This window comes from Oncorhynchus masou, chromosome 30 (genome assembly GCF_036934945.1).
Source record: "Oncorhynchus masou masou isolate Uvic2021 chromosome 30, UVic_Omas_1.1, whole genome shotgun sequence".
Taxonomy (NCBI): domain Eukaryota; kingdom Metazoa; phylum Chordata; class Actinopteri; order Salmoniformes; family Salmonidae; genus Oncorhynchus; species Oncorhynchus masou.
The window spans coordinates 18,893,452-18,965,540 of NC_088241.1; the positions used below are offsets into that span (position 1 = coordinate 18,893,452).

Below are 72,089 nucleotides of genomic sequence, written 5' to 3' on the forward strand. Positions count from 1 at the left end.
CTGCTATAGGTCGAGTATCTTATGTAAAAAGGTCGCATTTAAACGAATGGCCTCATTGATCTTGTTTAGAACTACAGATTGAAGTACGCAATCTGGTGTCAACGGGCCTGCTCAACCGTGGTTTGAGTGCTGATTAAGAGGTTCCCTAAATGAATCAGTTACAAGCGTGTCACTTGACAACGTTTATGTGTAAGAGGTTGGATTTACATTTCCCTCAAATCTCCAAAATAAGAAAAAAAGCAAAAAAAAGCTTTAAAGCAGAAGGACATTATAATATAATTCAGATGAGCCCTATGGAGAGATGCAGATTTAGGTATTCCAAAATGGGTGGTGAGAGTCTACACCATGTGCTCAATATAAATATATTTTCAATAGCCAATAAGACTGTAATGCGATTCTTATAATTGCATATTCATGACTAATAACTTTTGTTATTATTAATAGGCCACTATGCCTAATAATAATAGTAACCGGGTACTATAATAATAATCACATAATAATAATAAGAATTCAACCACTACTACTACTTCATTACTACTACTACTACTACTACTACTACTACTACTACTACTACTACTACACTACCACTACTAGTAATAATAATAATAATAATAATAATAAAGGAAAATATGGACACAAACAATTGTTTACAGTTAAATCTGCAGTCCGTCGTCAGGCTAAAGATAATAATAGGTTTGTGTAGCATGGGTGGACACAAAAGCACAACACAGTAGGTTATCTCAGTGAGCTACAGTAGCCTAACCGTTGCAGTCCAGGATCAGGTGAATTAAATATCTGAACCATGGTCAGGATGTTCGCTAAATTCATAATCTCTGCATGCTATTAGATAAAAAGGCTTAAATTGGGTGTTGTGAGAAAGGGTTCGTCTTTCACCTAGTTGGTCAAACCCTGCCCCCTCCCTGGAGACGTTGGCCGAAGCGAAAGGGTTAATTGGAGTTGGAATTTCATTGCACATCTGTCAGATTTTTAAGACTGTGACGTAGCCTACTGAAAGGAGCGAGTGTGAGCGGGGGGAGGAAGAGAAACGAAAGAGTTGGTGGGGTCTGAAATCGATGAAGTAGCAGGCTGAGGGAAGAGGAGGAGGAAAATCTCACGAGATAATGAAAGAAAAAGAGGAGAGCTGCTAGGTAGAGAAGAGCGAGGCTACAGTTGGACGTTTGACTTAAAAAAAATACGAAAGGACAGGGAAAGGACGACGTATACCGAACCGCCAATTGTTTGGCCTCTTGTTTTATTGTGTGAAGCATCCCTCCATGCATCTGACCAATTGTGTGAATCTGCGCGGACAGGCTGAAAGACAAGAGACAAGCGACACAATCGGAGAGATGCAGAGGACCGACAACAGACGCGGATGCGCTCATATAACGGAATAAGGTAGGAATAATACAATTATGAGGCCACATATCTGTTTATTTTTGGTGTCGTTATATCTCAAAACAACTTAAATGCTCAGACATTTCCTAAATAGAACATGTAACCACCATTCGTTGTCCGTGTTGTGTTGAGAAATATACAAGCATGACGCACGTTAATGTCCAAATAATCGTGTGCGCCCTCATCGAGTATTCAGAACTTTGCATGAGAGGCAATAATGTGATTTGTAAAAGTGGATTTGCCTGTGAAGACATCTCGATGTCTTTTTTTGTGTTACATATGCATTGATCGGCTCTCGAAGGAATGAAAAAATACTCTTAATGTTTGAAATGCTTGTGACTGTGGTTATAGTTTACAATAGCTTAAACGTCACTGTTGCATGAGCAGGCTATAACTAAAATACAGACGAGTAAACATTTGATCTCCCGCAGGCAAAAGAGCGACGATTCTGCGGAGGAACACAGTTGAGCCCCAAAGAAAGGATGAGAAGAGTGTTGTAGCACAAATCCAAATAATGTGATAGTTAATCTTACTGAAGCTGCTTCACACTTGATTTCCTGGAGTTTGAAGGAGTTTAAAGATACTACTTAAGTTGTTATCAGATAATTAATTAGACCGTATAGAAGCTCATAAATCAATCCATTCAGAAATCAATAAATCCATAGTATTGTGCAACAGAATAAGGGCCATCCAGACTGTTAGGCTACTGTTAAACTACAACTAGGCTACTGAAACAACACCATCAAGATAGAAAAAAAGGTAAATTAACTGAATTCAAAATGGATGGAAGCCTAGGGGAGATGTCTGTCCAAATCCACTCTGAGCTCCACAGTCAGGATGGCAGAGCGATGCTGCATTCACGGGACCTTTCAGCTGCTTTCCCCAGGCCCTCCCTTGGGGGGCACTCCATGTCCCTGGAGCATGAGCACCGACCTCCAGGTTTCGACCACTCCATGTCAGCCCTGGGCTATGGAGGAGATGCTCCATCTAGCTGTGGCAGCACGTACACCACACTAACCCCCCTGCAGCCCTTCGATGACAAATTTCACCACCACCATCACCACCACCATCCCTGCCTGCCGGTCAGCAATGTCATCGGGAGCTTTACTCTCATGCGTGAGGACAGAGGCTTGGGTGGCAACTTCTACAACCCTTACGGCAAAGATCTGGGGATGACACAGAGCCTTTCGCCACCTTCTACAGGCTCTGGCTTGGGGACACCCATGCACGGTTATGGGAGCCTGGGAAACAGCCCCAACGTCAATGGTGGCCAGATGCTTCCAAGTGGTTACGAGGTCCATGGGAGCAACATCTTCTGCAGGACGGCGGACTTCGGCAGGGAGATGTCCCCTCCAGGGCTGGGCGGCGACTCGTCGGTCAGCCATCAGCTGAACAAGATGGAGGCTCACCAACACGCGCCCAGCCACCATCCTCACATCTACAGCCAGCACTACCAACACCACCACCCCAGCCAACAGTCCTCAAAGGCCGGGGAGCTCTCCCACTCCTCGTCCTCTTCGCCCAGCGGTGAGGGCATGCTGCCCAGCTCCCAGGGCGGTGGAGGTGGAGGGGCTGGAGAGGAAATCGACACCAGGGATGTGGCCCAGAGGATCATCACTGAGCTGAAGAGGTACAGCATCCCCCAGGCCATCTTTGCAGAGAGGGTGCTGTGTAGGTCACAGGGCACTCTGTCTGACCTCCTAAGGAACCCCAAGCCCTGGGGCAAGCTCAAGTCTGGTCGCGAGACCTTCAAGAGGATGTCCCGCTGGCTGCAGGAGCCCGAGTTTCAAAGGATGGCCTCACTGCGGCTGGAAGGTAAGATCTCTTTCCATTTCTCTCCATGTTTTTCTCCAAAAATCCAACACGATCTGTATGCTGGTCAGAGGAATGAAAAACTAGTTGTGCCTTTCCTATGTTCCTAAAGGGTAGATTTGAATGATAGGTCCATAGTTTGTACGGTCATGCCTTTCACATTTCAGGACTCTCACAAAATACATGTTACAAAGCATTCAAGGAGCAGGGTACACAATGTATTGTGATCTAGTTAAACCTTCAGAATGGACATTTTCCCTTCTTAAATGAACCATGGAGATCATAATTACAAGGATTATTGTTGGTGAAACCTGCCATAAAACCACCATAAAACACTATTTGTTTGTGCATGCCTGAAGTTAAGAGTTGGGGAGATAGTTAGGAAATGTTGTTTCTGTTGTGGAAACATACACTTGTGCTTCACCCAAACTTAATTTGAAATCCCCATATCTTAGAAAAATAAAATTAATATTTGTGAAATGGGAGTACAAGATAAAACAACATTATGAAAAAAAAATGTATTTTTAAAAAGCAGGACATGATTTGGTTGACATTTGATATTCTTTGCGGATATGCACTGAAGAAGATAGCACAATATGCAGCGCTGTGTTACAGTGTTGTCACTCCATGAAGACTGAGAACCCATCTGATACATGAAGCACAGAAAGAGATCCAAGTGAACACAGTAATATGATATGGGCTGAGAGGAGTGTGTATATGTTGGCAGGGGTCTGTGAGCTGTGTAAGCAAGCACAGTTGATCACAGCTTTTCACTATCTGTCAGCAGCCCAACTGATTAAGCCCAAAAGCACAATAGGGCTCATAAGTAATGATTGTGCACTCTTGCAATCCTCTTACAATTATTGATCTTTGATTGTTTAGCTCTCTGAACACATGTGTACATCCTCAGTTTGACAACATTTTCCACTAATCATACTCAACCCAGTTGCAAGTGATGAATTATCTTGTTTAGATTTGCAGAGTTTCTGTTATGTGACATGTTATGTTGTCTTCAATGCATCCAATCTTGACTTGAAGCAGTGTTATTGTGCAAGGAGGACATGCTTCCCCCTGCCACTGAGGTGTTGTGCCATCTGTAAACATGATCATTTTTTTCTTTCATTTTGTGGAAACACCACTTTTTTATGATAGATGACCCAACAATTTGGATTATCTTGCAGTATTCTTGTTATTTTACCTCAACGGTCATAGATTTTTTTTCACAACTCACTGCTCAAAATTCAAGGGGCAGATCAATCCTAGTCATAAAAAATGAAGGAGCTTACATGGGGGATGTATTGCAAGCGTACTAACATTTGACAACGTTTCTCCCCCACACAGTCTAAACTTGCATATTTAGTTAATGGCAAAGGCACAATTTGGACAGCTCTGCACTTTTCTAAATAACCTACTTTCTGAGGGGGTTGTTTTTCCCTTCCCAGCCAACCCCCTTTTGTTTAATTACAAGCCTCTATTGATTTCCATGGGAAAGAGCAGCACGCCATGCCCACACACACCTCGACCGCATCGGCAGATCGAGACAGGAATTAGAATGCACAGTGCCCTGTGCTCCCTAGTCTGAAGATAGCTCAAGTGTTCTTTCCGTCATGCCTCAAGTTTTAAGATGATCTACCTTAATGCAGCACTTCCTTAAATACCCATCAGCTCCTTCAGCATGTCAGTGTCTCAGCCAGCACTCCATGTTTATTTTGTATCATGCCAGTTATCTTCCCTCGAGAGTTTTGTTTATTATGCAAAGCTTTAGGATAAATGGTGGACCTGATTATGTAATGTCATTGTCTTTTAATATTCCTCTTTATAAGACATTTGAAGAACTTACATGGAGAAGGTTATTTTTTCTTTCTTCTGTTTAGTGGTTATGCTCTCTGGGACTGTATATTAGATGCATCTTCAGGCCAACCACAGGCTGTGGAGGAGGCAATCAGGCTGTAGACAGAGAAGAAGGCAGGGTGCAGCTAAAGACCACACAGTGGTGCTTGAACACTTTAAGTCGCGAGGGATCAGGGAACCAAACTTTAAATATGATGGCTGAAGCCCTTGACTGAAGGTCTAAATGAATAAGAAAGGTCAATGCGGTTTATGTCTCAGGTCCAGTGGCTGCGCCATCCCTCAGTAATGAAAGCTATGAAGCTAATCCACTGTATATACGCTGCTATATTCAGTTCTTTTATCCTAGCTCAAAGGTCACAAGGGAAACATTTGCATATAAAAATGTGTGGTTTTAACAGCCCAGTCTCCCAAACAAACAATGTTGTTTTTATCGGGTTGTTGCAGCTCCCCATTCTGGCATGGAAGGGGTTAACCAGCCTCTATGGGTCGAGGAGTCTGAGCTGCACAGATTTAATCAATAATTTCTATCAGCCCCTGGCCCAAGAAATCAGCAGGGGGTGGGCTGGGGCTGGAGGGGGGAGACAGGGAGGGGGTCGGCTAGGAGGGGGGTGGAGGTTCAGACGCCGGGGGGTAGGGAAAGGGCTTTCGATCACGTTTCAGCAACACGAGACAAGGGCATACATCATGATCAGGGGCTGTTCCCACGATCATAAGAAGGCCTATAGGGGAATATTTATGTCTCCAGGAGTAGCCCCAGTGCCAGGGATTTATAACATGGTAATTGCAAGCCTTTTACACATGATTACAGCATAAGGAAGCATTTACTTAATGGTCGGCGTTATGATCGCCAGCCAGGGAGGGAGAAAAGGATAGGATGGAGGGGCAGAGAAAAAAAGGAGGTGTAGGACACCCTGACTCCTCCAACAACCCATAATTCCACAGTACAAGCAAACGAACCACTACTTTCATGTCATTGCTTTCATTACAATGTGTTTCTGAGAACAGGGCAGTATGGGTTCTATAGCTGCAGTCTTCGTATTGACACGGTAGGAATATATGATGCCAGTAAAACATGTAGCAGTTGGGAAAACCTAGTTGTGGTAATATTAGTTGTGGTAATATTGACATGTTTCTGAAATTTCAGGCCGTTCAGATTTTAATGAGACATGGTTCGATAACTCTCAGAAATGTAAATCAGCTGTAGATGCCTAAAAGCTAACAGGCCCTGTAATCTCAAGTTGACAATAGGTTAGACATCGCAGAGTCTAACATTTCCTTCAGATAATGATTCAGAGAAAATATACAGTGGGAATTACAGCACAATGTATTAAGGCACAACATTCACATTTGCTAAACTAGACCTCAGCTATAGGCTAGTGAATTTGAAATGTCGTCGTTATAATGGCACTGCTAATAAATGTCCTAATTATAAAATATGTATAAATTGCCTTTGAATTGCTGTTTATCATTTGCATCACTGTGGGTTTATAGCAAATATTAGGCCTATCAACCCTCAATGTGTGAGATGATTTTCAATGAGGAGATATACAGTAAGCCAATCTATCTATTGAACATCTCAGCGCCTTTTTTTGAGACTGGGGGCAGCCTCGCTGTGTGTGTGTGTGTGTGTGTGTGGTGTGTCACTGCTTACGCTTTAAAAAGCCCCTCACCATCAGCAAAAAAAGCAATACAACCACACACTGCTGATTGAGACATCTTAAAAGTGTGCATTTAGGTAATTACAAGAGTCACCCAAATATGTTTCAGTCCACTTAGGGCTTCTGAACACTCGGAGCAGTGCAGACTCTGCTTGTTTCAATCCTCTCTGACGTAACCTATTTAATAGAAAATAAATGAGTTCTCCCTACAGTGATTATCACTCACTCTCTCCGCCTCATGTAAATTACTTTTATGAGAAACAAATGATATTGGAGTGTCCACTAAGACAAGTCAGCGGGGAAGAGGAGGGAAAAGGAGGAAGATGGAAGGGGGGGGGGCTGTCTTCATTTACAAAGACAACGGTGGGTGTAGTGTTTCCAGTAAACACTATTGTAGGCCTACTTGTATATGTGGTCAAATGTTTAGTTGTGGGCAGAGTAGCCCATACACTTTGTATTGTCTAATCCTCATATGGATGCACTGTAGACACAGGCCATAGCCTATACCGTTTTCTCTCAACACTCTAATTAGGCTACATGTAAACATTGAACAATATATATAGCAATTACTGCATTTTCTCTCAGACATGATGTTCTTTTTCCTTATGAGGACTGCACTGGATGCTGTATACTATGAACTCGGACTGCAATTGTGTGTGAATCGCATAAACACTTTTCACCTTCCTGTGTATGATGCACAGGCTTGCACATAGACAGTCATTTACCATCCTAATGCAAAAAGACTTTAGGGATTTTACTGCAAAAATGCTTGTTATAGTCTACATTTGGATGCTATGAGGTTGGCATGGCCAATTTTGCCTGCCTCAAGTTGGCTTCTCTTTTTTGCCTTGGAAAATGTATGTTATTCCTGTAGAATGGTAGCCTCTGCCCCCATTGCTACATCTCCATCCTCTGTCCTGGATAACTGTAAATGGAAAACAACCACTTGGAATTTAGTCGAACTGAAATTCGAAATGAAAGCGAAGCGAAATTGTAGCCTAGTCTTACCAGTAAATGTGTGAAAATGTTTAGGTAAAACTGTAACAGTAATTATTAAACAAACCTTTGATAGTCAGTAATAGCAACAACATAAGCCAGAACTGCAGGTCGGCCAATTGAAGAAGCCAGTGTTGTTGTGCAGTAGGTAAAATTGACATTTTATTTCATGCTCTAGTCTAGCGTAGGCTAATTCTGAAAACTCCCCATTTGCTAATGTACATGTGCTGTGTTAACCTAATTTTCCCACCACACACAAGTCAAGTGTCACTCAGGCGCACTGACCTGTCACAGGTCTGCACATGCCAACAGAAAACAGAGTAGCCTAGCCCAGTGACTGTGTACACTGCATTTGCCTTTCGTGAACTAACACTTGCACTTGACTCCCCCCCACTAGCTCTGACTTTGCTGTTAGCCACTTTATTGAGGAAAATATACTTGCTATGACTGAGATATGTGGTTGTCCCACCTAGCTATCTTAATATGAATGCACTAACTAATCTGGATAACAGTTTCTGCTAAATTACTAAAATGTCAATGTTGACCTATTCAGTAAAACATGAAATGTGTGCCTAGAATAACTTCTTTATTTGTTATTTATCTGTAGCCTATTTTATGTTTTTCTTTGCTGGTGGGGGATAATGTCCATGACAACAATAATTTTTAGGCCTAGTCTTGTTGTCCAGTAAGCATTTATTCAAGTTGAGTGGCCTACTAGTAACAGTGTGACAGCCTAATGTCTTGATTTCTGGTGGATTAGGTTTACTTTACCAACTGTGCAGTGAAACAAGTTGCTGATTCATCTCTTTTAGCGAATCAAACTTGCTTAGCTAATCTGTTTTCCTTCAAGAAATCCACTTTCTCTCAGCTAATCCATTTGTCCTAGTTAGCTAGCCAGTCTGTTTTAGCTAACCCATTTTTCTACTTCTTCTGCCTACAGCTTGCAAGCGGAAGGAGCAGGAGCAGAGTAAACTGGAGCGCAACCAGGGCCCCAAGCGCACCAGGCTGGTGTTCACGGACCTCCAGAGACGTACTCTATTGGCCATCTTCCGGGAGAACCACCGGCCAGCCAAGGACCTCCAGGTCACCATCTCCCAGCAGCTGGGCCTGGAGCTCTCCACCGTCAGCAACTTCTTCATGAACGCCCGACGCCGCAACGTCAACAAGTGGGCGGAAGAGGGCCGCCCCTCCTCCACAGGCTCCTCGGGCTCCAGCGTGTCCTCCTCCGCCGTGTCCTGCAGCACGGCCTGATGGGATAGAGGTGGGCTGGGTGGGCGTCGTGGAAGCAGAGGGCACATAGACTGGTCTAGGTAGAGATCAGGCGTAATAATGTACTCCTCGTTATTAGAGGGAGTGATGGAGTTGGCGTAGTTTAGTTTTTATGAAGAATTATCACAGAGCATTTCAAACCAAAGTTGATCACTCCTTGATATTGAAGGGGTGATACCCAGAATAATATGAGAACTTGTATGAGACAAGTTCCTATAATTTGAATGGTCGTGGGTGAATAGTTTATTCAAATTTTAAGAGGGTAACAGTGAGCACCCTTGATTTCTTTCATTTCATCACATTCAATTTGAATATGGTAGGTTATGAAATCATATACAATTTCATTTGCCACGTGCTTCGTTAACAACAGGTGTAGACTAACAGTGAAATGCTTACTTACGGGTCCTTTTCCAACAATCCAGAGTTAAAAATTCAACTTTTTATTTTATTTTTAATTATGACACAAGGAATAATATGGTTATGAGGCTATTAATAATCAGGACTTTTTTTGCCCTCAGGGCTAATTTCATCTCCCTTAGTAGAAAGAGAAATCAAGAGGCATCACTGCATTGCATAACACCCCTAATTCAAATTTTCACCACCCGTTACATCGACAGATCTCCATCTTATGTCCTTTGTTTCTCTGAGGAGTCAAGACGAAGGTCACAGAGAATAACATGGGGATTGTGACAAAATCAGAGCTCCATCACGTTTTCTACAGAATGCAGCATGTGTTCCCATATAACATGGTTCGCAGGACTGCAGAACTCTCTGGATAATCAGGAGGTTATTTCTCTCTCTACCATTCTCCGTTTTCAATCATTACCTGTCACGAGAACCTTGACTTTTATTTTACACTTCTTGACAACGGTTCCAGCTTGAATGAATCACAGTTTTCAAGGAGCAACCTTGGCGTGTCTCACTTTAAATCGGGACAGAATCAGTAAATAAGGGCAGAATTTCAAGGGATGCCAAGTCAGAGACTTTTTGATGCAACCCTCCAGCTTTAAGACATTGACTGACCTACCACACAAAAGCTCTGTAGCCATTTTGACTCAACCAAAACACTTTGAACACGACGGACGCAATGGGAAGAAGTACTTGTAACACAATGTATAGTAATGGTGTAGTATTTTTTCCACTCATGTTTCAAAACACTTAACTGAACAAACCTCGGCTCCATTGCAAATCTTTTTTTACAGACGCCTGGAAAATGGAGGAATGTGATTCTTTCAGCCCTTTTGTACAGATTTCAAGCACATTGCTCTATTTATAGAAATCCAATGGAAGTATGAGTTGTTGTTCCAGTCCTGCTACGTACACCAAGGTCATTTTAGTTCCTCGAGGGACGGTTTTAACATGCCTCTTTATAACCAGTTTCATTGGAGCAAGAATTTAAAATGCCATTGCTGAACTGATCAATGTATTTATTACTGCATTTCTGTATTTATTGTTTTTCTTTTGTTTCTCTCTATTTATTTGGTTGTTTATTTATGCTATCTATATACTGTAAGTATTTATTTAATAATGCTTTGTATGTCTGTGTGAAACATAATTTTTTTCTGATGGGTACTTTTAGTTGTAGAATCCCATCGTAATACCAAAGATTAAGATTGTCCTCCCTGAATGTATGGCCTAAACCCCTTTCCTCTCCCACGACTCCCAGTGATGTTATGTATCTCTCTCTTTAAGGCCTTTGTTTTGTAGAATAATGGGGATTTCTTTACTATTGGCAAATGTCTCTGTGGTCAGGTCTTATGCCAAGACTAAGCTTGTTTGAATGTTGTGGTAATGTGACATCTCATAGGTTCACAGGTTGCTTGTAAAATTGTGTTCAAACATCATTCGGCAGAGTGTCTGGAGAGTCCAGGGCTGCACTTACGGAGCTTTTCAGGCTCTTAAGTGTGAATCCTTTGAGACCCCATGGAAACATGCATGCTGTGCATCTTCCTGGGGTAGGCATAGCAGTGACTCCCCTTGATGCAGTGCACACACTCCTGTCTATGTCCTGCTCAATGTGATTTCACCATCCTCCAGACTCAGCCCTTCTGCCAGTCTTCTCAGTTCCACAGGCTCCTCTCGCGTGTTCTCGGTTTTGCTTTGTAAGGTAGTGGGGAGGAATAGCTTGTCCACCAGCTAGCGTGCACCTCTCCTGTCTTTAACCTTGGGAGGGGCGTGTTGTTGGGGCCCCTTCACAGCGTGCACTTGAAAGATGGGCGGTCATGAAAGAGGCCATCGACTTTTGCAGACTTCAAAGGGAGCCTTTTTCATCCGTCTCCTCTCTGCGTATCTGGTCTAAGGGTCTGCTCCTGGCCAGACCCGTGGGTTTAGGGGTATTCAAAGGGGGCGGGGAGATCAGAGAAGTGGCTGAATCACCCCTGAACAGGGTGCAATGTTTTGGGAGAGGGGGTGGAAGGGCACAATAGAGTAGAATTAAAGTTTAATGAGCAACAATTGTAAGCATGCTGGGACCAAGGGAGGGGGCCAGTCTGGTGCAGGGAACATGAAAACCCCTACCAGTTTTGATGTTCCTTGTTTTCTAGCTTGTGATGTGGTGTTCTATCAAAGACAATAGAATAGGTCCCCATGACACCTTTATTATTTTCCCGCTGCCCATATTTTAGAATAGAGTCTGCATTCAAATGGGAGAGACTTCTCAGTCATTGTCTGCTCTGTTTTACCTGAGGAGAGATCTCTCCTTTGAATGGAGAGTTGATAATACCATTGCAGATGGTCTGTCATCAATTTAGCCTGTTGCACCCCCTAGTGGATCGTAAAGAAATGTCTCTCTAGATTAAAGGACATCTTAGTCGACAATGTTTTCAAGCTCTTCTGGGGTTTAAAAACACAGGCACATTATATACCAAAGTATAACTGAATATGCATGGATACCCTCTGATATTGTTTTTGTACTATACGTGGGGTTATCATTCCATCTTAATTAGTACACCAGAAATCCAAAGATAGTGAAGTCCAGTGAGATGTGTTAAGTAGCACATTACTTTTAGGTTCAGCATTTGAAGTTGGAACTGAGAGATTGACATGAAGTTGTGACTGTAGAGGAAGTATTTGGACTCCGTAACCCCAGTGTTCCCTTTGTCCCCCTGTGTACATGAATACGTACCCATCTACCTCAACTGTGTGAGATGTTGTGTGGCAAAGAAGTTTCTTAACCAAAGATTCCATCCTTTCTGTCTATCTGTCTGTCCATCTGTCTCTCATGCTTTTTGAAAACCAAATGTGCTGGAAACAATCTGTTACAGGAGCAACCAAGCCCCATCCAGCCAAAGCGTAGTCCAGTGTACTACAGAAATCATACTTACCAATAATCTGTATATAATCATTTTCAAGACCAAAAAAGTAGGTGACAATCCAGGCAAGGAGGATCTTGCTGTAATCAACGTTGCCTATTCCTTGTACCAAACTAGAATCATGTGACTTACTGTAACAGTTATGAGAGCCCAAGAATCAAGAGTTCAACCAAAAACAAAAGGTCAAGAGGAGACTAAAGCTATTTTTTCACATTTGTAAAACCATTACCCCTTTTCCAATATGTTAGTGTATTTGAAATACTGTTTGATCCCACTGTTGGAAGCAGGAATAAATGACTCAATTCAAATGCTTTAACGAGGCCAAATTGAGGGAAATATTGTATTTGACATGGGTTTGTGTCTGGGTTCCTAAACTAGGACTCACCCACCATACTTATCGTGCCATTCTCGTCCATGTGTTAGACTAACTAATGAATGTGGCTAACCAACCAAAGGCTTAAAACACAACAATTTAAATGTCAATCATGGTGGGACATTTTGTAACAACTAAAGAGAATCCCTTTGAATACCTCATGTGAAATTGTTTGTTGTGATGTTGCACCAAAAAATTAAAATGACTCATTTGTAACCCAATTTAGTTTGCTGACGTCATTCACACTACATGGCAACACACATGATGTAGGTCTGGAAATAATGGAAATAAACACACATTGCAAATTACAGTCACTACAGTTTGGAGGTAGAAATATGAATTCAATTCAAATCAGTTCTTTAAAAGTTATATTTATTCAATGACAAAATATACTTTAATTTAAGCAAGTAAGTAGCTTTGCACGAGCCTTGGCATGTGTGAGCTAAAACGGCTCATACGAGCAAGAGCCTAGTTCCTGTTTCTGTAGTGTGAGGCAACTTGATGTACTAGTACACCCCCTGGACAGGACGCAAGATACAGTGATAATGTAGATAATCACATTTGCCTTATACATGACTTCTAAAAACTCTTTTAAAGAAGTACTGTCTATATAGACAGAAAGTGACAGAAAGTGAAATGGTAAAACAAGACTAAAACAATGGAGCTTGTAAAAATGAATTATATTCAATTAATAAAAGGGCTCAGTTTTTCCAGTTAGGCCACGTTGATTAGCAGGAGTTACATGACAGGGTAGCAGCCGTACAAGGCGATGCCACACTGGTTGTCCTTGTTGCGCGACATCCGTATATATCCATGGTCTCCCCACGATAAGCCCCAGCTAGACAGAGGGTGAGGAAGATTGAAACATATTTCCAATGAACATCAATACTCAATAAACCTGAGGTCTTCAAGGTTTTCTTGCCTAGGGACCCCCTGCCAGGCAAACCTGGACCCAGGGACCCCCATCCTACATTAGCAATAAAGTAAATCACCTGTCTTGTTTTATCATCAGGTGATTCATAATGGAATAGATTTAATAGATCATTTTTCATTATTTTGACCTCCCCACATTATAATTGTAAGAGGAAATGTAAACTCTAACATAGCCTATTAGCAGGGTTCGAGAGTAACGGATTACATGTAAGGGATTACCAAGAAAACGGTAACTGTAATCCGTTAAATTACCAGCTAAAATATTGTAATCAGATTACAGAAACTTTTGAAAAACTAGATGATGACTTCGAGGATTACTTTTAAATGCGGAAAGGAGGTTTGCGAAAAAAAATCTGACACTTCTCTGTTTTCTCAATGGCATTCAAATCAGCATTGAAGAAAGGCGCAAATTTAAATCTGTTCCACCTGAGCGAGTCTGACCACAAGTCAGAGACCCCTATGATGACTCACCAAATGGGTTTGATGGATCGCGGGAAAAGAGCAGGAATAGTTTTTTTTAGGCCACAGTCCAAGCTATGTCTTACAATGGTACGACTGCTGTCGGCATCCAAAGATTATCCAACTTGAATAAACGCCTGGAGGTAAAGATGACAGCAGTGGTGTAGTCTACGGCGATACGGATATCACTTATTATTGTTATCTACATAGCGCATTGACGTGAACCACACTGCTGCTCTCTCATTTAGCTATTTGCGCCTTGCGGATTGTGGTTGTTGTGGATGGCTGTTCACAAATCTAAATGTGTATTTGAACCCAATAATGGTTGAATTCAAGAAGTTTAAGCTGCCTATCAATCATTTTTTTTAAACCAGTGGACAGCCAGTGAAAAATGCGCTCTTGCAACAGCTGCACAGTGCATATCCAAGCCTAAGGAATAAAAGTGGGGCTTGTATTGCTCAATCTAATTCATGCTGATAATACAATTAAATCCATAGGCCTAATGGACACGTTCCAACTCGCACACTTTTGATAGATTTAAAGGGGCAATCTGTATATATATATATACATTTATTCTTGAAGAATACAACTTATAAATGCCTCATGAGTTTAGTTCAACTGTCACACTCCATGAGAACCCAAAATATAAGCTTGTTTTACTCCAATGTTTGTAAACATTGTAAATGTAAACAAACACTGTTTAGCCTCAAAACATGGTTAAATTAATAATTGTGATATCATGGATAGTCAGTCCTTGCGTCTGTAGCTCTGTCTATGAATCTGAGAGTGGTTACATTTCTCCAGGCCCATCCCTCAGCTTTTTGCCAAAACAGAGGCGGGGCGTCCGTTTTGTTATTGTTTCATCTGTGGATTTGCCCATTAAACAGCTGCATACTATCAAGATATCAAAGTGTCACCAACAAAAAGTTAAACAATAGGCCTATAGCAAATACAGCACATGGCATTAATTTTCACATGTAAATAGCACTTTCCAGTAGTGCTCAAAGCATGCCATTCCATGAGAGCAGAATTTATTTTTCAACTCAAATCAATGAGCCTAATCAGTCCTCCATGACAACAAAATCATAAACAACAGAGTAAGGCTGGCTAATTAGTCATTAGTTTTGGGGTTATGCTCAGGTAAAACAATTTGGCTAATCTATACTTACATATTTCCAAGTCCTATTCTGGAAGATCAAGGGGTATAACATTTATTGGAATGACTGGAATTCTGATAGACTTTGGTTTTTAACGTAAAGATATAATTTAATCGTATTATCATATGTCGTAGAAAGTGATGGGTTAGAAGAAGCCTACATAACCAACCCATAGAGTAAAATGTAACAATAGGGCCAGCTATGTAAACTTTAACATTGATTTATCCTGCAATAGATGTGGTTCAATTGGTAACATACATTTTAGTCTTTTAAGAGGAAAGTAATCTAAAAGTAACTGAATGTAATCAGATTACATTACTTAGTTTGGGTAATCCAAAAGTTATGATACTGGTTATTGATTACAATTTTGCACAGGTAACTAATAACTGTTATGGATTACATTTAGAAAGTAACCTACCCAACACTGCCAATTAGCTAGAAAGGAAACTCCAAACACATTTCCGCTAAGAGCAGCTATTTAGCTGTTAAACAAAGGTTAGCCAGCCATGTATGTCCAAATCAAGAAAGTTTACCAGCAGCTAGCTGACTAAACTCAACTCCATCGTGAAAGGAGTTTCTGATAAACTCCACCAACAGAGTTGAGCAGAGACCAGGCTTTGTGAAATTCAGCTCCGACTACATTGATTCGCTCAAGGTCAATACTTAAAAATAAGTAAATTCTGAAACGCTTACCCTGTACCTATGTTTGTCCTCTGTAGTTGTGTGACCTTCTTTTTCAATGAATGTTAATCAAATACAACCACCGACTGTTTGCTCATTTCTGTTTCTCGAAGACGGCAAGTCGTGCTAATTGAATTTCCGATGATGTAGGCCAAGATTGTGCGATTTGATCGGACATGAGCATTTGGAGACCTAGGCCTACTTCATCTGAGATTCAATTGGCACATGCACAGTCGCACTGAGTTGCCATCTTCGAGCAAACAGTCAGTGGTTGTATTTGATAACATTTATTTAAAAAATATGGATTTCATCAAACAAAGAAAGACATGCAACTACAGAGGACAAACATTGGTAGGTACAAGGTAAACGTTTCATAATTTACATTTTTTAAAGTATTGACCTTGGGCAAATCAATGTAGTCAGAGCTTAAATTCCACAAAGCCTGGTCTCTGCTCAACTCCGTTGGTGGAGTTTATCAGAAACCTCCTTCACCGTGGAGTTGAGTTTAGTCAGCTAACCAGCAGCCAGCGGCACGTGCCGCACTGGTAGCCTGTTCGCTGACGCTTTTTCAAAGCCTATGTTAGATACTCCAGTGAGTGTAATAGGCTCCAATCAGTGTAATTTGCTCAATATTAGGAGTTAAGAGATCAAATTTACATTATTATATCGAACAAAAATATAAGACAAACGGTGGTCACACCAGATACTGACTGGTTTTCTGATCCACGCCCATACCTTTTTTTAAAGGTATCTGTGATCAACATATGCCTATCTGTATTCCCAGTCGTGTGACATTCATAGATCAGGGCCTAATGAATTTATTTCAATTGACTGATTTCCTTATATGAACTGTAACACAGTAAAATCTTTGAAATTTTAGCATGTTGTTTTTATAGATGTTTTTAGTGTAGAAAGAAGATATTCTCCTGTTTTCTACAGTAGGTATGTTGTTTATTATGTTGTTGCTAGAGATATTCATAAAAACATTGGAGGGAAAAAATAATATTACAATTATTATTATTTTGGCAGACCCCCTGCAGTACCCCTAGGGGCCGCAGACCCCCAGCTGAATAACCCCACAATAAACAATAGCATTAAATCCCAAACTACCAAGGTTAATTTGTCTAAAGCCCAATTTGAGTTTCACTTTCTCTTTTAACTTCCATTTTTACCCTTCACCATGGTCCTGTTTGTCAGAATAAAACAAAGGAGCAGATGGAGGTTTGAAAAGGGTAATCTAGTTGAATACAAGTCCACTTGGAGGATCTTTTCATCTCAGCTCTGAACCGTAGCCCTGTTTGACTAAATATCTAGATACAGAACAACAGAAGAGCAGATGGAGCTTTGAAGATGGAAACTCTGAGGGAAGTTCTAAATCCCCTTACCTGTTCTTCACCAGCCAGTAATCCTGCCCGCCCAGGGTACCGTATCCCACAGCAAGGACAGCATGGTTTGTCTTCTTTGTGCAAGTTGGATCATTGTAAACTCCTACAATTATACATGGGTTGGACCATGACAAGTCTACCCTCAATATATATGCATTTCTCCACAAGTCAAAGCCGAACGGCTGACCATAAAGTGGACACACAATAAAATCCACATAGTTTCAGATTGAGATATACATGACCAATGTCAAGACCACACTGTCCTTAAAATGTCAAAAAAATGACCCAAGAAGTTGAAATTAAGTTTTTCCGTACCTCTGCGGTAGAAGGCAAAATTAGGTTGGGTGGAATCAACACCGACAGAGATGGGTCCGATGATGGCCAGTGCTTCTTTCAGAACCCCCTCATCCCCCTCAGGCAGAAAGCTGTATCTGGAACAGTTTGCAGCACCCTGAGCAGGGTTGTAGCCACACTGTTGTTGCTAACAGGGGAGACAAGACAACAAAGGGGTCAGATACTACTGCACAAGGCTAATGTGGCGTGGGAAATAAGCTACAACCAGCTAGTTACTGCAGCTACTTACCAAGGGCAGCTGACCCCAGCTACACACTATTAATACTGTCAATACTAGTTTATACTCACCATTCCCTTGTAAGGGTAGGATTGGTCCGAGGCAATGCCCTGGTTGTCGATGACATACTGGAAGGCCTTGGTCATGAAGCCACCGTGGCAGCCCTGATTGCCGTATTTGGTGGAGCAGTCCAACAGGTTCTGGGGGCTGAGATCTATCAGTTTACCTGTGGTCTTCATCAGCTGGCCCTCCAGGGCCCCGACAGAGCTGAATGCCCAGCAGGAGCCACAGGAGCCCTATGGACAAGACAATTGTTAGGGAAGCAATCCACATCTCATACCTGGATAAAGTTGATTTGAGAGTCCTATTAGTTGACCTTTTGTTTTACTGTACTGTTTCACTACTATTACATCTATAAGAAATAATGTGGAAATAGTTCCTGAAACATTTAATAAAACAACAAGGGGGAAAAAAGTGCAATATAATTCACAAGTAGGTTTGCAATTAGTGCTCAGCGGTATTACTATGTAATACAGAAACATTTTACTGGCACAATAAAGTGTAACGGAAATGTTTGTGTCACATGCAGTGCTTGTCACTCAGTGGTTTTAAACTTGCACACCCTAGCACTTAAGCCGGCGACTTCCTCACAAAAAAAATGAAATAATGAAATGACTGAGAACAAGGAAGAGGCCTTACAGTAAACAAACAGAGGAAGTACGACCTGAAAAGAGACAGCTCTGTGTTTTAACATCCTGATATCAGTTATTCTACTGTAACAACAACTTTAATTCATCCCAAGGATATTTACCAATAGTTAAAAAAGATAATACATATAATGTATGATATACATACAACAGTATAATGTACACAATGTATTTTATTTATGTATTATTTATCCCCATTAGCTGTATGGGTGGTTTTGTGAAATAATAATATAGCAAAACAGAATCATTAAAAGCTTAAAAGAAACCTATAATTACACCTATATAGCATGAGAAAAGTCAATATACCAAAGAAATAGACACACATTGTAATCTAGATGTATGCCTGGATAAGAAGGGTCATAATCAATATAATGAATGTACTTATGACTGCAGCTTGGTGGGGGTTGAAATGATTTTTTAACCAAACAGTCACAATTGCACCACCAATATAATCAAGCCCGCCCGCAGGAAGGAATTTAGAGTGGGAAACCAAAGTGGCATGAAGCCAAAATGAGCTGATTATTAACATAAAGGGGAAGAACTATAAGATATATGTAAACTTGAAAATGTATAAAGGAATGTGCTGAGACTTGGGAAGGCAGTTGCTCCATGGACCAGCTCAGCTTGTTACTTTGTAATAATGTCTATTTGAATTCACAAGTTCCGGTATCTGAGAGATATTACTGAAACAATATTTCTACCATAGCCGACCCCATTGGTGACAGCTAGTCTTACTGGGGCCCGACACATAGCGAAAAAGACATTATAGCCAAACACATTACAATTTACAAACATTAACATGTAGTGTGTGTGTGTGTGTGTGTGTGTGTGTGTGTGTGCATCTATCAGTTACACATACATGTCAGTATATAAAGGAGCAGGCACAAACTGCACTGATAGCTGTTCATCATTACCTGCATTTTGACTCCAGTGACATAGCCCTTCTCTCTCCAGTCAATGGTATCAGGTATGGGGGCACCGGAGGATCCTACAAATGTAGAGGGCTCCCTCTTGAGGTCAGCAGGAACACGCAATGAGGCAAAAGACATGGCAATCTCCTCCTGGGTCTGAAAATGGTTGACAAGAGAGGCAACACGTCAACCAGACTGAGCATTTAAAGAGCACTTACTTTGATCAGTATAATAAAGCCATCCCATGAACCCAAGGCTGCATCAACTGGAGGAAGATACACGTTGAAACAGGATAACAAATACATTTAAAGGCTCATACTGTAGTGCAATGGGATGATACTTTTAATTGTGTATTTGCAGAAAACAAATCAGATGCATACTCATGAAAGGGTACATCCACTTGTTATACATACTAGAGGAATAAGGATGTATATTTGCAGTCATGCTCATGAATCACTAAGATTAGGAAGGAATGCATGCACTGTCTTGTCTTCAGGAAAGCAGTTTAAGCAACATTTCAACAGCTATTAGCCAAGAAAATCAAACACCGGAAAACAACGACAAAGGAACTCAACAAAATAAATAGTCATGTAGGTCAAAATCTAAATGTTTGACTCTTCCTTCATCTAAACCAGGCTGACTGCATTACCTACTGAAAGCATCAAATATTCTGCAGACGTTTTTTTGGAAGAACTATCCATACAAGCACTATCAAAATTGTATGGAATCAGGCCAAGGTAGGTGCTAAGTTTACTAACAACTTCAGATATCAGAGTTCCAAATTGTTCCTTGGCATTTTCAGTGATCTGAGGCCCTCACCATGTCCCCCATGTGATTCATGCCCAGGTCATAGGTGTGCATGTCCATGGATGCCTCAAGGTTGTGGAGGCTGATCAGCTGAAGATTCCTCTCCCAGACCTCCCTTCGGCCCAGCTCTTCAACCTACACGGTATCCACACACACACAGGGGTAGAAAAATCTCAGTCTATGACTTGTAAAACAGTACACTTTCAAATATGTAAACCACACAGGTTGAATCACAATGCATTCAGTGATAGCTAGTTAGATGTAAGAAACGTATGTGGGAAAGGTGGTGGTACTTTCAACCTATACAGCAAACAGAACCTGTCTAAATGCCACTATAGTAGCAGCTTGGCCTTATCCTAGCCAAAACATCTTACAGTGATGCTGGTTCATCTCACCTCAGTCTGGTAGTTCTTGTCATGTGTCTTCTTCCACATCTGCCAGTGTTGTTCCAGAATTGGGTCAAACAGGGCAACTGCTGTGCCACATAGTGCAGCGAGCAGCAGGCTCCACAACATCACGCCTGCACAGAAGATAGACAAGTGTTATACAACCAGGAGGCAATTATATTGTAGTATTTCATTGTGTATCCAAATAAGGAATTAATAGAGTGTGTGCGGCTCAATTACGTCAACTACTGTAGCCTATACACAATGACTCTGCATGTCACAAGACCAACCATCAATGGTTATTGAAACCGTTCCGTTGGCAAACTGTTGATCAAGAGTCTTTAAACGCTGATCAAATAAATAACTGCATCACTCAGATTCTACAAAAACGTTGCATATAGAAAGATGTTTATGGCCTATTCAATAGGAAGCTTCAGTGCTCAAGATTAGGCTATCTGTTAACCCATCTCTACTGCGTAAAAGAAAGCCCCAAAACGGGTCAAATGATCTAATTTCATAAAAAATAAGAATATTGTGTCGTTGGGTAGGCTTATTATTTAGTTAAATAAGTATCTCTGTAGGTTTGCCACTAGGCTATCAGTAGAAATCATCTAGTTTATGAAACTGTACAACTCATTAATGTTGATGTTGTCCAAGTTACAAAAAAGGTTGTAATGAAAAGAGGAATTTGACAATTTCAAGAAAGGAAGAAAACATAAATGCATGAATGGTTATAAGCAAATAATGTTACAGAGACAAATTAAAAACGGAAGTAAAGCGAATGCTTTATGAAAATGTTTTTAAATAAGGGCAAGTTAAAACCAAATTCCTAATTAAAACGAGTCTAGCTAACTATATTATGAACTTGAAATAGTCTTATCTGCCTCAACTGAAAACGGAGAAACGTTTTACCTTGTAAAACTCGGTTGCACCTGATGATGACTTCAGAGGAGAGCAAAGCGCGTCAATTGATTTCAGTGGGATCTGTTTTCCTGCTTGATATTTATTTGTGCAAGTCATGTGGTAGAACTTCCTCACTGACCATTTCTAATGTGTCATCTATAAATGTCTATGTTGACCATGCTAAAATACTATTTCTCATTGCATTTACAAAAACAATATTATAGACCCCTTAATTATAATGTGTATGACTTCTAGGGGGAAAATATAAAAATATATAGCCAGATATCATACTGACTATTAGCCAGCCCACTGTTCTTAAATATCTGTTCAAATATATAAACAACTAGGGTTAAGTGACTTGCTTGGGGGCACATCTACAAATGTTTCACCTAGTTGGCATAGGGATTCAAACCAGCAAGCTTTTGGTTACCGGCCCATTGCTCTTAACAGTAGGCTACCTGCCAATCTCTGTTTTAAACATTGCCATCAGTGTATGTATAAACATTACATTCAATCAACACTACATTAACTATACAAGAGCTTTCATTTGTTTTTTTAAGACTAGATCACAGGAAGTCTGTTGTTTGAGGGGGTGAGTCTGAGGCAGGAAGAGGTGTTACTGGTATGAAACTGTTATGTGACATTTTCACCTGTTTATTCTCTCATTGTCCCTCCATCTCATGACCTCAAGAAGGCTTCTTATCAGTACTACATTCATCATCATCAGATTTAACAGTCAACACAAAGACATGTATCCTTCCTTCATATTGTGGTGTCTGTGTACATACAGCACTGCAATAAGGTACACTGAGTGGTAGTTGATTTGAGATACTTAACATAACCTCAGGAACCTTACTCTTCTGTTTTCTGTTGGTCTTTTTTTCACATCTCTTCCCTTCAATGGGGAAATGTACAGGCACATACACTCACATTTCAAATGAATCAACTTTTATTCCATTTCTTAGAAAGCAATGTTACAATTCAATCATCAGATTTTGGTGTAAAAGTGCTGAACAACAAAATAAAAGTCAACATCATTCAAAGAAAAACCCACCAGGAGCAATCTTGATCGACACACACTTACATTTACTAAGTTTAAGACCTTTTTGCATTGACAGGAAAGTGAGACAAAACTCCCATTGCACAGCAATGTTATCTGACCTGACACACTGAATACAACCTATGCAAAGTGCTGTGCACTACACAGATTCCTCATCACAATCATAGTTGTTCCACTGTAGATCAGACTACAATTGAAGTCTGGCAGTTTGAAGATATAAAGTAAGACCTGAGTAGGTTGCAAAAAAAACTCTGGGATACCCAAACTTCCAGACTATATGAATGTGCTATTCCAGAAACATAGTGTTATTTTCTGTATTGTGTGTAGTCATTGATATGTGGTTTGGCTTCCCTGCCTCCATGGTGCACTCCTCCGCTTGGTGTTTACATGATGGGGTAACTGGCTAGGTTGGCAATGCCACACGCATTCCCACGGTTACGTGCCATCATGATGTAGCCCTGTTTGCCCCAGCTCTCGCTCCAGCTGTTAGAGAGGGGGGAGAGCAAGAGAGAGAGAGAGAGAGAGAGAGAGAGAGAGGATAAAGAGGATGAATCGTGGTTTTGAAAAAATACATTTCAAGTCAACCGTGTGTAAAGTATTACCTGATGCCATTGAATAAGCCCAGTGCATTGTGACCCACCTGTTCTTGACGATCCAGAATTTCACGCCCTTGGCAGTTTGTCCATAGCCCACTGCAAGCACGGCGTGGTTGATGTCATCCTTGTTGCAGTTGGGGTCGTAGTACACGCCTGAGTAAATGACAGTGTAAAGGAATGAGCTTCAATAAGCTTTAAGAGAAGTGCTTTAGGAGTCTACTGGCATGTGTCGTGTGTTAGACCACTACACGTGGTTGATTCTTCTATCCATGGTACTTGGAGGCAGAATGTCACTCACCTCTCTGGTAGAATTGGAAGGTGGAGAGGGTGGCATCAATGCCCACAGCCACAGGCCCCACTTTGACTACAGCCTTGGTCAGTGCCCACTCATCTCCCTCAGGGATCTCCTTGAACCCGCGACACTGAGCACCCATGCCAGACGCGTTGTAGACACACTGCTCATCCTGTAGACAGAGTGGTAGACATGGATTGGTTTATTTATGATTCAGATTCTGATCGCTTAATGGGCACATGTACAGGATTGCAGGTGTGATTGCAGGGTACAGTGAACATCTTAGGCTTCCAGCTCCAACATGCAGGACTAAGTGAAATAAAATAATGAAAATGGTAATAAAAACAATAGAAATAGAAATAGCACTATATACATAATAACAACTGTGGCAGTGGTGAATAAATACATGATCATTGGGGTGGAGGCAGAGTAAAGACTGTTGGGGGGGTGGGGTAGAATGACCATAGGGGGAGCAGCAGCATGATCATTGAGTGGAATCAAAACAAAAAAGTAATAATAAACATATTAACAACTGCAACAGTGATGAATGTTGTGGTGGGGGCAGAGTAAAATCCATTGGGGGGTGGGGGAACAGCAGGAGAAAGAATGTTCATAGGGAGAGTAGCAGGTAAGATAAGTGAGAGTTGAAGATGTGGGGGGTTGTCCATTTGCGGGGAGTAGCGGGGGGATGTCCATAGGGGGAGTAGCAGGGGGAGGGGGGAGCAGATAGCTGACTAGTGGTGGCTGTTCAGCAGCCTGATGGACTGAGGGTAGAAACTATAGGCCAGTCTTTCAGTTTTTGCCATGATGCCCCTGTGCTGCTCGCGTCTGAGTGATTGAAGCGGGGAGAACAGGGCATGGATTGGATGGCTGGGATCCCCAATGATCTTCTTGGCTTTCCTGTGACACCTGGTGTTCTAGATGTCCTGTAGGGCAGGCAGTGTGCACCCAATGGTGCGTTCGGCTGCACGTAGTTGCCGTACCAGGCTGTGATGCAACCCGACAGTACGCTCTCGACGGTGCTTCTGTAGAACACTGTGAGGGCCCTCGGGGACTTGCCAAATTTCTTCAGCATCCCGAGGTTGAAGAGTCGCTGCCTTCTTCACTACAGTGTCCGTGTGGTTAGACCATTTCAGCTTCTCTGAGACGGCCGTCTCCACGACGGCCCCGTTGATGGGGATGGGGGCGTGTCCAGCCTGGTCCCTCCTGAAGTCCACAATCAGCTCCTTTGTTTTGCTAACATTGAGGGAGAGGTTGTTTACCTGGCACCACGCCGTCAGAGTGCCTATATCCTCCCTGTAGGCTGTCTCGTCGTTGTTGGTGATCAGGCCTACTGACTTTCCACTACAGCTGGTCTTGGTACTATGTTGCTACTGTACTTTTCTAGCAAATTACTAATAACATTCATTGCACCTTGGTAGTGGTGTGTTCTGTATATCCTAGGAAAATGTGGACAATTACAGAAGTGGTTACATACAAGCAAAGCACTAAACAATATGGAAGTGAGCAAAGTACTTGTGTTGTTTGTAGTTAGGCCATTGGAGAATACATAAGACCATGGATGTCACCACTTCCCGGAATTGGCAACAGAAATACATTTTAGGACTTTTTGGTGAACAGCATGTGATTATTAGCTTGTTTTGGTTGAAAAGCATTTGATGTGATAGCTCAATCAGAAGAAAACACTGACTGAAAATGTCATTTCAACAAACTAAACAGCTGTTTTAGTTTGGCGAACAAACTAAAACGACAGTCACATTCTGTTTCAATGTCAGCCAAACCATGCCCCTACCTGGCCAAGGTAAGGGTAAGCCTCCTCTGTGTCGATGCCTCCGTTTTCCTCAACGTATTCAAAGGCGTTGGTCATGTAGCCTCCACCACAGCCATTGTTCTCAGTGACACAGTCCACCAGGTTCTGGGGGCTGAGGTCTATCAGTTTGCCTGTGGTCTTTGCTAGCTGGCCCTCCAGGGCCCCAGCAGAGCTGAAGGCCCAGCAGGAGCCACAGGACAGCTGAGAAAGAGAGGACATAAACATTTACATTAGGGTCAAGGCTGCCTTCTCCAATTTGTCCATCAGGTGGTGCACTTTGACAGAGAGTCAAAGGCCCTGATTGAACAAAAGCTTTCAGAGGGTTTCAGCAAATAATGTTTTTTTCGTCTGCCCTCAGACCGTCTGTAGTTATCATATTCACCACTAGAGGGTATACATACTGCACTCACACCTCACTATCACATCCCTCCTGAACCTGACAGCTCTTTGTTGATACCACAGACTATTAGTGCTCATGTAAAGTGACCTAATGTTCATTCATGGTATAAATCTAGGGCTAATCTCCTAGTGTTCCCTGGTAGCAAAGATGTACTCCATATTTCAGCCTGGGTACTTAATGTACCACTTAACTAAATACCATGTTGACATGAATAATAAATAATGCCTTAGTGTCCAATTAAATCATAATGAGTAATTACCTTTCATAATCAAACATTCTTTACTTGTCTAAGTCAATTAGACAAACCATGGGTTTTTATTGTCCTAGACAGGTTACGTGACTGTACTGTAACTGTGATCATTTGCTACCTCAAGAAAACAAAGAGGCCTGACTAAACTGACTGAAAGCAAGGAGGAATATGAAATCAGTTCTTTATAACCCAGTGTTTCCCCTAGACATTTTCAGATGGCACCCCGCCTAGACTGTTGCTCTCTACCTAAAACCATTATTTTGGCCTCAATTAAGCTTGTTTGAACATTTTGGTGCAATAAATCTAGGAAATAAGAAATACATCTAGGGGAAACAGTGGACTTGAGTGACAGCTTGTTGTTGTTCGCATCCTCTAACCTGGTTCTTGACTGGGGTCACCATGCCCTTCTTGCGGTAGTCGATGGACCTGGGGAGCTTCACCACATTGTTGTCAGGGATCCAGGTGTTGCTACGGTCCCTGTTCATGGGCACCTGGAGGCCAGTCAGCTTGTCAACTATCTCCTCTGACGTCTGAGGAGAGGGGATGCGGATGAGGATGCATGCACAGCAATAAACTATGAACCATTTACCCACTATGAGTAGGGACAAGTGGTTCCATGTTTATAGTCCAGCAGTTATCATATTAAAACAGCAATGTCTTATTTATCCCATTGGAGATCATGAAATAAAAACGGACACAATTTACATAATTTTAAACCCATCCTGCCCTGATACGAGTACGAGTGCTAAAACATGTTAGGTTACTGCTAGTCTCTGTGAAACTTTAAGTACTATACATCCTTGTTTTATTTACAGAACATCTCAACATAGAAGTGAAACTGACATTCAGATGAACTGATCTCTGTGTACTCCGAAGGATAAGAAATGGACAAAGCATTAATGAGTGGCATAGAAGCCACTCAGTAAAAGTCAAGCTGCTATATATCAGGTTGTTTTTCCCTACCGTTTTAATCTTACAGCCCGTTCAGGGATTTCAAGTCTCACACTAACACAGTCATCACTCATGACCCAACCTGACATGCAAGTCACGGCTAGGGGTAAATTTAATGTTCACTGACCTAACAACCTCCATTTCAATCAGTAAGCCATTGAGTGAGTAAAAACACAGATGGCTGTGCTCTGTATCAGCTAAAAGCCACTACTCTGTTCTGTGCTTGATCTTGTTTGTGAAATAAAACCATAACTACAACTTGAGGGACATTCCCCTATTTGAAACACATACCCAAAATGATAAGCCTTGGACAGTAGGGAGACAATGGTTAGAAAGGACATATCATTCCAGACGTATGTTTTCACACGGAGTTACATAGACCCTTTTTAGACCCTCCCATTTTTTGTACTTTTTCTCCATGTATGCAACAACAACAAAAAACACCCATAGAGGATGTGGCTCACTAACTCACCATGTCTCCCAGGTGGTTCATGCCCAGCTCGTACGAGTGAATGCCCAGAGCGGCCTCCTCATTGTGGGCTTCGATCAGACGCATGTTCTTCTCCCAGATGGTTCTACGGATCGCCTCCTCCCCCTACCATGAAAACATCCACAAAACACGAGTATCAATCATACACTGGCCTTTCATGTGTTCTTTGGTCCCTGTGCTCACAGTCTCTACAGTGCAACTGAACTGGTTCATAGAGGCACAAAATGGTGGAGGTGAAAGGTAGTTAGGAAAATATTTATTGTCAACTCTTTACAGTGCAGTCGATCACTCATTATAGTGTGTGAGGAATGATGCTTCAAAGCTGGATGTAGTAGGGGGGAAAGTGCTGTCTTGTGTTTTCTGCTGAGGAATGTGCTGACCGTAAATTGTGGGGGACACACATCCTGAAGCAGTGAGGCCCAAACATTGTCTTGTAAGGTCAAGTTAGCTTATAGCACTGAAATACTTGTGTTCCTAACAGCTTGGCTGATAACTCTTTACTGTAAAAACAAGGAAGTTGAAATTCTGAACGGAGGATTTAGTTCTCATGTTTCCTGCTTTTCTTGCTTGCAAGGTATAATAACAAAACATTTCAAGGGACAACAACACATACAGAAGCTTTCCACAATAGTTTGTAAACTATTGACTTAGAGACAACAGTGTTCTCATACGTATAAGTGACACACTATATTATAACTAATGTCATGATGATGAATGGCTTTGATATTCAAAAGCATTTTCACCGTCAAAGCAAATAAGAAACATCATGAGTATTTGTTATCCAAGGCTGAGGTAATCGTTCTGTAATTACCAACCTTTAGAGGAACGGGCAGAATTGAAACAAAAACCACTGTATAAATGTGAGGAGTAGGTAGCCAGGCAGCCAGAAAGACAGACACTCACCAGGCCGTTGTACTCTCTCAGGTGGGTGGTCTTCCAGGAGTCCCACTGTGTGTCCAGTGACATCTCGTTCAGGGGATGGGCTAGGACTGAGCCCAAGAACAGCACTACACAACCACACAGCAGCATTCTGAGAAAAGACAAAAGGGCTACTTTAGTTATTGATGTATACATATTACATTGATAAATACAATTAGATAATTGCATTATGCATTATATTTCTACATTTCAATATACAAACCCAAGGAAGGGCACTAATTACAGTACAAATACAGAAATGGTTGTTGACTTTCATTTACATTTACATTTAACATTTACGTTTAAGTCATTTAGCAGACGCTCTTCATACTGACAACGTAACATCCATAAGAGAGGTGAAGTACATTGGGCTTCAGTTCATGTTTTTGTCGCTCTGCCTCATTATTACGAGGTGTCATAACAAAAGACAGTATCTCTATGTTCTATGGGAAATTCCTCAGATCATTCATAGGGAACGTCATGCTACTGTATTGACCTTTGCTGCACAGTAATAATGCTTGCAACTTAGGGTTTACTTCATGTTTAATATTCCCATTGTTTCATGGTGCTATAAATTAATGTAGGCTATACAGGCGATAAAGGTTTCATAGTTAACTTTAGAACTGTTTCACTTCTATGATAAATGTTTGGCTACACCATGACCAAAGTGCATTCTTTGTTGCAAACAGAATATAGTACACTTATAATCACATCACTGCTCTGCAATGTTTTAACTATAAAACAAACGAAGCCTACTATTTGTCGAAACGCAGTGATTATCAATGTTATTTTTAACTAATTCGATGTGGTAATTGTTTTATGGAAATATAAAATCCCAAGTGAAACTGAACGTTCTAATGAACATAATTCTACCAAATGACTGCTTGAAAAAATAACGTAGACAAAGGCAACATCAAAAGTTTGCGGATTTAAGAAATTGAAAAAATGTGGAGTTGGCAAATTCTACCTTGGTCGTAGACTTGAAGAGAAGATGTCGGATGAATTCCTTTGACCAGTTGTTTCCCTACGATGAAGTAGGTCACTGTGTGAGCAGTTATATAGTCTGCAGTTTGAGGAAGTGCAAAGGGAGCTCTAAGTTTAGGAGGGGAAAAAGTTTCCGCGAAGGGGAATTACATCTGGATTCGATCATCTAAAGGAGCCAACCAGATGATGTCAGGTGTCAAATTGCAGGGGCGTCTCTAACTTTTAAGTCAATATTTAACATTACAATAGGCCTTTATTCGCTGTGCACATTTATCTCAGTCGCATAGGTTTATAACAAGTGTATAACGATTATTTGAATTACAAGATGTAGGCAAGCAGTAGCCTCTAACTGTTTATTTAGAAGATTCAGAAAATAAAGAAAGTGAATGATTGTGAATATATATCAAACAACAAAATATTTGTATAGTATTTATTATTTCAGAATGAGCCTACGTTGTAAATTACATAATGGTGTAATGCAAAAAAAAAAAAATACTAGGCATGCTGGTAAAATTGAGGTGTGAGTGGGGTGGTGTTGTCTGGTGGTGGTGGGATAGGCCATTTGGATAACTTTGGACCTTCACTTTGGATAGCTGACGCAAAGTTGAATTTTTCCATGTGACTCAAATCAGGGTTAAGTATAATATATATACAAGTCTCAAGGTGGCCTCTCTATATAGAATGTGTCTGTCTGTAGCAAATCCCAACAATTCTATGCTATGGTCCCCCCTTCTGCATATGATCACCATTGCTCTGATGTTTGAACGGGTACTTCCGTGTGTTAGTCAACCCCCTGTGGTCCTGAGCCAATGTGTCAGGGCTGTGTGTATATGTAGACTGTCTCATGATGTTAGGTACATGCAGTCAGACATGACTCTACATGCTTAAATCACCCCTTAAAAAAGAATGCATCTCGTGACATACACTCAACAATGAGAACAACACACTAAACTGCATGTTGATTACTCACACTTGTTCATGTAAAATGGGGCCCTATTCAACCCAAACTGTTCTCCTGTGCTGAATGAATGCATGTTTAAGTGGATTTCCTCAAATTTTTGCATCGTAAGAACATGTTTCTTGGTCAAATCTAGTTACCATTTTTTATAAGACATTATCATATTTCAACATAAAACACTAGATACCAGAATAAAGATGTTTAGCTCTCTCTGTTTCAAAAGTAGAAGGTTGATGTTTAAGGTCAAGCCATGTGGAGTCTCGAGTATGAAAGTCATTCATGTGCAAGGGAGCTAGCCAGGCATTCGTCAATGACCATTTGTAATCTGTCTGATCTCTGGTAAGACTTGGGCACCTGAAGCATATGCCCTTGGCCCTCCGGAGCTCACTGGTCAGCAGAATGAGACTTAAGCTCCTTTAAGACTCTTTCAGGCACTGTTTGATTGGGACAGCCACTCTAGATAATGAGACCAGGACTGTCTGCATCGTTCAACCAGCAGTCCCCCTCTCAGGTCGAGAACATGTCATGGTGATGTGGTGATGTGTGTGTATGTGTTTGTTTGTGTGTGTACGTGCGTGCATGTGCTTGTGCATGTTGGTGTGTTTGTGGAGTGGGGGGTGTTGGTATTTTACTAGGTATTTTCTGATTGACCATGTTTATGTGACAGTGCCAATACTTGAATTAACTTGAATTCCAATGGAGTGTTCACTTTGAAATTGCTAAGCAAACAAATTAAATATGAGAAATATAGTATTCTTTCTAACAAGGATATCTACATATACAGTACCAGTCAAAGTTTGGACACACCTACTCATTCAAGGGTTTCTCTTTCTTTTGACTATTTTATACATTGTAGAATAATAGTGAAGACATCAAAACTATTAAATAACCCACATGGAATCATGTAGTAACCCAAAAAGTGTTAAACAAATTCAAATATATTTTATATTTGAGATTCTTCAAAGTAACCACCCTTTGTCTTGATGACAGCTTTGCACACTCTTGGCATTCACTCAACCAGCTTCGCGAAGAATGCTTTTTCAACAGTTTTAAGGAGTTCCCACATATGCTGAGCATAACTCAGCTTCACTCAACTCAACTCAAACCATCTCAATTGGGTTGAGTTTGGGTGATTGTGGAGGCCAGGTCATCTGATGCAGCACTCCATCACTTTCCTTCTTTCTCAATAGCCCTTACACAGCCTGGAGGTGTGTTTTGGGTCATTGTCCTGTTGAAAAACAAATGATAGTCACAGCAGAATGCTGTCATAGCCATGCTGGTTAAGTGTGCCTTGAATTCTAAATAAATCACAGACAATGTCACCAGCAAAGCACCCCCACACCCTCACACCTTCTCCTCCATGCTTCACGGTGGGAACCACACATGTGGAAATCATCTGCTCACCTACTCTGCGTCTCACAAAGACACTGCGGTTGGAACCAGAAATCTAAAATTTGGACTCATCAGACCAAAAGACCGATTTTCCGCCAGTCTAATGTCCATTGCTCGTGTTTCTTGGCCCAAGCATGTCTCTTATTATTATTGGTGTCCATTAGTAGTCGTTTCTTTGGAGTAATTCAACCTTGGGGCGGCAGGGTAGCCTAGTGGTTAGCGCGTTGGACTAGTAATCGCAAGGTTGCAAGTTCAAATCCCCGAGCTGACAAGATACAAATCTGTCGTTCTGCCCCTGAACAGGCAGTTAACCCACTGTTCCTAGGCTGTCATTGAAAATAAGAATTTGTTCTTAACTGACTTGCCTAGTAAAATAAAGGTAAAAAAATAATGGCCAGATTCACACAGTCTCCTCTGAATAGATGATGTTGAGATGTGTCTGTTACATGAACTCTGTGAAGCATTTATTTGGGCTGGAATTTCTGAGGCTGGTAACTCTAATGAACTTATCCTCTGCAGCGGAGGTAACTCTGGGTCTTTCTTTCCTGTGTGGGTCCTCATGAGAGCCAGTTTCCTCATAGCACTTGATGGTTTTTGCGACTGCACCCCTACCTTGAAATGTTACACATTGACTCCCATTCATGTCTTACGGTAAAGAAGGACTTTCATTTCTCTTTACCTATTTGAGCTGTTATTGCCATAACATGGACTTGATATTTTACCAAATAGGGCTATCTTCTGTATACTACCCCTACCTTGTCACAAGATAACTGATTGGCTCAAACGCATTAAGAAGGAAGGAAATTCCATTAATTACCTTTTAACAAGGCACACCTGTTAATTGAAATGGATTCCAGGTGACAACCTCATGAAGCTGGTTGAGAGAATGCCAAGAGTGTGCAAAGCTGTCATCAAGGCACAGGGTAGCTACTTTGAAGAATCTCAAATATAAAATATATTTTGATTTGTTTAACACTTGTTTGGTTACTACATGATTGCATGTGTGTTATTTCATAGTTTTGATGTTATCACCATTATTCGACAATGTAGAAAACAGTAAAAATAAAGAATAACCCTTGAATAAGTAGGTGTGTTCAAACTTTTGACTGGTACTGTATTTCTGGATGTTGTGTATCGCTGGAAATAATCAGAATTCATGTAAACATAACAGTTGTGAAAACATAGCTTGTCCAATAAAATTTGTTGTTTGGCACGTTAACCCCAGGTGTGGGGTAAATTTCGCATAGGGGCAGGGTAAGTTAAGCCACCTTGGGGCGGCAGGTAAGCCTAGTGGTTAGAGTGTTGGACTAGTAACCAAAAGGTTGCAAGTTCAAATCCCTGAGCTGACAAGGTACAAATCTGTTGTTCTGCCCCTGAACAGGCAGTTAACCCACTAGGCTGTCACTGAAAATAAGAATTTGTTCTTAACTGACTTGCCTAGTAAAATTAAGAAAAGATCTACACATTTCTGTAGTATATTAAATATTACCATCATAATTTTAAAACAATGTCTATCTTTATTTCACAAACACAATTCAACACAATCATCATTTTGCTTTATTTTTTCTCTTTTAAAAATGTTAAGCATCTTTTAACACAGGTTTAAGACTTAACATAGGCTTAACATGAAACACACACATTTGTAACACTTTGTACTATAAAAAATCTTTTAACATAGGCTCAGGCCCTGGTAACCTCATATCCCAGTGATAATACCTTTCATTACACCTTGGAAGAAAACACTTCAGTTGTGGCCTAGAGGGGGGCTCCATTATTCATTGAATCAAATGGCTCATTCATCACAAAACCCACTGATATTGCCAACGACTTTAATGATTTTTTTCATTGGCAAGATTTAAAAATGTAGGCATGCCAGCAACAAACACTGACACTACCCATCCAAGTATTTCTGACCAAATTATGAAAGACAAGCATTGTAATTTTGAATTCCATAAAGTAAGTGTGTAAGAGGTGAAAAGGTTATTGTTGTCTATCAACAATGACAAGCGAGTGGGGTCTGACAACTTGGATGGAAAATTACTTTGGAGAACAGCGGACGATATTGCCACTCCTATTTGCCATATATTCAATTTAAGCCTACTAGAAAGTGTGTGCCCTCTGGGCTGGAGGGAAGCAAAAGTCATTCCGCTACCTAAGAATAGTAAAGACCCCTCAAGTAGCTGACCAATCAGCCTGTTACCAACCTTTAGTAAACTTTTGGAAAAAATTGTGTTTGATCAGATGCAATGCTATTCTACAGTGAAAATTGACAACAGACTTTCAGCACGCCTATAGGAAAGAACATTCAACAAGCACAGCACTTTACACAAATGACTGATGATTGGTTGAGAGAAATTGATGATTAAAAGATTGTGAGGGCTGTTTTGTTAGACTTCAGTGAGGCTTTTGACTTTATCGATCATAGTCGGCTGCTGAAAAAATGTACACTATGTGCTATACATGTACTCTATGTGCCTTACACCCCCTGCTATATTGGAAAAAAGAGTTACCTGTCTAATAAAACACAGAGGGTGTTCTTTAATGGAAGTCCCTCCAACATAATCCAGGTAGAATCAGGAATTCCTCAGGGCAGCAGTCTTGGCCCCTTACTTTTTTCAATCTTTACTAACAACGTGCTACTGGCTTTGAGTAAAGCCAGTGTGCCTACGTCAGCTACACAGCAACTGAAATGACTGCAATACTTAACAAGGAGCTGCAGTTAGTTTCAGAATGGGAGGCAAGCAATAAGTTAGTCCTAAATATTTCTAAAACTAAAAGCATTGTATTTGGGACAAATCATTCACTACACCCTAAACCTCAACTAAATATTGAAATGAATAATGTGGAAATTGAGCAAGTTGAGGTGACTAAACTGCTTGGAGTAACCCTGGATTGTAAAACTGTCATGGTCAAAAAATATGGATACAACAGTAGCTAAGATGAGTCTGCCCATAATAAAGTCCTGCTCTGCCATCTTAACAGAACTATCAACAAGCCAGGTCCTACAAGCCCTAGTTTTGTCGCACCTGGACTATTGTTCAGTTGTGTGGTCAGGTGTCACAAAGAGGGATTTAGGAAAACTGCAATCGGCTCAGAACAGGGCAGCACGGCTTGCCCTTGGATGTACACAGAGAGCTAACATTAATAATATGCATGTAAATCTCTCCTGGCTCAAAGTGGAGGAGAGATTGACTTCATCACTACTTGTATTTGTGAGAGGTATTGACATGTTGAATGCACCGAGGTGTCTGTTTCAACTACTGGCACACAGCTCGGACAACCATGCATACCCCACAAAACATGCCACCAGATGTTTCTTCACAGTCCCCAAGTCCAGAACAGACTAAGTAACTGATGCAAGCAGTAAAATCAGATTTACAAAACAGATAAAAATACACCTTATTGAACAGTGGGGACTGTGAAGAAACAAAAACACAGGCACAGACACATGCATACACACACAATAACATACTCACTGTATACATACATACACATGGATTTTATGTTGTAGATATGTGATAATAGAGTAGTGGCCTGAGGGCACACACTTAATGTGTTGTGAAATCTGTTGTGAATGTATTGTAATGTTTTACAAATTGTATAACTGACTTAATTTTGCTGGATTCCAGGAAGCGTACCTGCTGCCTTGGCAGCAGCTAATGGGGATCCATAATAAATACAAATACTGTCAGGATTTGGCCAGGGTTGTTCCGGGTTTTGGTCACTAGATGCATCCATTGTGCTTTTTGACCTTATGTTTTTTCCCTTGATTCCCATTTTTATTTGCACCTGTGCCTCGTTTTCCCCTGATTGTATTTAAACCCTTAGTTTCCCTCAGTTCTGTGCTCTGTGTTTGTATGTTAGCACCCAGCCCTAGTGTTCTGTGTATTCTTGTCGATTCCGGTGGACGCTCTTGTGGAATTCTGTTTTTGTTTTTTGAGTATCTCTTGAGGCTTTTTTGTGCTATACCTACCACCTTTTGGATTTGCCATTTTGTATTGAAGGACTTCTCCTTTTTACTTTATTAAATACACCGTCTTAAGTACTGCTGTGTCTGCCTCATCTTCTGGGTTCTGCTGACTATTCGTGGCTCAGTTGGTAAAGTGACTGTTTCTCACTCCGGAGACCCAGGTTCGTAACCGGGTCCTGACAAATACAAACTCAACTGAGGAAGGCATTTTTCATAGTTTGAAGTTGACTAATCACACAAATGCAAGGTGTCTTCAAAAGGGGGCAGGGAAATGTCTGGGACAGGGATGTTGTTTCAATGTAGAAATTTGTAGGCAAGTTCTCTGCATCTGAGGCTACTAAGCCCATGAAACTGGTCTGCAAGATTCTTGATTTGTTTAGCAAGCTCAGAACCATGTCAGAGAAGAGCTTGTGTGCCTCTGCTACTCTCGCATAGCCTCTCTTTCGAACAGGTGCATGTTCATTTTCTTTTTGCCTATATAACTCTTAAGTGTAATTTGGTCCATTTCTTTCATCCCTTGCTGCTGCTCGAATGGACTTCTTCCTTTCTCTCACTTCCTTGGCTGCTCTTTCAAGAACCTCAACCTGCTTGTTTTTCGTTTGTATACTTGGGACATGATGTTTGCTCTGTAACAATAAAAATGCATCTTAAGTTCCTATGCATGACCAACTGCAAAAATACTATGCGTAATATGCATAAAACCAAATAGCGCAATTTATCTTAAAGAAACCATTTGGACTATATTAGCCCACACAGCTGAGGAAGAGCTTTCATGTTAGGTTTAGGACCTCATATTGTAGTTTATAGAGACCCCAACTAATGTATAAAAAAGCCTTAAAACAATCTACTTGGTTTAGATATAAGCATCACAAAACCTATAACGCAATAAATTAATTTGACTTAGTGAAAATAATTTTTTTGGACCTAACTTGTTTACCACTTTTTCCATGTGGTTTCTTCCTTCACAGACTCCATGAAAAGATGACCTCTTCCCAAATATTTGGTTACATGGTTCATTTTGTGTACGGTATCCTAGAAACAAGGGGTGGCTAAACTAACATTTTGGCACAACTTACCCCACTCTCACCTACAGTTCCTTAAATGGCATGGTCATTGTGTTACTACAGAGTTTTATGTTCTGTACAAAATCCTGGTACCATTACATTAAACATATTTGATTTCCTATTTACTTGAATTTCCGTTCAATATTTAGTGAGACCTGACAGAGCTGTTGGAGGGGAGGCCACATCTGTTTTCTGTTTTTGTGCATACCATTGAGCCCACCACAAAACTGGAAGCAGATCACCTCCCAGGATCCTCTGCTCTGATCATATGACCAATCCCGTGACTGAGTCATGGGATGGGATCTCCAGTTTGACTAAGCTGGTCTGGTACTATAATAATAAGTAATCTGACATCATTGTGTTGTTTTATGAGAGCAACAAAGTAATCATAAACAACCATATATACTCCATGTTTATATATACACACCAAGATCCATAAGACCGCTCCTTTACCATGCTTTTACAGCAATTCCACAGTAGAAGCTTTGGAATTAACAACCAATCCATATATTTTGTTATGAGAATTATACATCTCTTTTGTTTATTCCCTGTCCAGTATCTGTATATGGAGTAACATTCATTCAGATTTTTTCCAATCTACTGAAATATGTGTATGCCTGGGTTTGAATTCAGATGTGAACTGTGTGCACTTGTGACTGACCAATTCAGAGAAATGCATTTAAACTAGAGGGTTTGAATATATGTTTTGACAACAGATTCAAGTGTAGTCTTTATTTCATTCTCAGCAGAGATAGTTTATAAAAGGAGAAGCTGGATTTTAATTCCAGTACATTGATTTTTAAATTGACTGTTTAATATATTCTGTATCATCTCTCAATGCAATAAATCTATGATAAACCAAGGGGGTAGGCAGGATTGTTTGATTTGAATGTCCCACAACTCTGGAACATCCAGATGTGTTGAAAATAACCACTTGTCCCATTATAGCTGGGCATTCTTTCACCATTTGAAAGGGTTAGAAAATCAGACTAGATAATGAATAACTGTAGTTCTGTAGATTGTTAATTCAGGTGGACCATGGGGCTGTAGGTTCCCACACGGGTTACATGTACCAATAGGCCTACTGTATGTGTTGACTTGAAGTCGCTCTAGATAAAAGCATCTGGTGAATGGCTGAGCCTGTCCTGAATCAGTCAATCAGTGTTCAGAGAATTAGCAACACATTGTATTACAACAAAGACTTGAGGCCCTGGATGGGAAATCTATCATTGCATAGAATGCATCCAACCACATTCTGATCTTAGTGTTGGTAGACCTTAGTCTGTACTGAAATGCCATCAGTGACTTTGACACAAAATCCACGTGACAGCTGTTAGTTTTGGGGTAACTAGTTCAACCGTAAGACTTGGGATGTAATATCACTTAGGGGCTTCCTCCTTTGGCTTTGCACATGGGGAGGAATGGCGCTGGAACGTATAATTTTGAGTGGTTTTCTTTTGCGATGATCTTAACTTTTTTTGTACCAAATGTTTGTGATATCGTTTCCTATGACCGGAAAGAGCTTCTGAACATCAGAACAGCGATAACTAACCTTGATTTGGAGATGGATTTCTACTTCAACGAGTCGGCGGCGCTGGGCGTATTGCTCAACCCGGACCAGGCCTTAATCCCAACACTCTGAAGAGAAAGAGATGGTGATAAAGAGGCCGACGTGCAGGCACCCTGATGAAACTATGTCGGCAAGTAAATAAACCGCCTCTACCCTCTGTTCTAATGGCGAATGTACAATCACTGGAGAACAAACCGGACGAGCGCCGTTCGAGACCATCCTATCAATGGGACCTGAAGAACTGTAATATTCTATGCTTCTTGGAGGTGTGGCTGTTTTTTCTATGCATCTGCAGGAAAAATTTCAGTGTTGTGTAAGCTCAAGGGGTGTGTGTCTCTTTGTCAACAACAGCTGGTTCGTGATCTCTAATATTAAGAAAGTCTCAAAGTTAAGAGTTAGAATACTTCATAACAAGCTGTAGACCATACTATTTACAAAATAGTTTTTATCTATATTTTTTGTGGTTGTCTATTTACCACCACAAACCAATGCTGGCACTAAGACCACACTCAACGAGTTGTATAGGGTCATAAGCAAACAAGAAAATGCTCATCCAGAGGCGGCACTCCTAGTGGCTGGTGATTTTAATGCAGGAAAACTGCATGTCACCTGTGCAACTAGAGGTGAAAAAACTCTGGATCATCTTTACTCCACACACAGAGACGCATACAAAGCTCTCCCTCCCACTCCATTTGGCACATCTGACCATAACTCTATCCTCCTGATTCCCGCTTACAAGAAAAAACTCAAACAGGAAGTGATGCCATCAATATGGAAGTGGTCCGATGAAGTGGATACTAAGCTACAGGATTGTTTCGTGAGCACAGACTGGAATATGTTCTGGGATTCATCCGAGGGCATCGAGGATTTTACCACATTTTTTTATTTTTTTTACTTTTTTATTTCACCTTTATTTAACCAGGTAGGCTAGTTGAGAACAAGTTCTCATTTGCAACTGCGACCTGGCCAAGATAAAGCATAGCAGTGTGAACAGACAACACAGAGTGTTACGGATGGGTGTTGCCATCGTGACCAGTGAACTGAGATAAGGTGGAGCTTTACCAAGCATGGCCTTGTAGATGACCTGGAGCCAGTGGGTTTTGCGACGAATATGTAGCGAGGGCCAGCCGACTAGAGCATACAAGTCGCAGTGGTGGGTAGTATAAGGTGCTTTAGTGACAAAACGGATGGCACAGTGATAAACTGCATCCAGTTTGCTGAGAAGAGTGTTGGAAGCAATTTTGTAGATGACATCGCCGAAGTCGAGGATCGGTAGGATAGTCAGTTTTACTAGGGTAAGCTTGGCAGCGTGAGTGAAGGAGGCTTTGTTACGGAATAGAAAGCCGACTCTTGATTTGATTTTCGATTGGAGATGTTTGATATGGGTCTGGAAGGAGAGTTTGCAGTCTAGCCAGACACCTAGGTACTTATAGGTGTCCACATATTCAAGGTCGGAACCATCCAGTGTGGTGATGCTAGTCGGGCATGCGGGTGCAGGCAGCGATCAGTTGAAAAGCATGCATTTGGTTTTACTAGCGTTTAAGAGCAGTTGGAGGCCACGGAAGGAGTGTTGTATGGCATTGATGCTCGTTTGGAGGTTAGATAGCACAGTGTCCAATGACGGGCCGAAAGTATATAGAATGGTGTCGTCTGCGTAGAGGTGGATCAGGGAATCGCCCGCAGCAAGAGCAACATCATTGATATATACAGAGAAAAGAGTCGGCCCGAGAATTGAACCCTGTGGCACCCCCATAGAGACTGCCAGAGGACCGGACAGCATGCCCTCCGATTTGACACACTGAACTCTGTCTGCAAACTAATTGGTGAACCAGGCAAGGCAGTCATCCGAAAAACCGAGGCTACTGAGTCTGCCGATAAGAATATGGTGATTGACAGAGTCGAAAGCCTTGGCAAGGTCGATGAAGACGGCTGCACAGTACTGTCTTTTATCGATGGCGGTTATGATGTCGTTTAGTACCTTGAGTGTGGCTGAGGTGCACCCGTGACCGGCTCGGAAACCAGATTGCATAGCGGAGAAGGTACGGTGGGATTCGAGATGGTCAGTGACCTGTTTGTTGACTTGGCTTTCGAAGACCTTAGATAGGCAGGGCAGAATGGATATAGGTCTGTAACAGTTTGGGTCCAGGGTGTCTCCCTCTTTGAAGAGGGGGATGACTGTGGCAGCTTTCCAATCCTTGGGGATCTCAGACGATATGAAAGAGAGGTTGAACAGGCTGGTAATGTGGGTTGCGACAATGGCGGCGGATAGTTTCAGAAATAGAGGGTCCAGATTGTCAAGCCCAGCTGATTTATACGGGTCCAGGTTTTGCAGCTCTTTCAGAACATCTGCTATTTGGATTTGGGTAAAGGAGAACCTGGAGAGGCTTGGGCGAGGAGCTGCGGGGGGGCCGGAGCTGTTGGCCGAGGTAGGAGTAGCCAGGCGGAAGGCATGGCCAGCCGTTGAGAAATGCTTGTTGAAGTTTTCGATAATCATGGATTTGTCGGTGGTGACCGTGTTCCCTAGCCTCAGTGCAGTGGGCAGCTGGGAGGAGGTGCTCTTGTTCTCCATGGACTTCACAGTGTCCCAGAACTTTTTGGAGTTGGAGCTACAGGATGCAAACTTCTGCCTGAAGAAGCTGGCCTTAGCTTTCCTGACTGACTGCGTGTATTGGTTCCTGACTTCCCTGAACAGTTGCATATCGCGGGGACTGTTCGATGCTATTGCAGTCCGCCACATGATGTTTTTGTGCTGGTCGAGGGCAGTCAGGTCTGGAGTGAACCAAGGGCTGTATCTGTTCTTAGTTCTGCATTTTTGAACGGAGCATGCTTATCTAAAATGGTGAGGAAGTTACTCTTAAAGAATGACCAGGCATCCTCAACTGACGGGATGAGGTCAATGTCCTTCCAGGATACCCGGGCCAGGTCGATTAGAAAGGCCTGCTCACAGAAGTGTTTTAGGGAGCGCTTGACAGTGATGAGGGGTGGTCGTTTGACTGCGGCACCGTAGCGGATACAGGCAATGAGGCAGTGGTCGCTGAGATCCTGATTGAAGACAGCGGAGGTGTATTTGGAGGGCCAGTTGGTCAGGATGACGTCTATGAGGGTGCATTTGCTTACAGAGTTAGGGTTGTACCTGGTGGGTTCCTTGATGATTTGTGTGAGATTGAGGGCATCTAGCTTAGATTGTAGGACTGCCGGGGTGTTAAGCATATCCCAGTTTAGGTCACCTAACAGAACAAACTCTGAAGCTAAATGGGGGGCAATCAATTCACAAATGGTGTCCAGGGCACAGATGGGAGACATCAGTCAACAGCTTCATTAATAATTTCCTCGATGACGTTGACCCCACAGTGACCGTACAATGGATTACAGACAACATCCGCACTGAGCTAAAGGCTAGAGCTGCTGCTTTCAAGGAGCAGGACACTAACCCGGACGTTTGTAAGAAATCCTGACGAACCATTAAACAGGCAAAGCGTCAATACAAGATTAATATCGAATCACATTACACCGGCTCTGACGCTCGACAGATGTGGCAGGGTTTGCAAACTATCATGGATTACAAAGGGAAACCCAGCCATGAGCTGCCCAGTGATGCGTGCCTATTAAACAAGCTAAATGCATTCTATGCTCGCTTCGAGGCAAGCAACACTGAACCATGCGTGAGAGCTCCAGCAGTTCTGGATGACTATGTGATCACACTCTCAGTAGCCGATGTGAGTAAGACTTTTAAACAAGTTAACATTCACAAAGGCCAGACGGATTACCAGGATGCGTACTCAGAGCATGCACTGACCAGCTGGAAAGTGTCTTCACTGACATTTTTAACCTCTCCGTGACCCAGTCTGTATTACCTACATGTTTCAAGCAGACCACCATAGTCCCTGTGCCCAAGAACGCCAAGGTAATCACGTAGCACCCCATAGCACTCACATCTGTAGCCATGAAATGCTTTAAAAGTCTGGTAAAGGATCACATCAACACCATCATCCCAGACACACTCCAATTCTAATACCGCCCCAACAGATCCACAGATGACGCAATCTCTATTGCACTCCACACTGTCCTTTCCCACATGGACAAAAGGAACACCTATGTGAGAATGCTGTTCATTGACTACAGCTCAGCGTTCAACACTATAGTGCTCTCCAAACTCATAACTTATGCTAAAGTCCCAGTGACTGAACATATCTCTCTGCAACTGGATCCTAGACTTCCTGATGGGACCCCCCCTAGGTTGGGAGGGTAGGCAACAACACCCCCCTCAGTGGTGCGTGCTTAGTCCCCTCCTGTACTCTCTGTTCACCCATGACTGTGTGGCCGCACATGACTCCAATACCATCATTAAGGTTGCTGACGACATGACGGTAGTAGGCCTCATCACTAATGACAATGAGACAGTCTATAGGGAGGAGGTCAGAGACCTGGCAATGTGGCGACAGGACAACAACCTCTCCCTCAACGTCAGCAAGACATAGGAGAAAATTGTGGACTAGAGGAAACGGAGGGCTGAGCACACCCCCAATCACATTGACGGGGCTGGGTGCAGCGGGTCGAGAACTTCAAGTTCCTCTGTGTCCATATCATGGTCCAAACACACCAACACAGTTGGGAAGAGGGCATGACAACGCCTCTTCCCACTACGGAGGCTGAAAAGATTTTTCTTGGGCTCTCAGATCCTCAAAAAGTTATACAGCTGCACCATTGAGAGCATCTTGACTGGCTGCATGGTATGGCAACTGCTTGACAGCAAGGCGCTACAGAGGGTGGTGTGTGCGGCCCAGCACATCACTGGGTTCGAGCTCGCTGCAATCCAGGACCTCTATACCAGGCGATGTCAGATGAAGGCCCTGACAATTGTCAGACTCCAGCCACCCAGGTCATAGACTGTTCTCTTTGCTACCACACGGCAAGCAGTACCGTTGCACCAAGTCTGGAGCCAACAGGACATGAACAGCTTCTACTCCCAAACCACAAGGCTGCTAAATAGTTAGTTAAATAGTTAACCAAATAGCTACCCGGACTATGTTCATTAAACCCTTTTTGTACTCATTACATATGCTGCTGCTACTGTTTACTATCTGTCACTCTATTCCTAGTTATATGTACAGTGGGGAGAACAAGTATTTGATACACTGCCGATTTTGCAGGTTTTCCTACTTACAAAGCATGTAGAGGTCTGTAATTTTTATCATCGGTACACTTCAACTGTGAGAGACGGAATCTAAAACAAATATCCAGAAAATCACATTGTATGATTTTTAAGTAATTAATTTGCTTTTTATTGTATGACATAAGTATTTGATACATCAGAAAAGCAGAACTTAATATTTGGTACAGAAACCTTTGTTTGCAATTATAGAGATCATACGTTTCCTGTAGTCCTTGACCAGGTTTGCACACACTGCAGCAGGGATTTGGCCCCTCCTCCATACAGACCTTCTCCAGATCCTTCAGGTTTCGGGGCTGTCGCTGGGCAATACGGACTTTCTGCTCCCTCCAAAGATTTTCTATTGGGTTCAGGTCTGGAGACTGGCTAGGCCACTCCAGGACCTTGAGATGCTTCTTACGGAGCCACTCCTTAGTTGCCCTTGCTGTGTGTTTCGGGTCGTTGTCATGCTGGAAGACCCAGCCACGACCCATCTTCAATGCTCTTACTGAGGGAAGGAGGTTGTTGGCCAAGATCTCACGATACATGGCCCCATCCATCCTCCCCTCAATACGGTGCAGTCGTCCGGTCTCCTTTGCAGAAAAGCATCCCAAAATAATGATGTTTCCACCTCCATGCTTCACAGTTAGGATGGTGTTCTTGGGGATGTACTCATCCTTCTTCTTCCTCCAAACACAGCGAGTGGAGTTTAGAGTGGAGTTTCGTCTCATCAGACCACATGACCTTCTCCCATTCCTCCTTTGGATCATCCAGATGGTCATTGGCCAACTTCAGACGGGCCTGGACATGCGTTGGCTTGAACAGGGGGACCTTGCGTGCGCAGCAGGATTTTAATCCATGACGGCGTAGTGTGTTACTAATGGTTTTCTTTGAGACTGTGGTACCAGCTCTCTTCAGGTCATTGACCAGGTCCTGCCGTGTAGTTCTGGGCTGGTCCCTCACCTTCCTCATGATCATTGATGCCCCACGAGGTGAGATCTTGCATGGAGCCCCAGACCGAGGGTGATTGACCGTCATCTTGAACTTCTTCCATTTTATAATAATTGTGCCAACAGTTGTTGCCTGCTCACCTATTGTCCTGTAACCCATCCCAACCTTGTGCAGGTCTACAATTTTATCCCTGATGTCCTTACACAGCTCTCTGGTCTTGGCCATTGTGGAGAGGTTGGAGTCTGTTTGATTGAGTGTGTGAACAGGTGTCTTTTATACAGGTAACGAGTTCAAACAGGTGCAGTTAATACAGGTAATGAGTGGAGAACAGGAGGGCTTCTTAAAGAAAAACTAACAGGTCTGTGTGAGCCGGAATTCTTACTGGTTGGTAGGTGATCAAATACTTATGTCATGCATTAAAATGCTAATTAATTACTTAAAAATCATACAATGCGAAGTTTTTTTATTTTATTTATTTATTTCACTTTTATTTAACCAGGTAGGCTAGTTGAGAACAAGTTCTCATTTACAACTGCGACCTGGCCAAGATAAAGCATAGCAGTGTGAACAAGACAACAACACAGAGTTACACATGGAGTAAACAATAAACAAGTCAATAACACAGTAGAAAAAATAAGAAAAAAAGAGTCTATATACATTGTGTGCAAAAGGCATGAGAAGGTAGACGAATAATTACAATTTAGCAGATTAACACTGGAGTGATAACTGATCAGATGGTCATGTGCAGGAAGATATACTGGTGTGCAAAATAGCAGAAAAGTAAATAAATAAAAACAGTATGGGGATGTGGTAGGTAAATTGGGTGGGCTATTTACCGATAGACTATGTACAACTGCAGCGATCGGTTAGCTGCTCAGTTAGCAGATGTTTAAAGTTCTTGAGGGAGATAAAAGTCTCCAACTTCAGCGATTTTTGCAATTCGTTCCAGTCACAGGCAGCAGAGAACTGGAAGGAAAGGCGGCCAAATGAGGTGTTGGCTTTAGGGATGATCAGTGAGATACACCTGCTGGAGCGCGTGCTACGTGACCAGGGTGTTGCCACCGTGACCAGTGAACTGAGATAAGGCGGAGCATTACCTAGCATGGACTTGTAGATGACTTGGAGCCAGTGAGTCTGGTGACGAATATGGACCAGCCGACTAGAGCATACAGGTCGCAGTGGTGGGTGGTATAAGGTGCTTTAGTAACAAAACGGATGGCACTGTGATAAACTGCATCCAGTTTCCTGAGTAGAGTATTGGAAGCTATAGTGTACCTATGATGAAAATTAAGGGACCTCTACATGCTTTGTAAGTAGGAAAACCTGCAAAATCGGCAGTGTATCAAATACTTGTTCTCCCCACTGTACATATCTACCTCAATTACCTCATACCCCTGCACATTGGGGCAGCAGGCATCCTAGTGGTTAGAGCATTGGACTAGTAACCAAAAGGTCGCACGATTGAATCCCCGAGCCGACAAGGTAAAAATCTGTCGTTTTGACCCTGAACAATGCAGTTCACTGTTCCTAGGCCGTCATTGAAAATAAGAATTTGTATGTAGAACAAGAATACCCATTGTATGTAGAAAAGTTGTTACTCATTGTGTATACAGTTTATTACTTTAATTATTCCATGTTTTACTTTTCTATTATTTCTCTATTTTCTTTATCTCTGCATTGTTGAGAAGGGCCCGTCAGTAAACATTTCACTGTTAGTCCAAACCTGTTGTTTATGAAGCATGTGACAAATACAAATAGATTTGATTTAACATGTGCTGGCACATGTGTAAATTATCAAGGGATACCATCATATCTGGCAATGGAACAAAGCCATTCATGGTTCCTAATATCTAATCATAATAGCTGGGATCGTTGTGCAGACGTCTGTTATTTTGGTTCCCTTTAGTTTTTATGGGATTAAAGTTCATGCACCACAGAAATGGCTAAACTCCACATCACACAGACAGAATGAGAATCCCATTTCAATGCCGCAGACTGCCAGCTTTTCACTATTTTATTCCAAAATTGGTAGATCTCATCTGCCATGTGCTGCTCCATCTCCAAGTTCTCTTTAGGGATTAGTAGTCCGAGCCAAGATTTAGGTAAAGTGGTGCGTGCCTCATGCTTCGGCCTTCAAAGCATATTTTTAGACCAGGGTCAAACACTCACTGTGCAGAAGAGAAAGTGAAATGAGCTGGGAGACTGTAGCTAAGTGACATTCACTTTATAGCGATGCCAATATTTTAAGGAATACTTGAGCACTGTGCATTATGGGCCTGCTCATGAGAAGAGCCAAGCAGAGCCACAAGAGAAAACAGCTGAGGCCTCACTGTGGGTATAAAAGCTGATAGGTGTAACGATCGTTGTGGGTTGAAGAAGGTGAGGACCAAGGTGCAGCGTGGTAAGTGTTCATGTTACTTTTATTAGAACAGAAACACTAAACAAAATAATAACGAGAGTAAAATGAAAACGAAACAGTTCTGTAAGGTGCAGCAACACAAAACAGAAAACAATGTGCGGGAGACTCTGGCGGTGCCGGAGTGAAGGGCGGCTCTGGCGACGGACAGGAGGGCGGCTCTGGCGGCGCTGGACAGGAGGGCGGCTCTGGCGGCTCCTGACTGGAGGGCGGCTCTGGCGGCTCCTGACTGGAGGGCGGCTCTGGAGACGCCGGACAGGAGGGCGGCTCTGGCGGCGCTGGACAGGAGGGCGGCTCTGGCGGCGCCTGACTCGGAGGGCGGCTCGGCGGCTCCTAACTGGAGGAAGGCCGGCTCGGTCCTCCCCCGCTCCGTTGGCTCGGCTCAGGACAGCTCCTGACTGGAGGGCGCCCCTGCGGGATCATCCTTCACTCCCTCTCTCTACATTTTCCTCCTCTGTCTCTGCGGACAGGACGGGAGAACCTGGAGGAAGGAGAGACAGCCTGGTGCGTGGGGCTGCCACAGGACCAACCAGGCTGGGGAGACCTACAGGAGGTCTGGTGCGTGGAGGAGGCACCAGATGGACTGGGCCATGGAGGCTCACTGGAGGTCTCGAGCAACGAGCCTGTACAACCTGTCCTGGCTGGATACCCCCTGTAGCCTGGCAAGTACGGCGGGTTGGAACAGACCGCACTGGGCTGTGCTGGCGAACCGGGGACACCGTGCGTAGGGCTGGTGCCATATAACCCGGGCCGAGGAGACGCACTGGAGACCAGATGCGCTGAGCCGGCTTCATCCCTCCTGGCTCGATGCCCACTCTAGCCCGGCTGATTCGCGGAGCTGCGATGTAGCGCACCGGGCTATGCGCGCGCACTGGGGACACCGTGTGCCTCAGAGCTTAACACGGTGCCTGCCCGGTCACTCTCTCAGCACTGTAAGCACGGGGGAGTTGGCTCAGGTCTACTACCTGACTTTGCCAATCTCCCTGTGTCACCCCCCCAAAAAAATTCTGGGGTGCCTCTCGTGCTTGCACCACTGTGCCAACTCCTTTCTCCAGTATCCCTCCTCGCACTGTTCCAGAGAATCCCAGGAGGGCTCTGGCACTCTCACTGGGTCGACCGACCACCTCTCTATCTCCTCCCAGGTTGTCTCATACTCCAGATAGCGCTGCTCACTTGTCCAGGAGTCCCTTTCACCACGCTGCTTGGTCCTTTTTTGGTGGGTAGTTCTGTAACGATCGTCGTGGGTTGAAGAAGGTGAGGACCAAGGTGCAGCGTGGGAAGAGTTCATGTTACTTTTATTAGAACAGAAACACTAAACAAAATAACAATGAGAGGAAAACAAAACAGTCCTGTAAGGTGCAGCAACACAAAACAGAAAACAACTACCCACAAACCCAGGTGGGAACACACTACCTAAGTATGGTTCTCAATCAGAGACAACGATAAACAGCTGCCTCTGATTGGGAACCATACCAGGCCAAACACATAGAAATACGACACACAGAACAAAACATAGAAAGAAAAACATAGAATGCCCACCCCAACTCACGCCCTGACCAAACCAAAATAGAGACATAAAAAAGGAACTAAGGTCAGAACGTGACAATAGGTCTATTTGGAGTTCCATGCTTTGACCACGAAATAGTATTAGGATGATTTTTGACATCATCTGAAATTCCATGCACCACAGTTACTATTTTGTGTGTGGGCATGTGTGTGTGTGTTTACTTGGTTGGTTGGTTGGTTGGTTCTGTCTGTTAAGATTTTAAACTCAAATCTCAAATTGAAATGGTGGTCAAACTATTATAACAGATGAAAGACAGTTTCACAAATTCCCAGTATCCCAGAATCTATTATCTGCATCAACCAAGCAACATTACCAACACATGATTCTGTTTTGCAAAAACATTTAACAAATTCATCACAACAATGTTTTACGAATTACATGTTTGTCTGAGATTAGCATTTACATTTAATTCATTTCTTGAGTCTTGCTTTGGAGGAGGGAGTGTGTTTTGTTTTTGTTTTCCCCTTGTTTTCATTATATAAAAATATTTAAGGATGGATCAGAGCCACCCAAAACAAATAATCCCAATGTAATCTTCTTGGTTACAAAACAAAGTGCTGGCCGCTAACCAAGCAGAGCCTGTTAGCAGGTCTTTGACCAGCTGTCTGTGGCAGCCGCTACAAAAAGAAAAAACCCTCAAGAAAGAGCTCATTCTTAATTTCAGGCTCTTTCCGTGCAGAGAAAAATATGAAGATTATTCATATTATACAGATTATGACCCTTTACGGTATCATTCTGATGAAGCACAACATTATCTTTCTGTTATTCTGTACATGTTTTGTTTTTGGCTAGAAATATATATCTACATTAATCGACAATGTTGATATAAAGATTTTGACAATGATGCAAATCATTCCTCGTTGTGTTTTCTCAGATTTCGTTCAGGTCTGATATATGTGAAATGGAGTATGTGACACTAATGTAGTCCACTAGATTGTTTTGTTGTACTACTTTAATTCAGATTAAAGTAAGTGAACTCCATTCGGTGGTAAAGGTGAACCTGGCTAATTATAGAGAACCGGCTCCATCTCCCTTTGTTCATTTTAGACATTCTCCCCCCAGTGACCAAACGTAATTAAAGTCCTTTGGGCTTTGCGAAGAGTGCCACTGTCCTCCCAAATCACTAATGGATGGCGCACCAGTTTCAAATACAGATAAATAAAAGGCTACTCACGATCACTACAGCAAATGTACCATTAAAATGAATTAAGTGACTGTCAGCTACATTGTGTCGGCAAAGCAACCAACGCCAACTAATGCACCTCAGAGACAAAACAATGTAACAGAATGTTATGTGGAGAGTGTGGTACTCCTGTACAATCAAGACATAATGTATCTCTAATGCATTTTTTAAATATCAATCCCATTCTATCTGAATGCTGGATATCGCAGGCAGGTCACCCATGATACAAGTCAGTATTCTGACATCCATCCATGTCCGAGGATGTCAGGAGATGACGTGGAAACCAGCCACTAGGGGCAACAGTGAGCGATGTTACGTTCAAGCATCTGCTTCTAATTCCAGAAGTTGCATGTTTGAATCCAGTGATAGAAAGTCGTTTTCTATATTTTTGTTTTAAGCCTATCTACCTTAACCCTTACCTTAACCTATCTGAGTTCATGCCTAACCTTAAACATTACCTTAAAAATTTGAAGCTGATGCATAAACTTAACCTTAAACACTTTGAAATTTGAAATTTGCGAAACATGGATGAATGTCTAATTCTGACGTGAGAATGTGAGAGCTTGTAGGGATATCATCTGTTCAAAACAAACTTTGACAAGGCCTCGGGCAGTTTCTCCAAATTAACATGGCCATGTGTTGAGTGTTGTTAAACGCAATAACCTTCTGCACCTGCCTCAGTTTCAGACGCACTTTTCCTCTTGCTCCTCATCAGGAACATACCGGCTGGCAGATGCTCCATGTTATGCTCCATAGAGAGGAACCGAAAGGCTGCCCTGCTCCAATCAGAGAACACCAGGCAAACTGATGAGGATTCTTTAAAATGGAATGTGAGATTGAGACCAAATCTACCATTTACTAGCGGGAGCCAAGGCCCAACATTTAGCCCATCTGGCATCTTCCTGAGAAACAGTCACAGTGTTAGATTAAAACAAAACCCAGAGTAGTTTGCCCGAATCCCACTGATGGGGAGTTCACAGGGCATTGTCAGGTTGGCCACACTTGATAAGGTGCTTGACATAATTCTTCTTGAACACAAATCTCTTGTATAACCTAAAGGGAATGCTTAATGTCAGGTTAGAATCAACCATACCAACATGATTTTGTACCAATTAAAATATCAAATAGTGTTTTGTGAGGATTATTGGGGCAAATCCACGAATGATTGCATGCATTTGTATGAACACTTTGAGGCATGGACTCTCCAACCTAACACTGAAGGGGATGAATTTAGTCTGTGATTGCTCTATAGTTTTTTATTTCTATATATTTCTTTATTTTCTAATCAGCTGGTGTTTTGCCTAAGTCAAAAAATATGGCTGACCAGAGTGCACATTTGCCCATCATTCCCAAATATTGGCCTACCTAGCGCGATAGTAATGTACTGTCCTGGATCATTTCCAGAACTCAATCAGTCTAGTGGATAAAATCACAAATCCTGTCAGAATGCTGAGAGCTCAGGGATTTCGCCACCATATTCGCGCATCAATGGTAGCCTACTATGAACCCGTTGTTGCACACTTGGCCGTTGCTCTCTGCCTTCATGGACAAGTGTTTCATTCATGTCGTTGACTGGTTCGTTGATTCACACCTATAGGCTACTTTCCTCGAGTTCGCTTGAGGTAATTGTGATATTTTTCTGTGGGATGCGATTGCGACTTGAGCAAGAGCATCACTACCACGCAGAAGAGCACGAGCAAGGGCAAGAAGGCGGGCTTTCAATAGCGTCAGAAGAGAATAAAGTAGTCGACCTAAATTATTTTCCGTAGCGTAATTATCCTACTACTCCCCGAGGGTGGTGCAGTAATCAGAAGAAATTAATGAAGGAGGACGAATTAAATTGTGTGAGGTCTCAAGGCATATGTTTTAAAGTATTGTAAAACATAATAAATCAACCAGCAACCGAACGAAAAGCTTAGGCGAGAAGGAACCCGAACGTTTGGAGTTGTGGGTAAAATATGGAAATGTTGTACTATCAACGTTTCATTGAAGTCATTAACTGGTGAGTTTTCGTTCATTGTATACAATTTTTAGTGTACATTTTAAATTGTGTAACCATAACCCTAATTGATTTTGCAATTGTGTTTTTATATGAGACATAGTTCATAAACTAGCCTACTGATTTACCAATCTGCATTGTAGGCTACTTGTCAGTCATCTGAACTAAGCACCTGTGGGCAACAATATTTTGTAACGTTACATATTGTGAATTACATCATACTTGTTTGTTTCTGGAAACTCATGCAAGACAGTCGTCCAGGAGCAAACTTGTGTTGTCGCCCTTTGACGTCGATTGATTTATGGGTCAGCCTAATTCAGACCCCATGTAATAGTTTTATGGTCAACGTGGGCTTCTGGACAGGGACCTGATGAAAGAGTTCTTGACATGGCTTTCGACTTTAATCCCACAATAAGTGGCAAAATGGTGACTGTCATTTCCATTTTGTTCCTTTGACACAACATTTGAACAGGTCCACAACCTAATATGGAAGGAACAAAAACACAGAATATAAATAAATATACAAAAATACAGTACCTGGGTTGGCTACACTATATTGTCAAAGAAGCAAAGGCTCGACTACTTGATTTATCTTCAGATGTAAGTGTATGCATGATGCTACGTTATTCCGGTGGTGACCATTTAAAAAAACAACATTTAAAGCAATCCTGATTGAGCATGGTAAATGTTCTTATCATTTAGAATAAGTTGGATGAGCCAATCATATGAATATCCATTAAAATGTATAATTAGATAACTAGACGTTTTATGATATATTTTCAATTTCATAATTGATTTTCATCTGTAGCCTGATAAACTAAAATTAACATTTCAATTATAATTCATCAAGGGAGAGAGAAAGATACAATAATGTTATCCAGCCTGTAAATTTTTTTTTCTTACTTTTTCCCCCCCCAGCCAGAGAGAAGGCGAATATCACAACAATGAAGTGCAACTGGCAATGCTGAGTGCCAAAGAGTATATTTTGGTGACTGGCCAAATAGGCACTTTAATCAGGAGGTGCTTTATGCACAGGAAGTATTTCAGTCTCCTTGTTAGGGGACTGATTTATCCTGACTTTTAATTATAAACGAGACCTGATCTGGGTCATGCAAGAAAGTATTTTTCATCAGTGCCTTCTTTGTTTTGCTTGGTCAACATTACCGAAGTGTAAAGCCAATATTTCAAATGTACTTGTTCTGTGAGGCAGGGCTGCTTATACAGTCCCAACAATCTAGGAATGGGAATATATTTTGACGGGTTGCTCAGCTGCAGCTTTTAGCTTCATCTGCAGCCCTTAATAGTAAGCTTAGCTAAAATGATTGGGGCAAGGTCACGCGGTAACGAAGTCACACTCCCACAATAAAAACGTCCATAGCTTTTAAGATGTGTCATGGAGCAATATGGGAGTTAAGATGCATTATTTCGTTGCTGGGCAGCTGTGACTCCATTAAGCACTAATCATTATTTTGCATTAAAGATATATTTGAACAATTACTTGTTAGTATTGCACTAACTAGTACGGCACAAAAAAATACATATATATTTGTAAATATAATCGTTAAAGATGCAATACATAACATTTTGGGCAACCTGACCAAATTCACATAGAAATGTGGGTTATAGGTCTATCATTCTCATTGAAAGGAAGTCTAAGAAGCGGTAGATATGTTCTATGTGGGTTATTAAGTCATTAAGTTAATTATTAAGTCCTTAAGTTTAGATTTTGCGTCTTTTACTTTCAATTTTGTATACCAGCTTCAAAGAGCTGAAAACACAATATTTTTGGTTACTGAAAATATATTTCACAGAGGTTTAGATGGTACAATAATTCTCTATCCATTGCTTGTTTTGTCACATAAACTAAAGTTATTTGAATTTTAGCAACCAGGAAATGGCAGAACAATTTCTGCATATAGCACCTTTAAGATGTGGCCCCAATTATAAAAAAAGATATGCCCATATTTAAAGTGGGAGTGTGACCCCTCTACCCGCATGGCCTTGCCCTTTGAACCCGAAAGAATGCGCCACAGATCCCTGCACACTTTCATCCATTCTGCTCCAATTTGACTCTTATAGTCCAGGGGATTAACATCAAGGCAATTCTACAGTAAAATAATGGTGGTGAGATGACACTTTAATAGTATGCCAAACAAAAAACATTGATTTCAAAATTAAACAAACCATACAAGTCTATGCACAAGGACTACTTTTTATTTCCACAGAACATTAAAAAAATACATTTACTCAAAGAACAGTGCAGATGTAAAGTTTGGTAACAAAATGACAGTGAAATCTCCATCAGTGTTTTATGTTACCACGTTGTCCAAAAATGACTGAATTAAGATTCAAAGATGTCTGCAGAAATAATGGGGTGTCAGCTATGATATGCTGTATATACAGAAGTATGTAGACACCCCTTAAAATTAGTTGGATTTGGCTATGTCAGCCACACCTGTTGCTGATAGGTGTATAACATCGAGCACACAGCCATGCAATCTCCATAGACAAACATTGGCAGTAGAATGGCCTTACTGAAGAGCTCAGTGACTTTCAACGTGGCACCGTCATAGGATGCCACCTTTACAACAAGTCAGTTGGTCAAATTTCTGCCCTGCTAGAGCTACCCCGGTCAACTGTAAGTGCTTGTTTTGGGAAGTAGAAATGTCTAGGAGCAACAACGGTTCAGGTGCAAAGTGGTAGGCCACATAAGCTCTAAGAATGGGACCGCCAAGTGCTGAGGCGCGTATCGAGTAAAAATCGCCTGTCCTCAGTTGAAACCCACTACCGAGTTCCAAACTGCCCCTGAAAGCAACGTTAGCACAATAACTGTTTGCCGGAAGCTTCATGAAATGGGTTTCTATGGGCAAGCAGCTGCACACACGCTTAAGATCACCATGTGCAATGCCAAGCGTTGCCTGGAGTGGTGTAAAGCTCGCCACCATTGGACTGTGGAACAGTGGAAACGCGTTCTCTGGAGTGATGAATCACGCTTCACCATCAGCCAGTCCGACAGATGTATTTGGGTTTGGCGGATGCCAGGAGAATGCTACCTGCCCCAATGCATAGTTCCAAATGTAAAGTTTGGTGGCGGAGGAATAATGGTCTGGGGCTGTTTTACATGTTTCGGGTTAGGCCCCTTAGTTCTAGTGAAGGGAAATCTTAACGTTACAGCATACAATTACATTTTATATGCTTCTGTGCTTCCAACTTTGTGGCAACAGTTTGGGGAAGGCCCTTTCCTGTTTCAGCATGACAATGCCCCTGTGCACAAAGCGAGATCCATACAGAAATGGTTTGTCTAGATTGGTTTTGAAGAACTTGACTGGCCTGCACAGAGCCGTGACATCAACCCCATCGAACACCTTTGGGATGAATTAGAACACCGATTGTGATCCAGGCCTATTCGGCCAACATCAGTTCCCGACCTCAATGCTGTTGTGGCTGATTGGAAGCATGACCCTGAAGAACTAATGGAAAGCCTTCCCAGAAGAGGGGGACCAACTCCATATTAATGCCCATGATTTTGGAAAGAGATGTTCGACGGGCAGGTGTCCACATACTTTTGTTCATGTAGTGTATGGCACCTTGAGATATATATATATATATATATTTATTATTATTTTGGTTATTGAACTATAGTGAAGTGGATTAACACATGGTAACAGGATAATGGTAACATAATGACATCATGGGTCCCTGATCTGTACTATAGACTGGTTAGCAGATGTCTCAAAAACAATGCAAACACTTTAATGGGGCAGAAGGCAGTGTGTTGTTGTGATTCTGGATGGCCAGCTAGCTAGCAATAATGATAAGAAACTGCCATGAGGGGAGTTGTTTCAGCTAGTTTTATGTTGTTCTTGATACCATGTCTTGTTTTGACTGATTTCATGTCAATGCTAATATGGCCAGAATGTACAAGCTAGCTAACCAACATCTGTAACGATGTATTTGAAGGACAAGTTCTCATTCTGCAAATGTATTTGTTTTCAATAAACATCAGAGATTAAATATATACTGAACAAAAATATAAACACAACATGCAACAAGGAAATCAGTCAATTAAAATAAATAAATTAGGCCCTAACCTATTGATTTCACATGACTGGGAATACAGATATGCATCTGTTGGTCACAGCTACCTTAAAAAAAGATAGGGGTGTGGATCAGAAAACCAGTTAGTATCTTGTGTGAGCACCATTTGCCTCATGCAGTGCAACATCTCCTTCACATAGAGTTGATCAGGTTGTTGATTGTGGCCTGTTGTTCCACTCCTCTTCAATGGCTGTGCGAAGTTGCTGGCTATTGGTGGAAACTGGAACACGGTGTTGTAAATGCCGACCCAGAGCATCCCAAACATGCTCAATGGGTGACATGTCTGCTGAGTATGCAGGCCATGGAAGAACTAGGACATTTTCAGCTTCCAGGAATTGTGTACAGATACTTGCGACATGGGACAGTGCATTATCATGCTGAAACATGAGGTGATGGCTGCGGATGACTGGCATGACAATTGGCCTGAGGCTTGAAATGCAATCATTTTCATTGTCCGTAGCTTATGCCTGCCCATACCATAACCCCACCGCCATCATGGGGCACTCTATTCACAACGTTGACATCAGCAAACTGCTTGCCCACACAACGTCATACACGTGGTCAATGGTTGTCAGTCTGGTTGGACGTACTTCCAAATTCTCAAAAATTATGTTGGAGGTGGCTTTTGGTAGAGAAATTAACATACAGTTCTCTGGCAACAGCTTTGGTGGACATTCCTGCAGTCAGCATGCCAATTGCACGCTCCCTCAAAACCTGAGACATCTGTGACATTGTGTTGTGACAAAAAATGCACATTTTAAAGTGGCCTTTTATTGTCCCCAGCGCAATGTGCACCTGTGCTGTGGACAATGCTGTTTAATTAGCTTCTTGATTTGCCACACCGGTCAGGTGTATGGATTATGTTGGCAAAGGAGAAACTCTAACTAACAGGGATGTAAACAAATTTGTGCACAATTTTATTTTCAGAGAAATAAGATTTTGTGCGTATGAAACATTTCTGGGAACTTTTTATTTCAAATCAAATTATTTGTCACATGCGCACACTGGCTATTATTTGAATGAGCTCCACTGCCAAGCATGCCGTTCATTGACTACAGCTCAGCGTTCAACACCATAGTGCCCATGACGCTCATCACTAAGCAAAGGACCCTGGGACTAAAAACCTCCTTCTGCAACTGGATCCTGGACTTCCTGACGGGCTGCCCCCAGGTGGTAAAGGTAGGCAACAACACGTCTGCGACGCTGATCCTCAACACTGGGGCCCCTCAGGGGTGTGTACTTAGTCCCCTCCTGTACTCTCTGTTCACCCACGACTGCGTGGCCAAGCACGACTCCAACACCATCATTAAGTTTGCTGACGTCACAGTGGTAGGCCTGATCACCGACAACGATGAGACAGCCTATAGGGAGGAGGTCGGAGACCTTGCAGTGTGGTGCCAGGACAACAACCTCTCCCTCAATGTGAGCAAGACAAAGGAGCTGATTGTGGACTACAGGAAAATGCGGGCTGAACAGGCCCCCATTAACATCGATGAGGCTGTAGTGGAGCGGGTCGAGAGTTTCAAGTTCCTTGGTGTCCACATCACCAACGAACTATCATGGTCCAAACAGCTACACCATCAAGAGCATCCTGACAAGTTGCATCACCGTCTGGTATGGCAACTGCTAGGCATCTGACCGTAAGACACTACAGAGGGTAGTGCGTACGGCCCATTACATCACGGGGGCCAAGCTTCCTGCCATCCAGGACCTATATAATAGACGGTGTCAGAGGAACGCCCCAAAAAATTGTCATAGACTATTTTCTCTGCCACCGCACAGCAAGCTGTACCGGAGCGCCAAGTCTAGGACCAGCTTCTAGCCATAAGACAGCTGAACAATTAATCAAATGGCCACTGGACTATTTACATTGACCCCCCCCCCATTTGTTTTGTACACTGCTCCTACTCGCTGTTTATCTATGCATAGTCACTTCACTCCTACCTCAACCTACCTGTACCCCCTTTATAGAGCCTCATTATTGCTATTTTATTTTCTTTATAAATAGTTTCTTAACTCTTCTTGAGCTGCACTGTTCACCTCTTAAGGATCAGACCCTTCAATCTTCGCCTAAAATGACATACCCAAATCTAACTGCCTGTAGCTCAAGCATTGAAGCAAGGATATGCATATTCTTGATACCATTTGAAAGGGAACACTTTGAAGTTTGTGGAAATGTGAAAGGAATGTAAGAGAATATAACACATTAGAGCTGATAAAAAAAAAAACAACATTGTTTTTGTATCATCTTTGAAATGCAAGAGAAAGGCCATAATGTATTATTCCAGCCCAGGTACAATTTAGATTTTGGCCACTAGATGGTAGTATTGTATGTGCAAGGTTTTAGACTGATCCAATGAACTATTGCATTTCTGTTCAAAATGTTGTATCAAGGCTGCCCAAATGTGCCTAATAGGTGTGTTAATAACTTTTAAAGTTTCTAACTGTGCACTCTCCTCAAACATGGTATTCTTTCACTGTAATAGCTACTGAAAATGGGACAGTGCATTTAGATTAACAAGAATTTTAGCTTTCTGCCAATATCAGATATGTCTATGTCCTGGGAAATGTTCTTGTTACTTACAATCTCATGCTAATCGCATTAGCCTACGTTAGCTCAACCGTCCTGTGGGGGACCCACCTATCCTGAAGAAGTTTTAATAAACTGATATCTTATTTTTATGTTTAGTACATTTCAGTACAGTACATTAGAGTAAATTATATTGTACTCTAGTGTACTCTACGGTACATTACTATATTGCACTGACCTACTTTTCTGTACTGTACCATACTGTGATGGACTGTACTGTGCTGTCCAAACTTGTGAAACAGACGTCTATGATTGGTTCAGATTGACCAAATTTCAACTACTTTTCAACATCCATGGATGTCCGGTGTAGGTCAGTGCTCAGTGGGTGGGTGTCAGTAAGAGGTGGGTTATCCAGACTGTTTTCAAACTCTTGCTTTAACCACCACGTGACAAAAAGAAAAAGTTATGAGCTGAACATAACAGTATGCCAGTGGAAGGTAGGACAGGATCAGGTGACCCAACTGTGGTTTCTGACTACTATGAATTCCCATTGTAGGCATTCAGTTGCAGTCAGCCTGTTCCAGATATTTTGGTTATTCTTTTTTCACCGATTTGGTAACAGAATAATCACTTCATTTAATCACTTAATATTTAATGAACCAAATTGTTATCAGTAAAAACATGACCTGGTTGGTCTACCTTTTACTTGTTACTTCTGTGAACTTTCATAATTTTTGTTTTTAAATATCTTAAAGATATGTGGGTTTTTGTTCACAGAATCTCAAGATACTAGGCAATATTTCTTAAACTTACACAAGGCAAATCATATTTTTTTTATGTATCCCCCTCTCTTTATGGAGGATAATGTATTCTGTTCACACCAACTCTGTCCTGGGTTGACCGTTTCAAAGGATTGTTTCTGTCCTTCTCTTTCTTTTAATGCCATATCATTAGCCTCAAACAATACCCATTTGGAAGGATTGTTCATAAACATTATGCATACATAATTAAAGTCACAATATGAATATTTAAATGGCAATACACTTGGGCTCATGTCAAACCAGCAAATTACTTATTTTCATCATTGCAGTGGTTATGAGAGAGGTGCTAAAGGACTAGGACTAATGTTTACGCATGTTTTCATTCCACTTTTAAATTTGATTATGTTCAACTAAATTCCGTAGTGTTTCTGCATATCAGAGGACTTATTAAAATAATCAATGATGTAAACACAACATCACAGCATTATAATAAATCTTCATTGTTAACTTGCCAACCAATCTATTTGAGCAAAATTAAGCATGTTTGAAACAAAAACCTGCATACTTACTCTGAGGTCACAAGGAAATGGACTCTGTGTCTCTGGAGCCTTTTATTTGATGATGTATTCTTTTAGACTCAACCGCGGTTATCTCATTTATTGGATGAGAGAACAACCCCAGTATGTGCTGTACCCAGAGAGTACAGTATGTGAGTTTTATTACCATTCCACATGATTTGACCCACAGTATAGCATTAGCACCACCATAGCAGGTTACCTTTATTGGAATCAAGTTAGGATTGTGGATGGCTCTGATCAGATTAGCAAGCAGCCCGGTAAGTGTGCCAAAGGGAAAAAGATCCACCTGTCCAGTGGTGTGTGTGTGGAGGATTATGTAGTGTAGTTGCTTTTCTGTGAAAAACACAACCCGTAACAAACTGTTGTGGCTCTCTTTCAAGAGGTTGATATCTTTGTCCTCTCAAAGCTGTTTTGGAATAGTGAAAGCAGAGAGGGTATGCTGAAAATGGAAGGACTTTCTGATGAAAGTGTAGCCTACAGGAGACCTTGTAACAGATGCCCAATGTAATTCACAAATGGTATAATTGGCCGCTGTTATTTATTCTTGGTATGTTCCCCATAGGCAGAACATTTCCTGACCGCTGAAGTCCACCTTCAGAAGAATCCAGCACCTTTTGATGAAGCGTGCTTGCTTGAATCCTTGTTTACCATCCATCTCCTCCTGTCAGACATTGTTCTTTCTCTCATTGTACCTCGATGGATTCAATCCGTCCATGCTATTAACTAAAACGACCTCATTTGGCATGTCACATCTGTGCTACACTGAAACCAATTAACTTTTCTAATTTATTTGTGCTATTATTAATTTTTCAGATAGTGCACTTTGTGCAAGCAGTGACTTAACTGACTGCCTTGATAAAGAATTATAATATAGTGCACCCTGCAACACGACGGAACAGTGTCTCTGGAACCAAATTTATTTAAGTGGGCTGTCACAGTGACCCACTTCTGCCTCTGCCTGTGAGACAGAGTGAGAGTGTAAATACAAAAATATTCAGAGCGCACACACACACACAAAATGCATAACGCCTAACCCTAAGCATACCGACGCATAAACACACATTCCACCATACAAAGACCAAAAACTCCTCCAAACCCATAGACATTTAAGTTGCAAATGCACACAAAAAGCATTTGTATAAAACACATTTAATCCATATGAAACAAATGCAATTGCAAATGTGGGCACAGTGTCACACAGTTAATATAATCATATTTGTCACAGTTGCAAGCTTACAGTCAGACAAACATACTCTTCTTTATGGCTTCCCTACATGCAATATTATTGAGATATATACCTTGTCTTTACAAAATGTTTTAAAGTGATTGAATCAGAAATGGCTCGCTTGACTTGAGATTGTTTACGAGCCCTTTCTCCTTTTCCTGGCAGACCCAATGGAAAAAGAATCTGGCATTCTGAAGAGCACTGCTATTCTCTCCCCCTCAGCCTAGCAGCTGTTCTGCTCACAAACCTTTTAATACACGCTTGTAGAACTCTGGTGCAAATCACAGGGGCTGGTACACTGTGGCAGGTGCCAGGAGCAATAAACAATATCTTTCTAGCATATAAAAACATACAGATATACACACAGAGACACTTTCAACAGAGTGTAACACACACCTGGGCCCCCAGGTCCGTGCTGTTGTTTCATTTCAGCCATCTTAATTGGTCTAAGAATAGCACTTAGGCAAGTGTCAAAGTGTAGCCTGGCTTACATTGTGCATTCTCTTTCTAACCCCATGGCGATTTAGAGAGTGACCAATGTGGGGAGGGGAGGAAAAGTCTGCCAGGGTGTCTGTTTTGAGGACAGACTTCAATACAATGAATGAACATAAGACTGTTCTCGTGGCCCATCCAAAGCGGCCCCTAGCTAGACATCATGCACCGGTTCAATTGGGTCTTTTTGCCTATAATCTCTAAGTGTTCCTACCAGTACTGATTGGGAATAATATGTCTTGAGGTAGGAAAGACCTAAGGCTCTGGGAAATACTAGGCAGGCTGCAGAGCAGAAGTCCCTTAAAAACAATGAATCACATAATAAACAGATTAAACTTAGTTTGGGGTTGTTGTTTTGCTCCTTTTCTGCTGCGGGTCATGTCAAAATGAGAAGGAGGCTCTTGAGCCACAGTGCTGAGTGTGTTGGTTACCTAAAGTGATTCCATGGCGTCAGTAATGGGGATTCTGTAGCTAGGCACGCACTGCAAGGTCAATGTTTTGACACTCAGAATGTTCTGACATCTGTCAACAGTTTGATGTAACACGATGACAGCTGAGCGGACTTGATGAGTTTTGTGTGATGATGGGGGAGAGCTGAGTGGGAAAGTCCAAATGTTTGAAAGAATTAAGGAACAGTGGGGGCCAACCCAAACACCAAACATGGTTTCTGGATCTGCCATGGGATTGTCTGAGTGGATGTTACATCAGGTTGGCTTTGATATTGTTTGCATTTGGCGTTGTGGTTGTCTGTTAGATAAGAGCTGGCCGCTGCACAGGTTTGGACGGCTGGGTTTTTGTGTTATGCAAAAGGTTACGGCTGCATCATATTGGCCAATCGGGCAACAAAACAAACCCAATACCCTTACCACCCAGGACAGACTTCATTCAGCAGCTTCCTCAACAACAACTATTTCAATCGGAACAATAGTTGAAATTGAATACTATTTTTACCTGTTAGAATGTACTTAGCATAAATAAAGAGGAATATGATACCGTGTGACTGTGGAATCTAGATTCCTGATACTGTCTATTTTGACAGACGGGGTCAGGTCTCTTTGTGACCCCTAGGTCAAGACCATTGACTCTAATCTAACTTCATGGTGTATGCATGGACATACAGTACCAGTCAAAAGTTTGGACACACCTACTCATTCAAGGGTTTTTCTTTATTTGTACTATTTGCTACATTGTAGAATAATTGTAGAATAATAGTGTGTTGGGTCATTGTCCTGTTGAAAAACAAATGATAGTCCCACTAAGAGCAAACCAGATGGGATGGCGTATCACTGCAGAATGCTGTGGTAGCCATGCTGGTTAAGTGTGCCTTGAAATCTAAATAAATCACAGACAATGTCACCACCATCAGAGAACCACACATGCAAAGATCATCCATTCACCTACTCTTTGTCTCACATAGACACAGCAGATTTTTTTGTTTAGATCAAGATGGGGCACAGTCATGGGCGTATGTTTAATTACCGTACCAATCCCTTTTAGCCTGCAACTTAGACTGAGGATATAAGGTGCAGAGTAAAAGTGGTAAAGGATCTATTATTTGGTAATCAATTAGTACTCAATTAGTGGTTGGAGCCAAAAATCTCAAATTCAGACTCAGACCAAAGGACAGATTTCCACCAGTCTAATGTTCATTACTCGTGTTTCTTGGCCCAAGCAAGTCTCTTCATATTATTGGTGTCCTTTTTAGTAGTGGTTTCTTTGCAGCAATTCAGCCATGAAGGTCTGATTCACGCAGTCTCCTTTGAACAGTTGATGTTTGGATGTGTTTGTTACTTGAACTCTGAAGCATTTATTTGGGCTTCAATTTCTGAGGCTGGTAACTTTAATGATCTTATCCTCTGCAGGAGCGGTAACTCTGGGTTTTCCTTTCCTGTGGCGGTCCTTATGAGAGCCAGTTTATCATAGCGCTTGATGGTTTTTGCAACTGCACTTGAATAAATGTTCTGCATTGACTGACCATGTCCTCAAGTAATGATGGACTGTCGTTTCTCTTTGCCTATTTGAGCTGTTCTTGCCATAATATAGATTTGGTATTTTACCAAATAGGGCTATCTTCTGTATACTACTTTTGGGTGTCAGGGAAAATTAATGGAGTAAAAAGTACATATTTTCTTAAGGAATGTAGTGAGGCAAAAGTATAAGTAGTCAAAAATATAAAAAGTAAAGTACAGATACCCCCAAAAACTACTTAAGTAGCACTTTAAAGTATTTTTACTTAAGTACTTTACACCACTGCTTTTAATGCGGTTGATTTCGATGTTGCCCTTTGGTGTTTGAGGTCTACTGTAGATCTACATGTAGTTGCAGTTACGACTAATGTTTTTGGCATTTGTGTCGGTGTAAGAGTTAGTGCTTTAGTCATCAGGATTAAAACTTTTTAAAAGCATTCCCAAAATCTGATTTGTACCGTAGTTGAATCACAGATGTTGCTGAAATGTATGTCATATTATATTTTATATATTTGTACTTAAAAGGATAGTTAGAGATTTTGTCAATTAAGCCTTTTTTCTACTTACCCAGAGTCAAATGAAAAAAATGTATGTGTCTGTGTGCAGTTTAAAGGAAGTCAAAGGTAGTTTCTGGAATTGCTTATTAGGGTTAGTGCAATGACTGAAAGTCTACAGTAGCTGCTAGCATTGTGTTCATGAGTTCATCTGACTCTGGGTAAATAGAAGGAAAATAATCTTGAACTATCCCTTTTAATACAGTGTAGTGGAAAATGTTCCCTAATTTCTTGTCCTGCTTTAATTAATTAATTGAAAATGAGTCTGCACAGTACAACAATCTTTTTGTTTCTTGGGGTATGTAGGATATGCTTCCATGGGAATGTTTGACTATTCCCTACTCGACCTTCTCAACTTGGTCCTGTATCGCTTACGTGTGCACATCTGCCGTCACATGTCACGTGTCACTGGCCCTTCCCCAGATAGCCTGCCTAATCCAGATGTCTGGCCAGGGGGCACAGCTCCCATCCAAACTGGCCTTCATCAGGGTTTTTAGAATCAGTAAGCATAGGTCTGGATGCACTAATGAGGATTTTTTTTTTTTGTGCAGATCAAGATGGGGGCACAGTCATGGGCGTATGTTTCATTACCGTACCACTACCTTTTAGCCTGCAGCTTAGACTGAGGATATAAGGTGCAGAGGACAAGTGGTAAAGGATCTATTATTTGGTAATCAATTAGTAGAGATGTAGGTCGATAGTAACTAGGAAATCTGCTCTAAATAGTACCCTAATTATGCTCTGATGTTAATAATAATTTTTAATACATTTTTTTATTCTTAATTCCACACTCAAATTCACCACTTTGTTAGGTTTATCTCAAAATGTTGGAAACTCATGCTTTGTCCATAAATCTAGCATTTGCAATCCACGATTTACAAATGCGACAAAGAATCATTGCTTATGTTTTTTTGGGAGGGGGAAGATTCATTCCTGTCTCTCTTGTCTCTCTAGGCCATTTGCAAGGACATGTTTTTTTTACAGAACATCATCTCTTATAGAAGACTTAACTCAAGTCTGATCCCAACTTGACCACCACTGGTTATGAAAACCTGCATCCTCATAGTAAATCAGTAAGTTCCTTAACAAATACTAAAATATATTCATACCTTTTTCATTTGTTATGGCATTGCAAGTAAGCATGACTCTTCTTTAGCTATCAGTTCATAACTTGTGTCCTTTTTGTTTCCCTTTTTAGGCAGGAGGCAAGATGTTTGTGGAGTCTGTTGTCCGATGGGGGGCATGGAGCATCTTGCTCCAGTGTGGATTATTTGGTGTGTCAGCAGGGGACTTCCCCTGGCCTTGCCCTGCCAGGTGTGTGTGTCGGCTTGAGACTTTAGAAGTGAACTGCTCTGACAAACAGCTGACTTCTGTGTCTCAGGGCTTCGCTAGTGGCACCCAGCGTATTAACTTATCTCGTAACAAGCTGAAGACACTGGGTCGTCGCCAGTTCTTTGGATTGACCCAGCTAGAGGATCTGGACATTAGTGACAATGTCATCGCCATGATTGAAGTGGAGGCTTTCCAGGGCCTGCAGAACCTCAAGACCCTGTGCATTAGGAGCAACCGCCTCAAGATCATCTCTGTGGGGGTCTTCTCCGGACTGCCCAGCCTGCGCTTCCTGGACCTGAGTGAGAACGAGATCCTAGTCTTTCTGGACTACACCTTCCGTGAATTGGTGAGCCTGCACCAGCTGGAGGCTGGGGAGAATGACCTGGTGTTCATCTCCCAGCGGGCCTTTACCGGCCTGCAGAACCTGCAGGAGCTCAATCTGGACCGCAGCAACCTGACCTCCATCCCCACCGAGGCACTGTCCCAGCTCCAGAGCCTGACTCGGCTGCGCATGTTCCGCCTCACTATTTCGGCGTTGCCCAACAATGCCTTCCGCCACCTGCATCGACTGCGCAGCCTCGTCATCTCCCACTGGCCCTTGCTGGACACCCTGGCCAGCAACAGCCTGATTGGCCTCAACCTCACCTCGCTGGTCATCAGCAGCTGCAATCTCAGTGCTGTCCCATACCAGGTGCTGCGCCACCTGGTCTACCTTGGCTACCTGGACCTGTCCTACAACCCAATCACAGCCATCCAAGGTAACCTGCTGGGGGACTTGTTGCGGCTGCAGGAACTGCACCTAGCTGGGGGCAACCTGCTCCGCATAGAGCCAGGGGCCTTCAGGGGGCTGGCTTACTTCCGTCTGCTCAACGTGACATCCAACCAGCTCAGCACGCTGGAGGAGAGTGCCTTCCACTCGGTGGGGAATCTGCAGGTCCTGCGGCTGGATGGGAATCCCCTGGCCTGCGACTGCCGACTGCTCTGGGTGGTCCGCCGGCGACAGCGCCTAAACTTTGACGGCCGCCAACCCACCTGCTCCACCCCGGACATGGTGCGAGAGCGGGAATTCCGGGACTTCTCAGAGAAAGAGCTCCCGAGACTGTTCACCTGCCGGCAGGCCAGAATTGTAGACCGCAGGTCCCAGGAGGTCAGGGTGGAGGAGGGCACTACGGTGCTATTCTCTTGCAAGGCGGACGGTGACCCAATGCCCTCCTTTACCTGGTTGTCAACCCAGCGGATTCCGCTCTCCACTACGGGGCGCATCAGGGTGTTGTCCAATGGGACTCTAGAGGTACGCTATGCCCAGGTTCAGGACAGCGGCACATACCGGTGCACAGCGGGCAACGCAGCTGGCAACGACAGCCTGTACGTCAGCCTCTATGTGAAGGGTTTCCCAAGAAACCGCACCATGCCCTTTTTCACCAACGAAGGCTGGATAGAGTCCTCACACGCCCCTACTGCCAACTCCTCTACCCAGGTGGCCAACCAGTACCCGTTTGATGCCAAGACACTGATCATCGCCACCACCATGGGCTTCCTGTCGTTCCTCAGCTCAGTGGCTATCTGCTTCGTCTTCATGTTCTTCTGGAGCCAGAGCAAGGGGCAAATCAAACACACAGCCACCATCGACTATGTGCCCCGTACCTCAATGGGGGTAGGAGGAGGAGGAGGAGGGGGTGGAGGTGATGCTGGCAAGTTCACCATGAAGCTTATCTAAGGTTATGTGGTAGAGGACTTGGGACACATTGACTGTGTCACTCCCTGAGGGTGAAGGCTCTACAGGGACACAGGGACACACTGCCTGCCTTCAGAAAGCTAGATCCTCAGTGCACCCTTAACATACTGAAATTATACATATCATCCTAAATATCTTGGAGAAGAAAATAATGAAGTGGTTGTCTAGAAACTGGTTTATTTAAACTCTGTTGTCAATTTTTTTAAATGGTGTCAGTATTTATTCAACATTACAATTACAGTGCTACAAATCGAACATGATGATATGAAACATTATACATGTTCATGTGTATAAGGAATGCTCTTAAAGTGTCAAGGTTCATTTCACTCATATCAGGTGTGCTTGGTGGATCTGATGTATAGTAAGTGTGGATATCATGTGTCAACTTGCCAATACAGGTCAAGCAAGAATTGCCCTCTGACCTGAGGATAACTATTTATGCTTATCCACAGAGGATCCATTCAGAGACTGCATACTCACCATTTGCTTAAGGCTCTATGAAACTATAATAATATGCAAACACATGACTGTAGTTATATAGTTATAATAGATGTATAGAATATTGTACTAGGCTATATTCAAATACGGTAGATAAATCAGTTTCACTGTACAGTAACATTTCATGGCTCACTTTTTGACTAGCCTTTAGTTTACGAAAATTCATGTTGTTTTGGGGACAGGAGTATTATTTAGTTATCAGAATTTGACAGTGTCCAGCGGGTGATGAAATTCTAATCTGTACATGAGAATGTATCCAATTCCATGTCATATTATAAACAATCTTTTAAGCTTTAAATCCTATTTCCATTTTCTTTTTTACAACAAAGTAAGATAGTTCGCACACATCAAATACAGAGAATTCAAGATTATTTTTAGCAAGTCATTTTCTTTTTATACTGTATAATTTGGTAAGATCTTGCAATCAGCAACAATGCTTCAATGATAATATAACTGTATAACATTCATGTAACCTCACACTGTTTGTTTTTCCTGAATGTTAATCGATCACAGGGTATTGAAAATATGTGCCTGAGTAATCTCACTCGCCATTCAAGAAACAATGATGAACTGTAATGGCGAACAGTACCTTGTACAATGTCAAATGTAGGTCATGGACATTTCCATGCTCTAGGTTACTTTATAGCTGTATCTAGTCCTGTGGATTAGTGCCACTTAAATATGCCACTCTTCTTTCATGTACACTTGTTGTGTAGGTACACACAAACCAAAATTCTAATACAATGTAAATGATGTACACATCTATAGTTAAGTCTGTTGTTTTGCTATCTTATTTGTAAAATATAATCTTTTTGCATTTTGAAATGATTAAAAACCTATTTAACCTGCCTTATTGCCTTGGATTGATTCAGCAATATCCCATAGCCTTTCATGAAATGACAAAAAAAACTATTCAGTCTGCTACAACATACAAATCTCAGTGGTTCTGAGTTGGGCTCTATTTTAAATAACTATACAGTACATTGTTAAATAATTGCTATGAGAGAGCGACATCCTTCCCTACATAAGACACAGTACGTTATTGATCTCAATGTTTTGACTCAGTTGTCTGACCATTTCAATCGATTAGAGCAGAGAAAATAAACATTTGTTTCAGCGCAAACGCAGATGGTTATTTGATAGAGCTGTGTTTGTCTGTTACCCTTCCTTGTTAGTCTTAATTTTATGATGTGAAAGGGAAATAGTAAATTAAGGGTTTGCTGTATATTGTCTCATTAGTTCAGTTGAAGGTGACAGGATGAAGGTCAACCTCAGGAGATCCACTGACAATTTCCCGTCCAGACAGATATGAAGCCCACCAGCTCTAAGTGGATTCTGTGGAAAGCAAATCATTTTCTCTCTTGCCCTTGCCCAGAATAATCTAGAAAAAATGATAATCACGTGCATGAGCAGAGATTTAAACCCTTTTGGATTACCTCTGCATGTCTCAATCTGTTATATAGGTCTATCTGGTGGCTGCTAACCCGAGGCCTGGCCTGTCATATTATCTGTTTTAATGCAACTATTTCCTCTCATGGAATGGAATCCAAAGGTTTTACTGTAGCGTCATAATCCAATGCTCCCTATGTTAAAGACAGCGAGGACAGGAAATCATTATTCTTTTGTAGGTATAAATCTATTTAGGTTTACAACAGGCTCCCAAAGAAAAATATACTCTCAAGTAGGTCTCATGGTTTACAGTGCAGGTCTAGAGTATTGCACCTCTACACAGATATGCCCACAAGAGAAAGAACGTGTCAGGTGACTGAGTTCTAACATGGTTAACACGTTTAATGAACCCACAGTGCAGTTTTTCTTTACCTATAATTGATTGAATTGGGGCCCTTGTTTCTAAATTCCAGGTGATAAAATAACGATGATGCTTTGTGTTCCCATTATCTGGCCAGATGCTGGCCACTGAGTGGTGCTAAAACGCCATGGTTAAAGATGCTCAAGTCTCATCCATTACACTTACCAAACATATTTTATTTTGTAATAATTATAGAAAGGTGCTGGGTCACCGTTTCTTGGGAAATCATTTTGTGGAACTACTGATTGGATTTATAAGAAGGGAAATAAAATGTAGTTTTAGGTGACAATGACTAATTAATCTAGGCGATGGGTAGAAGTATGGCATATGCTGCAGATACAGTAGCCTATATCTAAAATAACAGATCTCTGTATTATGTAAATATCGTATTTTCCTAAAAGTGTCTAAATATCTATTTCTCCGGAGTTGCTGTGAACGCTCTTCTTTAGTGTCTCAGACTAGCTGGTGTATTTACGGACATATTCAATCCATCCTTATCCCAGTCTGCTGTTCCCACATGCTTCAAGAGGGCTACCATTGTTCCTGTTCCCAAGAGAGCGAAGGTAACTGAGCTAAATGACTATTGCCACGTAACACTCACTTCCGTCATTATGAAGTATTTTGAGAGACTAGTCAAGGATCATATCACCTCCACCCTACCTGACACCCTAGACCCACTCCAATTTGCTTACTGTCCCAATAGTTCCACAGAGGACGCAATCGCAATCACTTTGCACACTGCCCTAACCCATCTGGACAAGAGGAATACCTATGTAAGAATGCTGTTCATCGACTACAGCTCAGCATTTAACACCATAGTACCCTCTAAACTCGTCATTAAGCTCGAGACCCTGGGTCTCAACCCCGCCCTGTGCAACTGAGTCCTGGACTTCCTGACGGGCCACCCCCTAAACATCCATCACTAACATTGAGTGGCTGCTGCCAACATATTAACTCATCTCTAGCCACTCTAATAATGAAAACATTGATGTAATAAATGTGCCACTAGCCACTTTAAACAATGCCACTTTATATAATGTTTATATACCCTACATTACTCATCTCATATGTACAGTGGGGAAAACAAGTATTTGATATACTGCCGATTTTGCAGGTTTTCCTACTTACAAAGCATGTAGAGGTCTGTAATTTTTATGATAGGTACACTTCAACTGTGAGAGACGGAATCTAAAACAAAAATCCAGAAAATCACATTGTATGATTTTTAAGTAATTAATTTGCATTTTATTGCATGACATAAGTATTTGGTCACCTACCAACCAGTAAGAATTCCGGCTCTCACAGACCTGTTAGTTTTTCTTTAAGAAGCCCTCCTGCTCTCCACATGACCTGTATTAACTGCACCTGTTTGAACTCGTTACCTGTATAAAAGACACCTGTCCGCACACTCAATCAAACAGACTCCAACCTCTCCACAATGGCCAAGACTAGAGAGCTGTGTAAGGACATCAGGGCTAAAAATTGTAGACCTGCACAAGGCTGGGATGGGCTACAGGACAATAGGCAAGCAGCTTGGTGAGAAGGCAACAACTGTTGGCACAATTATTAGAAAATGGAAGAAGTTCAAGATGACGGTCAATCACCCTCGGCCTGGGGCTCCATGCAAGATCTCACCTCGTGGGGCATCAATGATCATGAGGAAGGTGAGGGATAAGCCCAGAACTACACATGTGGTCTGATGGGACAAAAATAGAGTTTTTTGGCCTAAACTTCACTCGCCGTGTTTGGAGGAAGAAGAAGGATGAGCACAACCCCAAGAACACCATCCCAACCATGAAGCATGGAGGTGGAAACATAATTCTTTGGGGATGCTTTTCTGCAAAGGGGACAGGACAACTGCACAGTATTGAGGGGAGGATGGATGGGGCCATGTATCTTGGCCAACAACCTCCTTTCCTTAGTAAGAGCATTGAAGATGGGTCGTGGCTGGGTCTCCCAGCATAACAACAACCCGAAACACACAGCCAGGGCAACTAAGGAGTGGCTCCGTAAGAAGCATCTCAAGGTCCTGGAGTGGCCTAGCCAGTCTCCAGACCTGAACCCAATAGAAAATCTTTGGAGGAAGCTGAAAGTCCCGAAACCTGAAGGATCTGGAGAAGGTCTGTATGGAGGAGTGGGTCAAAATCCCTGCTGCCGTGTGTGCAAACCTGGTCAAGGACTCCAGGAAACGTATGATCTCTGTAATTGCAAACAAAGGTTTCTGTACCAAATATTAAGTTCTGCTTTTCTAAAGTATCAAATACTTACGTCATGCAATAAAAAGCAAATTAATTACTTAAAAATCATACAATGTGATTTTCTGGATTTTTGTTTTAGATTCCGTCTCTCACAGTTGAAGTGTACCTATGATAAAAAGACAGACCTCTACATGCTTTGTAAGTGGCCGTTCTAAATAAGCATTCTAAATGAGTGTTCTAATCACACGCGTGTGATCATACTCTTGAGGGACCACTGTCAAACGATCACACCTGTGTGTTGGAACGTGTGAACGTAGGCTACATTTGTCCTAGCGCTAACTGAGGAAAGATTGACGTAACACAACCGGTCATATTTTCTAACTCTCGGCTGACATAAACTACAACATGAATTAGCTAATAGCAATTAATATGTATAATTAATTACATCACGGGTGAGCTTAACATTGATAGAAATGATTGAGTAAAACACTTTCTCGAAATCGAAAGTAATTCGACAACGATTAGTTTCAGACACCTAAGATAATAAGAGAAGACAAGATGAGTTTGGTCTGTTTATAGTATGCATTTACATTACATTTCATTTTACATTTAAGTCATTTAGCAGACGCTCTTATCCAGAGCGACTTACAAATTGGTGAATTCACCTTCTGACATCCAGTGGAACAGCCACTTTACAATAGTGCATCTAATTCATTTAAGGGGGGGGTGAGAAGGATTACTTTATCCTATCCTAGGTATTCCTTGAAGAGGTGGGG

General features: G+C 42.0%; 4 protein-coding genes across 5 annotated transcripts; 2 read left to right on the forward strand and 2 right to left on the reverse strand.

Moving 5' to 3' along the window:
- The first annotated feature begins 2,174 nt into the window (after positions 1-2,174).
- On the forward strand, positions 2,175-8,963 carry LOC135523107 (hepatocyte nuclear factor 6-like). Its single transcript, XM_064949833.1, has 2 exons — positions 2,175-3,210; positions 8,653-8,963. Exons 1-2 carry the CDS (start codon positions 2,175-2,177, stop codon positions 8,961-8,963), a joined length of 1,347 nt encoding a protein of 448 aa, XP_064805905.1.
- A 4,057-nt stretch (positions 8,964-13,020) lies between these two features.
- Positions 13,021-21,681, reverse strand: LOC135522240 (cathepsin S-like). The gene is made up of 8 exons (XM_064948319.1): positions 21,575-21,681; positions 20,672-20,796; positions 20,289-20,411; positions 19,473-19,625; positions 17,923-18,147; positions 17,596-17,761; positions 17,281-17,383; positions 13,021-13,503 (listed from the first exon to the last, which is right to left on the reverse strand). Exons 2-8 carry the CDS (start codon positions 20,789-20,791, stop codon positions 13,404-13,406), a joined length of 990 nt encoding a protein of 329 aa, XP_064804391.1. The 5' UTR covers positions 20,792-20,796; positions 21,575-21,681; the 3' UTR covers positions 13,021-13,403.
- An 815-nt stretch (positions 21,682-22,496) lies between these two features.
- On the reverse strand, positions 22,497-29,433 carry LOC135522239 (cathepsin K-like). The gene is made up of 8 exons (XM_064948318.1): positions 29,300-29,433; positions 28,318-28,444; positions 27,397-27,519; positions 26,351-26,503; positions 25,306-25,524; positions 23,520-23,685; positions 23,266-23,374; positions 22,497-23,108 (listed from the first exon to the last, which is right to left on the reverse strand). Exons 2-8 carry the CDS (start codon positions 28,441-28,443, stop codon positions 23,009-23,011), a joined length of 996 nt encoding a protein of 331 aa, XP_064804390.1. The 5' UTR covers position 28,444; positions 29,300-29,433; the 3' UTR covers positions 22,497-23,008.
- Positions 29,434-51,097: 21,664 nt separating this feature from the next.
- Positions 51,098-68,154, forward strand: LOC135522241 (leucine-rich repeat and immunoglobulin-like domain-containing nogo receptor-interacting protein 1). Of its 2 annotated transcripts, none has more exons than XM_064948320.1 (3): positions 51,098-51,538; positions 64,695-64,813; positions 64,939-68,154. In XM_064948320.1, the coding sequence occupies exon 3, from the start codon at positions 64,951-64,953 to the stop codon at positions 66,787-66,789; it is 1,839 nt and encodes a 612-aa protein (XP_064804392.1). In that variant the 5' UTR covers positions 51,098-51,538; positions 64,695-64,813; positions 64,939-64,950; the 3' UTR covers positions 66,790-68,154. The 2 variants fall into 2 exon arrangements, with proteins under 2 accessions (XP_064804392.1, XP_064804393.1); XM_064948321.1 differs by lacking the exon at positions 51,098-51,538 and adding an exon at positions 63,300-64,391.
- The last annotated feature ends 3,935 nt before the right edge of the window (positions 68,155-72,089 follow it).

Coding starts and splice junctions, on each gene's coding strand:
- LOC135523107 (XM_064949833.1), top strand. CDS start 2,175: ATGGATGGAAGCCTAGGGGAGATGTCTGTCCAAATCCACTCTGAGCTC. Junction 3,211..8,652: donor GGCCTCACTGCGGCTGGAAG/GTAAGATCTCTT, acceptor TTCTGCCTACAG/CTTGCAAGCGGAAGGAGCAG.
- LOC135522239 (XM_064948318.1), bottom strand. CDS start 28,443: ATGCTGCTGTGTGGTTGTGTAGTGCTGTTCTTGGGCTCAGTCCTAGCC. Junction 26,504..27,396: donor TGAACCACCTGGGAGACATG/GTGAGTTAGTGA, acceptor CCCTCTCCTCAG/ACGTCAGAGGAGATAGTTGA. Junction 23,109..23,265: donor TTCTGGATCGTCAAGAACAG/GTGGGTCACAAT, acceptor CCTCTCTAACAG/CTGGAGCGAGAGCTGGGGCA.
- LOC135522241 (XM_064948320.1), top strand. CDS start 64,951: ATGTTTGTGGAGTCTGTTGTCCGATGGGGGGCATGGAGCATCTTGCTC.
- LOC135522240 (XM_064948319.1), bottom strand. CDS start 20,791: ATGTTGTGGAGCCTGCTGCTCGCTGCACTATGTGGCACAGCAGTTGCC. Junction 20,412..20,671: donor ACAAGAACTACCAGACTGAG/GTGAGATGAACC, acceptor GATACCGTGTAG/GTTGAAGAGCTGGGCCGAAG. Junction 13,504..17,280: donor TACTGGCTGGTGAAGAACAG/GTAAGGGGATTT, acceptor CCCTCTGTCTAG/CTGGGGCTTATCGTGGGGAG.